This window comes from Panicum hallii, chromosome 3, assembly GCF_002211085.1.
Source record: "Panicum hallii strain FIL2 chromosome 3, PHallii_v3.1, whole genome shotgun sequence".
Taxonomy (NCBI): Eukaryota; Viridiplantae; Streptophyta; class Magnoliopsida; order Poales; family Poaceae; genus Panicum; species Panicum hallii.
In genome coordinates, this window is record NC_038044.1 from 58,712,371 (window position 1) to 58,773,318 (window position 60,948).

Consider the following 60,948-nt stretch of genomic DNA (forward strand, 5'->3'; position numbering starts at 1 on the left):
CTTACCGTGCCACCATCCCTGACACAAGCAATCCTTCCTTCAAGGTCGCCTTCTGCGAAGAACACAATCCGGGAAAAGGCGGTACGCAGCCTTCATCACTGCATACTTGTTCAACCAGCGTGCTCTTACCGGCTTTCGGCGGACCAACAACAATCGGTAGGACACCGAAATCTCCGGTAGACAGGAGCACACTTTTGCATCAAGAAGTTGATGATGTGTTCCATCTCGACATGGCGGCCAAACATACACTTCTCCAAGACCATGTAGGTGCTGTACAGACGGTGGTACAATGGGGGACAGCCTTTTAGGAACATGAGGAACTCCCTTGCATCAGTGATGGTTACATCTAGGGACCCAAGCACCTGATGCAGCTCTCTCTCACCACCTTGTTGATTACTTCTGCCACGCAACTGAATGCGCTTGGCAGGGTTGAACTTGGAGATGGCAAAAGAGTAGTAGTGGCTCACCTCATCATCCTCGCCTTCATCTTCTTTGTATGGTTGGTACTTGAAGGTGTCCAGCGCGTAGTAGCCTCTGTACATCCCTGCTCGCAGAACCTTGAGTTGCTCTAGCATGGCTTGGTTCCTGATTTGCCGGCCCTCGGCTTCCTCGACGATGATGCAAATCCTCAGCAGCTTGCGGTGCAGGGTCTCGTCAGAGGGTAAGGAGGTTGCCTCCTTGGAGAGTTTTCTGATGAAGAAAGATACTGATCTTTGGGCAATCTCACCTAGAAATGCGGATAAAGCTATCTCCAGTTGATTATTAGGAAGCATGGAGCAAAGAAATCTACTGTAGTATATCTGAAGGAGTATTTATTCTGTTCATTGTCATACTGTAGTATATCTGAAGGAGTATTTATTCTGTTCATTGTCATGTAGGCACTCCGTGGTTCTAAATCCTTGAAGCGAGTGGTTGAGAAAGTTTGACGCCTTGGTCAAAGTAAGCTCTTAATATTCCTCTAGCCTTCTTTACACGGCGGCCATCCTAGTCCTCTCTCTCTCTAGATTTTTCCCTCTTGGAAGGATGAAAGTTAAATGTGAATGCAAGACCGCCACCGGGGACTCTCTCTCTCTCCCCCCCAAAATCATTAACCTATGTTAATCAGGATTCAGGAGATGTAGAGGGTCTCTTTTATTCGGAAGGTAGACGGGCAACAATATTTTCATGTGATCCAGTGCTTCTATTCGGTTTCGGTAATGCTAGCGCATGAACGTCCGACGTCCAGATCTAGCATCGGACGGTAGTTTAGCAGTGAAAATTTCCGCCGCAACATGCGTAAATGTTGCATGCAACATGTAAATTTTTTTCCAACATTTAAAAATAACATATGCAACATCAATGAATAACGCATGTAACATAAAAAATCAACATTTGCAACATCAAAAAAATACATTTACGAAAAACTTAGCCATCCATTGATGATGTAAAAATCCGCCGCAACATCGGCATCATGTTGCATGCAACCTTCAATCTTGCGTTGATAAAAATAATCCACCAGTCAAATCATCAGAACACAACATCCATAAATCAAACATGCGATATCTTCGGAGCAACAATTGCAACATCACCAGAAAAAAAGAGAGACTCATGACCAAAACACTCATTGCAACATCATAAATTGTCACTTCCGACATTTCAAACAATCTTCTGTAACATCACGAAATCACAACCGCAACATGGCAAATTCCCGTTTGCAACATGTTGGTTAATTGAAAGAAGTCTAAAAGCACAGTTACAACATCACGAAATGGCAACTGCAACATCACAAAATCATGATTGAAACATAACATGGCTCAACTTTTCTTCTTACTTCTTCCTTTCTCTCTTCTCCCTCCCTCCTCCCCCCGTTCTCCTCCTACACCGACGGCATAGGACCGGGATGGGGTGCGACGAGGTAGGGATGATGCCGCGCATTGCCGGGCACGGGCGGGTGGGTGGTAGCGCTGCGCTGCGGGCACGGGCGGGTGGTAGCGCTGCGCGGCGAGGGAAGGAACGGGCAGCGGCCTTCATGTGGTGCTGCCGCGCATTGCCGGGCGGGTGGGCGTCGGCGCTGCGCGGCGAGCACGAGCATGGGCTGGAGGAGTGAGATTGTGCAAAATGATTCCTCGCGAGCGGATAAGAACGGCGCGACAATGAGTGGACGAGAAGCCTCTTGGCAGTGGAAGGTAGGGCCAGCAGAGGCGTCCGATATTTTAAGTGTCCGTCCGAACGTAAGGTCCATAGCGTTACCGTTAAGGCTAACAAACTCGTCGTGGTACAAGCTTCTCCTTTCAATAGATGTGGGACTTGGGCCAGGTCATGCCAGCCCGACCCGGCCCTCTCGTGCCTCGTGCCATGTCGGATCTGACTCCTAGGCACGTGAGGCACGTCATGCCATGCCGCAATAGCACGACAATCTTTTTACTAGACCCAAGCACGGCCCACGGCACGCCAGCACGTTTTCATGCCGTGCCAGCCCAAGCACGGCCCTCAATATATTTTGTAGTTATCGTTCTGTGGATACTTGTATGTTTAAGTACTCGTCGCTATGTGAAGAGATTTCTATGCATAGAGAATGGAAAATCATCTTTTTTGAATGACTTTATTGAAGAATAATAGTTGTTAATTAGAATGTAGCATAAATTGGTTGATATTTAAACAACCGGCTACACATAGGTCGACGGGTCATTTCGTGCCGTGCTGGCCCAAGCATGGCTCAAAATGCAGACCATGCCATACAGCCCATCGTGCTAAGATTCTAGACACGGTATGGTCCAAAATTTTTCATATCGTGCGGTACTCAGATCGTGCTAAAAGATTATGCCGTAGCCTGCCCAAAAATAGCACGGCCTAAGTTCCAGATCTACCTTTCAGGACGAGACATGAAATAGTGTCAAGCAACACCCAAAAAGTTGCTCTTTAAATTCCAGCATCTACCAGACATCCTATTTTGACTTTGGCAACGGCAGTTTATGTACACCCAACTAACACGTCCATCTCCCCCAAAAAAACTTACACGTCCATCTCCTCTGAATGATCAGGTTCGTAAGCCTAACATGTTAACATTTGCCTACGATGAATCCTGCCTTGCTAAAAGCTGCAGAAAAAAATAACTCAAAATATCTTTTATATATATATATATATATGGAAAATCAAAGTCCTCGACATGCTGTGCAATGTCTGGAAACATGAACGGACCGGTGCATGACCTGCAAGCAAGGAGTTGAAAAGAAATTTCAACAGATTTGAAATGTATCTTTTGGAAGTTTTCCAGAAACATCTGACTATATAAGAGTTCAACGGCAGTTTCAGCAAAATTTAGTAGTACCTCAGGTATGTGTTTTCTCATACATCCTTTTTGTACTCATGAACGTGCATCCACTTCGTCGCTGACCATTTGTTGCCTTTTACCACCGGATTCGCACCTAATAAATAAAGGAAGTTTGCAGTTCAATAGTAAAAGGTCAGTGTACTGTGGCATGACACTTCACTGTTGAATGAAGAACATGTCATGGCATCAAAGATCGAGTAATCTCACCGTGCAGGCTTTTGGGATCAAGGGATCCATCAGGCTTGAGGTTCCAGAAAAGCAATGCATCTCCCATCTTTGGTTTAACAGATAGACCCTTCTTTGCAAACAGTTTAAAAGGAAAAGGTGAGCTCCTCTTTGCTTTCGCCGAAGGGAACACGGTCTCGCCACCATCTTCGACATCGGAACTAGGAAAATAGCAATTGCCATTCATGAAAAAAGTTGATTACCAGTGGCGCATATTCATATGTCGATCATGCCAAGCAATATTATAATACATACAGATACATGAGAAAAGTTGCTTGGCGCGGGCCTCCATTTTTGGTATTGTAACCATTCTCGGAGGTATCAAAGTGAGGGTCGAATTTCTGCCCAACTTCATAGTGGAGAACTTGAAGGCCCTCTCCATTCTCTGCAAAATTACCGGTGATTCAGTGAAAGAAGAAGAATTCAGGACTTCCGAGTAGGCAAACACTTCAGCTTTAAACCCGGCCATGCATGGTAAATAAATAATACCACGTACCAACAGGTATGGAGGTGTAATCCGCTATCCTTTTCTCGATCCTACGAATAACCTTGTCCTCCCCTCTGTCAAAGAACGTCCCTGAACTTGTCCGCGCGCTGCAGTACAATTACAAGTTTACAACCACCATCAAGAAAAAATAATAAGCATCGATCGCCGGCGATGCATGCATGCAGAACATCCCTGAAACTAGAAGTTGGGGCAAGCAAGCAATGTTCAGACCTGCTCTCCATGGTCTCACCGGTCTCAAAATCAGCTACCATCGACTTGGTCATGTGAGGCTTCGCCTGCGAGATCAGGTAGTCGCATTCTTCCTTGGACTGAGATCAAGCAAAATCGTGTGTAAGATTCAGTGACAACCTGCAGGGTTTCTTGGCGAAGCAAACTAAAAAGTGTAGCAGAAAAAGTCTGGCAGCAGTGTGCTGCCGAGATGGGAAGGATGAATCTCGCAGAGGGGAGAGGGCTAAGCAAACTCGGTAGAAAAAGTACTCGTATGAGCAAACGGCCTGGCGTTGCGTTCGTTTGCTGCTCGACTAAGATAAGGCTTCGACAGAACCGAGAAGCAGGAGAAAACAAAGCAAGAAGCATTCGAGATCTCCTGACCATAAGCGTGATCGACCGAGCAAGATCGCAATGTGGGAGAACGACGACTCACGAGGAAGTTGTGGAACAAGGAAGCGCGGGGCTCCGACGAGAGCTCCTCCGTCCAGGGCTCGCCTTCGCCGCCGCCGCCGGGCATCTCCGCCGCCGGTGATGATCACCTGCGTAGGCGAGTACAATCTGCTTAACGAGGTCGATGAATCCCTTGGGCGTCATGGGCTCATCATGGCCTACTTATATATGCAGGAGGAGTATCTAGTACATACGCATGGCTTGGCTTGGAGAACCAATCTGTTGTGGAGAGGGATAAGGCCACGGCAGGACTCCAGTAAATCCTTGACGTACTACTTGTACCCGGATCGGGTCTGGGTCTGACTGACCCAGTTACAATTTACAAGAAACAACAAGGAGCGAGGAGGGCGCCGCCATTATTATCAGGTTCAGCTCTCCCATCGCCGGTTCCAGCAACGGCCGGCGACATGGATGGAGAGTCCATGCTGCTCGGCGGTTGGCGGCGGCAGCAGGAAGCGGGCAAGGTGGTCGGTCGCCGCCGGCCGGACACACGGGCCGCGGCACCACCGTCGGAGCCCAATATGCAGTGGCTGGCCCGACGTCGTGGACCAAGGGCCCGTCGAGCGACAGGGCCTCTGAAATGTGAGCCCCCGAATTGTTAATTAACTTAGTATATGTAACTTATTATTCGGAGGGGGAAGGCCGCAGGAAAGCCCATATGGCAATTGGCAACACGTGAACTTAATTTTTTGAATCGTAAGTCCTTATTATGTTTGGTACTTTGGTCTGTCAAACATGAAGGCGTCTTTTATCTCCTCATGGATCCTCCGTCGACAACGAGACGTCTGTAGAAAATTATTTAGCGCTCTTGCATGATGAGCTGCCACGTCCTCATCTCCAATCCGAATTCCTAATAAGGCCCTGAGAACGCACGAATCTCACACAAAAGAGACTGCTGCAGGGAGGGCTCGTTACGACGAGTTCCAAGCGAGGCCCTGTGTTTGCAATCCGTCTCAGCAGTTAACGTTGCAGCAACTTTATTCAGCAATCTCCCGGATGTGCCCGCTCATTCAGATCCCAAGCTCAGCAACAACGTTCTCATGTGATCCAGTGATCCTTTCAAGAGGAAGGCACAAAATAATGTCTAGCAACATAAAAAAAAGCTCTGTAAATTTCACCATCTATATATAAGAGACATCTTTTCTTAATTTGAATAACAGCACGGTAAATTTTCCTCTGAATGACCAGGTTCGTAGGCCTAATAACATGTTAGTGCCTAAGATGAAGCCTGCCTTGCTAAAAGCCACAAAGAAAAAACTGTAAAAACATCCTATCCTCCTCTATGGAAACTGAAGCCACAAAGGACGAAGCCCTCGAGGAGCTGAGCAGAAATTCCAGTAGATTATTTGAACAGCATCTTTCAGAGTTGACCAGGTCAGCGACACTTGGACACGCATATGGAGGGCGTGGAGTTCAACAGCAATCTTAGCTTCTCATCAGCAAAGTTGACTCACTACTCAGGCATGTGTTTTCTTTTCTTTCTCGTATCTAAACTTTGTACTCACGGACGTGCATCCACTTCGTCGCTGACCACTTGTCGCCTCTTATCACTGGGCATGCACCTGATGAAGGAAATTTGTGGTCGAATACACGTCATTTCATTGTACAGTGGCACAACACTTTCACTGTTGAAAAGAAAACATGCCATTTCATCGAGGTTGAGTTGACTGGATCGAGTGATCTCACCACGCAGGCTTCTGGGATCAAGGGATCCATCAGGTCTAAAGATGGCAACGGGTACAAAATATCAGCGTGTCCGCGGATAGCAGACCCGATGGGCGCGGATACGGGTTTGCATTTATGCCCGCGGGCGCGGGCGCGGGTACAACCTTAAACCCGACGGATATCTGCTAACGGGTTTGAAAAAATAATATCTGCATCCGCAAACCCGCCAAACCCGATTTAGCGGCTGACATGTGGGTCGTAAACTGACTTCATTTAGGGTTTATGTTAATGTGTGATGTATCATATATTCATGTATAAGACTAGTTCATTTATATGCTCAGATTTATTTGTTTCCTTAAATAAATAGTGTTTATTTGCTGTTGAAATGTAATGTGTGATTGATTTTCTAAAGCTTGCAGGTACACGGGTGTGCCCGTGGGTATGTGGATATCCGCAGATAGTGGTTACGGGCGTCGTTTCGTGCACGTGGCGGGTTGCGGGCGCAGATTTTAGCACGCGGGTACGGGTTTACAAAGTTAGTATCCGCGCGGATTTTACCCGTTGCCATCTATAATCAAGCCTCATGATCCAGAAAAGCAGTGCGTGTCCCATCTTCGGTTGGACAGATAGAGCACCCCTCCTTGCGCATCCTCCACGCGATGAGCCGCTCTTTGCTGTCGCGGCGGAAGGGAACACCGTTTCGCCACCATCTTCGACGTCCGACCTAGACAATAACATTTGGCATGAAAAAATTTCTAAATGCCAATTCGTTTTATATTTTTTTTAAAAAAATTGGAATCATACAAAGTAGAGAAAGATGTAAAAATCAACATGATATACTGAATATAATTGGTAATTATTTAGATTCTCAATTTGTATAGGTACGCCTTATAATATTAAATAGTTTTGTGAAGAAAAGGACAATGACACCTATAAGCATATAACGCATTGGTTTGGAATGAACATCATAAATTCGTGACTATAACTCAAATAATCACACGCTTAAGAGATGGGAAGTTTGGTGACCTGACAGCTAGGAGAATTTGGTTTATTAGGTCGATTCATTTTACAGAAAAAAGTGAAGAATAAACAAAAATACACATGATAGTTACTCTCTTTGTTTCAAATTACAAGACACATTTTAGTCTTCTAGGATAAGAGTTTGATCGACATTTACTCAACTAATATATCATCGCGTGATATAAGATCATAACCGCAAGTAAGTATTAACACAAAACTTATAACATCAAAATTATGTCAGAAAAGTTATTACTTAGTCAAAGCCTTATCTTAATTAAGTGACATATACCTTGCCATTTAAAATGGAAGGAGCAACTCGTTTGATTTTAGTTTTGGCTCCAATGTCCAGTTTTTGTTTTTTTATTCATCATTCCTAAGACCCATCCTAACGATGAACAGTGTTCAGTTTGATTTTAGTTTTGGTCTTGATGTTCAGTTCTGGTCTTTATTCATCATCCCTAAGCTCAGGCCTAAACCCTTCCAAACGATAAAACTCTCACATATAAATACAAGTGTTAAGGTTTGACGCACACACTCGCATCACACCATAAATACGTGGTATGCTCCCTTATACCACGAATCCTTACTTTTTCACCACTCAAAGCTTTTGAAGGTGTGAGCATGTAGGTGGGGGCAAGATCTCTCATAGAATTCTTACCAACCATAGATCAAAAGTCTAAATATTGTCCAATTGCTTACAAAAAGAGTGCAAATAGTCAATAGTGTATCAAATTAGGACCCATTTTCACTATTTTTCTTATAAGTATCATTTTGCGCCACCATTATCTCATTAACCACGATCTTTTCAAAAAAAAAACTAATTGCTTTCCAAAACCTCTTTAACCACGCTTTCTTCTACCCTTAACCCCTCTGGCCGTCGTCTTCTCCCCCACTTTCGCTTTCACTGCCCTCCTCCAGCCCACAAGACTCCGCCGCAGCCGCAGCCATGCGCCCGCTTATCCGAACCGCGCGCTGCTGCCTCCTTCGCGCGCGTGTTCGCGCCATGGCCACGCTTCCCATGGCGCCCCCCGCCGCCGCCGCGGCCGCCGCCATCTCTTCCTCCTCTTCCACCCGCCCCATCTTCTCCTCATCACGGCCCAACCGCATCCTCCTCGCCCGCTTCTTCCCCGCCGCGCTGGCGCCGGCCGGGGCGAGGGGGCTCCGGACGTCCGTGGCCGCGGCGGCTGCGGCCGTCGAGGTGGGCGGCGTCAAGATCGCGCGCGACGGTGAGTTGGGGGTGGGGGGGGGGGGGGGGGCTCGGGTCTCAAGGTGTGGTGCAAAGGCGGGATCTTGGGAGGCAGGGTTCTTTCTGGGTTTTGGGCTTGATTACACTGTCCAAAAAGTTAGTATTTTTTAAAAAGATTAGGAAGTTTAAACTTGGGTAACTGTGTTATCGTTTAGGGAGGTTTCATTCATAGGTGGTGCGCTGATGATATCGAAATGTTTTAGTATTCTTGCTGTAGTATGAATTGATAGTCTGTGGGTTCAAGTTCATGAATGGTTGGTTGCACTATTCATTAGCTTCTCGGCAATGTAATCACCGCACAGTCATTGCATTACATTGTTCAGTGTGTTGTATTCTGAGACCCGGAGTGTTGTTACACTGCCGTCTGTATTTATACTACAATTGAATCTGTGACAATTGAGTCTCACAATGAACAGCACTTTTTGTGAAATTAGTATAGCTTATGATTTCTCTGTCATTAATTGATTCATTTTCGACGGCCTCTGTAGATGTTGTGAAGGAGGATGACCCAACAAACAATGTGCCAGACAGTATCTTTTCGAAGATTGGCCTGCAGCTGCACAGAAGGGACAACCACCCTCTAGGGATTCTGAAGAACACTATTTATGATTACTTTGACAAGAACTTTGCCGGGCAGTTTGACAAGTTTGATGATCTTTGCCCTCTTGTCTCTGTCAAGCAGGTATGAGTTAGAACTTTAGAATTTGTTTATACTACACTGAATGGATGTCTGCTATTCTGAAATTTTAGCTAAAGACCATCTATAAACCATGATATAATGCTAACCTACAAGCAAGTAGCAATAGTAAGTAAGCACACAAGATTTTGCCAGAAACTAAAAGAACATTAAATATTTAAAAAGAAAAAGGCACTTGAAGTGGAAAAGAATGAAAACGGTAATGCTGCAGTTTGAAGTGCTATAGAGTCAATTGCTTGTTTCTTACTTCTCATGACATCTTCCCTTATAATAGCGAACTGAGTACTAGAAGGTGATGTGTGTCTTTTTCCAGACTCTTACATCTTTAGTGAAAAATAGAATTTGGTGGTAAGGCTTGTTTCTGACCTGGAAGTGTTGCTTCCTGCAGAACTTTGATGACGTGTTGGTCCCTGCTGACCATGTAAGCCGGAGTTACAATGACACATACTATGTTGATAGTCAAACTGTCTTGAGATGTCATACCAGTGCTCATCAAGCAGAGCTTCTAAGGGATGGACATACACATTTTCTTGTAACTGGGGATGTTTATCGTAGAGATTCTATTGATTCAACTCACTATCCTGTCTTCCATCAGGTAACTTTGTTTTGCTATATTCACCCATATTTGTCAAGAATATTGTTTCTGATTATCTTTAGCACATGCAGATGGAAGGCTTCCGTGTCTTTTCTCCAGATGACTGGTCAGGTTCTGGCATGGATGGGACAGCATATGCAGCTGCAGACCTCAAGAAAACGCTGGAAGGCCTGGCAAGACATCTTTTTGGTAAATTACTTGCATCATGTTCCTTGTTATTAAAAGATATGATCAAATAGATCCACATGCCAGCTAAATAATATAGATAAACTTGTCTTCAGGTGCTGTTGAGATGCGATGGGTTGACACTTACTTTCCATTCACCAACCCATCCTTTGAGCTTGAAATATATTTTCAGGTATTACATTGGGTGTGTTCAGGTATTTTGAGGTCAAGTATAAGTAAAACATGTCGAACAACAGATGTTGATATGGTGGGTTTCTGATTAACTTTCTCATCCTGTAAGGATGATTGGTTGGAAGTTTTGGGATGTGGAGTCACCGAGCAGGAAATTTTGAAAAGAAATGGCAGGACAGACCATGTGGCATGGGCCTTTGGACTGGGCTTAGAACGCCTCGCAATGGTCCTTTTTGACATTCCAGATATACGACTCTTCTGGTCAAATGATAAACGGTTCACATCCCAGGTATTGCTACTATAGTTGCTATTGGTTACTTTCTAACTACTTTTGTAGTTATATTTTGTGTTGCCTTACAGTGACCCATTTACCCTTTACGTGAAGCTTCAACATCTGCTCAATCTAAATTACTTTTCTGCAAAACTCACTTTTTCTAGCACGCTTTTTTTTATTTCAATTTTCGAGGGTTATAAATTACTCCCTCCAGTCAACTTTACTTGGCGTCTTGGACAAGGGAAGCAGCTTGTTTCCTTGTTGTTTTTGTTGTCTGAACATAAGTTTGATGAACTGGAGGTAGTATGATTTAAGGACTGAAAGCTTCAATTCTCAGTTAAATGAAAACTCCCTTACGTTGATTTTAAGTGCTGGTAACAATTATTGACTTGTTATGAAATCTTTTGTTTCCTAATGTAGTTTACACTTTACAAATGCTAACTGATAAACTTGGTTTGGGCAATGCTCAAAAATGTGCAAGAGGATCCAATCTGTGTAACTGCACCAAAAAGTTATGTAATATGATTTTTGTATATAATTAAGTTATCCAATGCATTGACTTAACACTGGATTAATAAGAGGTGTCATGTCCATCTTGGTTTGTATTTACCCTAATCTACTTTAGTTTCTAAGACATTCTTGCTGCCCAGTTCTCAGAAGGCAAGCTTGGTGTCAAGTTCAAGCCATTTTCAAAGGTAAATCTCTATGTTTCTGTTTTGTGTTTAATTTACTTGTCATTTGTTGAGAAAATAATTTTCATCTTGGTGCCTAATTTGTGCTGGCTTACTGTTTATTCTTTCCATAGTTTCCACCATGTTACAAGGATATGAGTTTCTGGATCAATGATGCATTCACGGAGAACAACTTATGTGAAGTTGTCAGAGGAATTGCTGGAGATCTTGTAGAGGAGGTATGAGATCAGTGTTTTTGATGCATCTATTAAGATTCAAGCACTTGCCTTAGCTTAGTCATTTCAAGTTTGTAGGACCCTTCACCTTTCATGTTGTAATTTCGTGTAATAAATGAGATTAAACAATAGCATAAGTGTTAAGGATTAAATGAATTCAGTTCTACGATTACTAATAAAACCTCAGATTAGTTGAAGTGTACCTTCTGATCTTTGAAGCTTATTGCCCTTGTCATTTACTCCTGCTGGGCAATGACTGTAGCTCTGTTTGCTAGTTATGTTACAGTTTCAATACACTTAGATGAACTGACTCCTTTCATACACATGCATCTTGGAAAACTCTTTTTGAGGCATGATAAGATCTTTTGTTCTTTATATTTTGAAACACTAATATCCATGTGGTGAATGTTAGGAGCCTAATGTGTGCATCTAATCCACAATTAGTAGTTTGGTCATATAATGGAATTTAGAGGTTCTTCGGAATGTTGTGAGATGAAAAAAAAATTGTTTGCAGGTAAAGCTCATTGATAATTTCACCAACAAGAAAGGCATGACAAGTCATTGCTACAGAATAGCCTATAGGTCAATGGAACGTTCACTCACAGATGAGGAGATTAACAGCCTGCAGGTAACATTCAACAACTCCCATGTAATGATTTTAGATGCTATCTTTGATTTTGAATCTGATCATTTTTGCAATTCGACTGCAGTTGAATGTCAGGGAAACTGTGAAAAATAAATTGAATGTCGAGTTGAGATAGAAGGGCGCCAGTTCAGATGTTATACCAAGAACTAATTTTTCCCTGTCTTTATTTGTAAATCCATTGAAAATGTAATTTTCTTTTTATCTATGGAGAAAATGGACCATTTGGTTCTGTATTGATCACGTTTTCAACGCTGTCAAGGGTAGAGAAAAAAGTCCCTGCTCGAATTGTAGCTTGCAGACACAATGATTAAGAAGCATTGTACAATGCTCTCAGTTTTTTTTCGCCGATAGTTTACAATAAGATGGCTATTATGTTTGGAGTAGTCAAAATTACACGTCATTGTTGGCAATGTCCATGTACATATTTCATCTGATGATGTGAACGCCATATAGAAGCTTTCTGATATTTCATCTGATGATCTGAACGCCATTGTTCCAGAGAATCAGCTTTGGGAGCTCTGCCAAACGCACCCTTAGATGATACAATGCTACAAGGCTAGGCTGATGTCTTAATATTGTTCAATGCGCAACTCAAGGAAAACCAGAAAGTTGCATCTCAGAATTTGGGGTAGTTTCTGGAGTCTTTATTGTTCATGTCAATTGAGATTCTGAATCCGCAGTCTGTATTGTTCATGTCAATTGAGATTCTGAATCCATTGGATATCATGCAAAGCAAAAGGGAATGTTTATATATCGGCCTGTCCGCAATAACTTTCCTGCACGCGTTTGCCTGATGTTCATTTTGAAATTGTGCAGCCTGCAGTCGGCGTTGCTAATGATTTCAAAAAATTGCTCCTTTTTATGTTTGTACGATGAGATCAGTTTCAGGTTATTCTTCATTCTATGTGTGGCAAAATGGACACTGAATGCTGACTGACCACAGCGGAATGAATGTCCCGGTGTGAATCCAGAGGACTTTTATGTACTATCAGCGACAAGTATGTCACCGTACACAATGATCTCATGATCTGAATGCACACTGTTGGTTAATGAAGAATAATCCGACACAAGATTCACGAAGGTCACATGTATAGATATCTGTTTTCTGATGCTAGAGCTTCAAATTTTCGCTAGAACACCAGAAACACAGAAGAACATTCTCCGTTCATATGCTGTGTGACAATTTCTTCTTGGTAAAAAGAAGCGTCAGGTATATAAAATATACCCATATATGTAGAATTCACACCATTTCAAAATTTATAATGAAGTAATATAAATCTGGAAGGAGTTTGGACTTCCCAAGCCTGAAACGCCCTATGTGTGCTTATCTTCTCCCTCTAAAAACTCACAACCAGAGGATGTCGTCCAACTGTTGGACCAAAGAATATGCAATTTTAGGTGGTATTAGATAGCAGTCATCCCTGCTAGTTCACGCAGTTTCTCACACACGATGAAGGTGATCGTTGTCTGAGGGCCTAATCTTGCAAAGGTGGCAAATCCACTGAAAAATATAGAAGAGCTTGTCAGGACGTCATGACTGAAGGAGAGGAAGTTGTAAGATCAATGCAAGTGGGTTAAGCATAGCTTAAAAATAGCAAGTGGCCAGCTAAATCATACAATAAAGCACTTTCAATATAAAGATTAATAACCAGCACGAATACCACCTTCAATACTTGAAGGTTGAAATAGATCAAGATGCATACAGCTTGATAAACAATAAACCTTTGAACAATTCTGAATAAAGACAAAACTATTGCTGATAATCTGCAAAGCATTATACTGAACTATTGATCTTTCATTAGCTCAATATAGTGGTAAAGCTAGCAAGATTCATTTTTTGGATGTTAAAAGCTAGAAAGTTAACAGATGAAGACAGCATGTTCAACAAATCAAGCTTCCAAGTAAACATGAATTGTCATATATGATTGAAAAATATATAAATGCGGCCACTCAGGTCTCACCCTTTATAAAGCGATTTTACGCCCTCTGTCACCACAACCTGCAAACCAAGAAAAGGGAGTTAAATATGAGAAGCAAACCTTAATGTTATTGACTTGTTGGTGCTCAAGTTATTGCATTTCCACTCTCCTAAGTTGTAACATTCCTTTTCTGATCTTATGGAAATAGCTCACACATTCCTTTTCTGATCTTAATTAGTAGCTCAACAATTTGGCAGCGCCTTCAGGCACTTTTAGCAAGCAAGTAACGTTTGCAGTGTTTACCCAGGAGCAATTCCTAATATCACACATCAAAATGAAAGGTTAAAGTCAACACCTGGTAAGCACAATGGAACCCGTTCCTGTATACTCTGGCACCTTTGGTCTCCCGTTGCAGCATTAGCCGTGTTTTGACCATATCTACAGGTGCGGTAGCAAGAGTACCAGCTGTTCCAGCTATGCAACTCGAGCTTCCAAGAAGATAAAGATTAACAGTCCATTCATTTCATTAAGGATAGACATCAAAATGTAGAAAAGAGACTTCACTGTACATGAGATGTAGTTGAAAACCTTCTTCAAGAGGTGTCCACTTCATTAATGCCTATATGAATACAGATGAAGAAATATCTTACAAAACTGACGTACTGAAGTACAAATTTATTCCTTTATAACAAATATATGACACAAATAATAGAAACCTGCTTGGACTCATCGTAGGTTGCCATTTGTGATGCAGTGAGGCAGCCTGCTCTTGCCATTGCTGGACCAACTCCTTTCCAAAGTGCTTTGAGCCCTTCCTGTGCTAAAACTTTCCTCATCTCTCCTATTGTACCGGTACTGCTTGTACTCATCTGCAGCCTCACCTACAGAATGTACTAAGTTCAGATCCAGCACATAAAACAAGTCACACTTCTGAAGTGAGTTCAAATCGAAACTGTATACCTTTAAAACCTCCATGGGATTTGTTAAAGCAGTTGCAAGGGCACCAGCAATGACTCCAGATGCAAATTTAAAAGCAAAGTTTGTTGAACCAAATGTGTAACTGCAGACATGTTTGCAGGGCTCATACAGTCCTAACCGAAGGCCACCATAGACAACAGATCTTGTCAAAGCTGGTGCAAGTCCCAGGTAGAGTGACCGAGGCCCTTCCCTTTCGACCAGTTGTGTAAATATTGTTCCCTAACATAATTCATAATACAGATATGACTAAGAATTGAATTTACATCTGAACAAGCAATGAATAGGAAACCTATAGGTGCTGTGAGTACCATTCCAACTAAGCTTCCTCTTTGCCCAGCAAGCTGCATTTGAAGCCTAACTTTGATAACATCTGCAGGACGAAAATGGTGGTAGACCTATAAAAAGAGTAACTTATTTTCTGGACAAACAAAGTATATGTTCCTGTTACCAAATTGGCAGCAGTGCAATGAACAGTTAGTTTCTACACAAGTTTATTTAGAATATTCTATGTCCTCAAGTCTTGGAACAGGTGCCAGTTGTCAAATAGTATCTCTGAAAATTCATTGGATGGACAGGTCAAATTTTAAAAACGGACTATTTCAGGATGGATATCATCAAAATTTCCTGAGCGTCATCTTTAACGTTAGTCAAACATTCTATGTTTAGTTTGACAATGTTTTCCTCCATAAGTGGCTGTTTGTTTTATTGACATAACTGTCATTTACTACAGTCCAGATAAAGCGACCATTTGTCGCATTCTTGGAATAGGGGATCAACCCATAAGAAATGTTTGAATGGCCGAATCTGTCAGGGACCAATAGAATGTGAATGCTCCTGTTTTTTTCTCCCTACAGGACGAATAAGCATTAGCGTTCCATGAACAAGCACTATCATACTCATACCTAACCATACAGCAATCCACAAAGGCATGCGTCCAAAACAAATGAGACCTTATCCACGATTATGCTGTGGAAAAACCCAGTTAAGTCTTATTTCCCAGTTACTAGATGCTGCAACATTATCTTCACCGTCATCTCAACTAGCAGCAACTCCCTATGCACAAAAGATTCGGAGTGGCGGGCAGTGGAACTAAACATGAATTCTGAATTACTATAATTTCCCACCGAATCTCTGTTCTCATTCATTTTAACACCCAAGGCAATACAAGAAGAGCAAATTACTCGATATGAGAGGAATAGCAGGTAGCTGACCGAGCGGGTGGGTGGCGGCGGTGGCAGCGGCGACGGCGGAGCCGCTGATTCCAAAGTGGTACAGCGCGTAAGACCCCGGCGCCGGCGCCGCCGGCCGCTCGTCCCCGGCGCCCGGCCGCATCGCGGCTCCTCCTCAGATTTCCTGAAAGAAAGAAACGCCGGCGAGAAGCGGGAATGGAGACGGCGGCGAAGCGGATCCAAGGAAAGAAAAGTTCTTCAAGAAACAGGAGCAAGAAAGAACTGGGAAGCAAACAACCAAATCGAACCAGGAACCAATTGTGCGAGAATAATATTGGAGAGAGACCGAAGGGGAAGCTTTTCAAAAAGAATAAAAAAAAGTAAAGGCCGAAGCGGAAGACAGCGATTGGATGGATCTTGACGTCCTTTCAATTTCTGCTCCGGTCTAATCCTCCACAAGAACTGGAGCGGGAAGGGATTGCGTCATTGGCAACATGCTTAATTGCTGATGAAAATGACTTCGTTAAACCATTTTTTCTTTTTTTTAAAAAAACTTGTGCTTAGAAAAAGAAGGTGAGTATTTTACGTACTTATATGATCTATCTTCATTCACCTCTCGCAAAAGATTATTTAATTTCAGTTCATCCTGCATCCCGTTCCTTGTCCTTGGCAAAAGCAAGTTTTTGTGCTGACATGGAGTATGATATAAGCATCAGTCGTACTAGGGCAAAATTTATATCTAAATAAAAATAAATGTTACAGTAGCCGTCATGTTTGCCAAATACTCCCTCCATTCTAAATTTGTACGTCTGTTTCATGTTTGTTGTTTGTTGGTTGTTTTTGCAAATCTAGATTTATAGATTCTATTATGCATATAAATATACACTGCGTCTACACACTGCGTCTACACATGCAGTAAAATATATATTTTGATTTGACAAAACGACCAACGATTTGAAACGAAGAGAGTATTTTGTTTGGGAATAAACCTACCTACCTCAAGCATTGAGATCAAACTCAAAATGACACCAATCTCCATTGGTTGGAGAGTAAAACTAAACTCAAAATAGGTGTTCCGGTTTGTTTGAGCTTTCGATGAATCCATTTTCAGGAAAACCTAACAAAAAAGGGTTTGTCTTTGTGGACATTGCTGGCGGCGTTTTAGACTCCAACTCTCCTAGATATGGTACACGAGCCCAAGCGGGCCTTCGACACTCCTATATATATAGCAGCACCGTCGGAAGAGAGATCTATCGAGGGGATCGAGACCGGAGCAAAGGCGTCAGATTTGTTGTTCATTCGTCCACCCGGGCCGGCCGGCCGGACACCACGCCGCTAGCGCAGGTTGCTGGGGCGCTTGCTTGCGAGTTGGGACTTGGGACGACGTGTGCTCGGTTCAAGCCGAGGCAACGACGATGTCGGCGCCGGAGGCTCCGTTGTTACCACCCGCCGCCGCCGCCGCCGCCGCGATCAGCAAGAAGCAGCGGAACAAGGACGCCAGGAAAGCCGCCAAGGCCGAGAAGGTGGCGCAGCGGCAGCAGCCGACCGGGCGTCCGAGGCCGAGGAGGCCGACCCCTTCGCGGAGAACTACGGCGACGTCCCCGACGAGGAGGTCCAGACCAAGGCCGTATCGGGCCGCTCGTGGACCGACGTCGGCGCCCTCAGCGCCGCCGCCATCGGCCGCTCCGTGCTGCTCCGCGGGGCCGCTAGGTCGGTCGCCGCAGGCTGGCCTTCCTCGTGCTGCGCCAGGGCATGGAGTGGTCCACGCCGGCGGAGACGGCCCCGGCGTCAGCCCGGGGATGGTGTGCTTCGCCGCCGCCCTCGGCGCGGAGTCGGTCGTCGAAGTCGAGGGCGTCGTCGCTGCCCCCAGGGACCCGGTGCTCAGGGCCACCGCCCGGCACGTCGAGGTCCGCTTCAGGCGGATCCACTGCGTCGCCAGGGCTAGCCGGAGCCTCCCGTTCAGCCTCGACGACGCGGAGGCGGAGGCGGAGCTCGAGGGCCCCGGAACCGGAAGAGCCCGCGTCGGCCAGGACACCCGCTTCAACCAAAGGGCGCTCGACCTGCGAACGCCCGCGAACCAGGCGATATTCCGGATCCAGTTCCAAGTTGAGAACGTGAGTAATGAACTTTAATTTAATGATAGTTTTTCTGCTGATTCTGATCAATTTGTTACTACTAACCTAACCTGGTAATGCATCTTTAATCAAACATCACACATGATCTGTAGTTCATGTTCATGTTGCAGCTTAGAACCATTGTCTTCGATGTATACAAGATCTTACTCCAGGCATTGACATTTTTTCTTGTTTCCTATCTCTTCGCCATTGAATGTTCTTTCTGTTTTGGTTGTAGATTATTGTAATCTAAATCTAAATCTTTTTGCTGGATGTTCTGCAGAAATTCAGAGAATTTCTGCTGTCCAAGGGCTTCGTCGGCATCCGCACCCCGAAACTGAACGCCGGCGCCAGCGAGGGCGGAGCGGCTGTGTTCAAGCTGCAGTACAACGGCCAGCCTGCTTGCCTAGCGCAGTCTCCCCAGCTGCACAAGCAGATGGCGATCAGCGGCGGGTTTGGGCGCGTGTTCGAGGTCGGTCCGTTGTTCAGGGCTGAAAACTCCAAGACGCACAAGCATCTCTGCGAGTTCACGGGCCTCGACACGGAGATAGAGATCAAGGAGCACTACTTCGAGGTGTGTTGAGGGATCATAGAGGAGTAACATGCTTAGTTTCATTTGTTTACTGAAGTTGTGATGGCTAGTAATTGAGTAGCAATGATTTTCTTTACGCAGGTTTGCGATGTCATAGATGGATTGTTCGTCGCGATATTCAAGCATTTGAATGAGAGCTGCAAGAGGGAACTCGAGGAGATCAATAAGCAATTCCCTTTTGAACCTCTGAAGGACAAACATGTTCTTGCTTGTTCCTGTAATTTTTTGTTCATGATTGGCATTAGGCATCTAGTATTTCGGTTCTGTCCGTGGCCCATGCGAACGGCTCAAGTTGTGCTGAATACTGCTGCAGTACCTGGAGCGGACCTTGAAGCTCACTTATGAGGAAGGCATTCAAATGTTGAAGGTACAAACTTTCATCTGTTCCTGTTGCAGAATTTTTTTTTTGACGGAGAGTTGCAGAATGTGTTAACTTTTGTGTAGCATACATGGCCATGATCGAAGTAGATTTAGTTGTTACTTGCTGCTATCGACCTCATTCAAATGTATGCGAATGATTTCGCTTGTAAGAAGAATTATCTTTCAATGAACGTGACTAAATAATTATTCAAATTTTTCTGCCCCATCTTGCTTCTTAGCTTGTTTTTTATAGTGTTTATTGCAGAAAAGATCCTCTCAACACCAGCAGTTGCAATACGAAGAACTAGCACCAACTTGAGAAGTTTAGACATAATATCATACTGAACTACCTTATTTGTTTTAACTAGCATCATAGACAACATCGATAAATTCCTCAAATTTTTGAAGTTATCATTATTCCTCATATCAGCAATATAGCGAGTTAGTTGAAAACGAAGTTGGCTCATTTCTTCAGATACAAAGTCATGAGGATAGAACTCCGCAAGCTTAACCAACTTGTCAACATTAAAGGTAGAAAAGGAGTTAGTTGGACTGAATGATGGCATACATCTAAATAGCTCTATGTTTACCTCATCAAACCTACTATTGAGCTCCTGAAGTTACCTATCAATGACATCCAAAAACATATCAGCATGAAACCGGTGGTAATTAGTGGCACCTCTATAGAACTTAGCTGATCTTTGTATAATAATATACTTTCCATCCATATCAACAATGCTTCTAAAAAAAACCGTCTTTAGAAATTCTTCCCATCCAGCATCTTCTCCCAAAACATCCAATTCTACTTTTGCAAACTTAAGAAGATCCATTGCATTTACAATATCTTGCTCTCTCTTTTGTAAAGCATTGCATAAGTTATTTATGTATCCAAATATTTCATTCATCAAGTGGAGTAAAAAAACGAACTCAAACGAGTTAAATACTCTGAGCATAGTTTGAGCTCCTAATGCCTCAGCCCCTTTACCTTCTTTTCCAACTCTAAAAAAAATTCTCTTGAATGAAGGATACAAATGCATCACATGCATAACAGTTTTGTAATGAGATCCCCAACGTGTATCACCTGGTCTTGCTAAACCCATCTCTTGATTCAATCCTTGGCCAATTTCAATTTCACCCAATTTCAATGCTTCAATCATGTATTCAGTTTGAGCTATGCGAAGCATACTGATCTTCTTGAATGACATCTCTAGAACATTTAACAAACATGCAAGTTGCCCAAAAGACCATTGACAATCAATATTCTCTTTAGCAACAGCTACAAGGGTTAACCGAAGTTGATAGGCGAAGCAGTGAACATAATATGTAGAAGGGGACTCTTCATAATTAATTTCTTCAAACCATTAACATGACCTTTAATATTATTAGCTCCATCATATCCTTGATCACGCACCTTGGATAAAGGCAATTGATATTTGATAAGCAAGGACTAAATTGCTTCTTTAAGAGTCAATGATGTAGTATCTTCAACGCGCACAAGATCAAGGAACCGCTCAACAGGTTCTCCTTTTTTATTGACATAACGCAAGCAAAGAGCCAATTGTTCCTGATGGTATGCATCACTAGACTCATCAGCAAGAATAGCAAAGCATTCATCACCAAGTTTCTCTATAATAAATTTGGTTGTTTCATGAGCACAAGAAGCAATAAGTTATTTCTGAATTTTATGGTCAATCATCTGATAATTAAGTGGAGCGTTTTCAAGAACCACCCTATTAACTTCTTCAAAATTACCTGCAAGCCATGCCAAAAGTTCCCTGAAATTCCCTTGATTCTGCGAATTCTTTCCCTCATCATGACCACGAAAAGCCAACCGTTGACGCAAAAGATATCTTATGCACTTAAGTGACCATGTCAAGCGAGCAAGATATCTAACTTTAAACTCGGCAGTATTTGAGGCACAAGACTCATGGATGGATGTATGAGGTTTTCTAAACATATCATACTTCTATTCAGCTTCACTATCAGCACTATCAATAGCACCCGCATGCTTACGAAATCTATCTTCATGTTCCAATTCCGAAATCCTTCCTCAACAAAAGCATCTCCACCAAGAAATTTACTACTATCTTTGAACAAATAACAAATAAAGTAATATGCAGCATCTTTATGCACACCTCCAAAATCATGTTGCGGAAAGTTGTCCCTTTTTCATATTTGGTCGACATGGCCCCAATGCGATGTACACTATTCTAACTGAATCTTGATCATTAACAGGATAGCTAGAAATAAGAGCCCTCAACTTAGGACCATGCCCTATGTTATAATCATCATTCTTGTTGCCATTGGATTCAGATTTATTGATAGGCATGGATTCATCATCTTCGATTATTGGGGGCTAAACTGGCTGCCGCTGCTCAACTCTAACTCGTTCAGAAGGCACTGTGTTCGCCCGATTGTTGCTTGGTTCTTGAAATACCACCATTTCCAGCTGGTTTTCATTGGGAGATGGAGAAACAACTTCTGGCTCAGATTGTCTCTTTTTTGCAACACTTCTTTCCAAAAAAGATCTCAAATCAGTAGTGGCACCGCTACTCTTCTTCCTTTTCATGATGCAAATCTACATATTACAAGCAATCGAGTTTCATAAATATTTTCCTCATTACAATACTATATTGTTGCAAATTTATCATTAATTTTGTGAATTGCAATGACAATTTTCACAAAATATGGATGAATTTTCACAAACCTTTCAAGGTTAAGGGTCGGTTGCCCTTGCACCTTGCTGCCTTGCTGCCAGGCGCCGCTCACTGCCTCTCTGGTCGCCGAGGCCGAGACGCTGCCATGCCGTCGCGCGTGGAGCAGGCGAGCTAGAGCTTGGCCCTGGCAGCAGGCAGCCCGCAGGCTGCAGCCCCATTGCCGGCACCCCGCGGCAGCGCGGGCGCGCGGCTCAGGCGCGACTGCCGGCTGTCGCTCAGCTGCTGGCTCGCCGGCAGGTCGTCGCCCTGGCGACTGGCGCCCTCTCCTCCCGGCAAGGCCGCCATCGCCGCCGCCTAGGGTTGCCGGCCTGGGGAGCTACCTGGGGGAGATGTGCGTGCGGGCATGTGGGCCGGGGGTGGGGGAACGGGATGGGCATGGGGCAGCCTGGTAGGGGCTTGCGAGTGGGGTGGGCCGGTGGGGGCTCTTGGGTCGTGGGGGAGGGGAGGGGAGGGGGAACGTGGGCCGTTCGGTGGGGAGAGGAAATTGGACTATTTTTGAGCCCGTTATCGTATTTGTTGTTTATTTTTTATTTTTTTCTTCATATACTTGAGAAATACTACATATACAAAAAAATTTGTGAAAAATAATAGGTATTCAACTGAATACCCTTGATTCAAGGTGGGCCCGCCCCTGAGGGTGGTGATGCTCTTCTGCGCGCTCAAGAACATCGGGATGGCCACGCTCTTCCCACGCAACTCGTAGAGGCTCAAGCCATAGCCGCCGCCGTCTCGTCTTCTCCGAAGCCGGCGAGCCGTGGTGGTCCGGTACTCCGGTTGCGGCGCATTATGTGATAGGTTTTCACCATGTTTGATACCATGATCATCAAAGACGATACGGACAATACGATTGCCGGTAGATTAGGGCCAGCTAGCTGCTCAAGTCTGTTTTCAGCTTTTGCTACGGTGCTTTTGTCCGTGAACTCTGCTTGGAACTGAATCCAATGGACCAACGTTCGTTCTACCTGGAACTATGTCCAATATAATGGACCATCGTTTTATCTTTTCAGTCTTCATAGATATCGGGGGTGTTGCTGATGAACTCGTTGGGTCCATGGTAAGCGGGGAGATAGATAAATGGCCGTTTGAGTTGTGGTGTCTATTTCTTTTCAAAAAAAAAAAGTTGTGGTGTCTGCGTCTGCGCTAGTATCCACTAGTGTCCATGATGCGTACTGCCTCGGTTGTACAGCCCTTTGTAGCAACTCTTTGAAGGTTTTGTAGCATGCTCTAATTTGTAGAGCCAGTGGTGTGCAACAGTGCAACACTCGAGATTTGATTGGGGGAACTTCGGAAGAGAGGAGATGGCGAAGTGTTAATGATCTCACACTAAAATTATTGGTATATAGAGGATTAAAGTAAATTTGCCAACGAGTTGCATAGTGCCATGGTTTATTCTTATGATTTCTGAAGTTTATTCAGAAGTGATTCGCTGAGGGCGTACAACTTTGCTTATTTATCGAAAAAAATACTAAGGATTTAAAAAAAAAATAGTAAGCAATATTCTAAAGTCTGGCTGGATTGATCGAATCTACTCTTAAATTAACAAGTCACGACACTCTCTTTAAAAAAAATCAATGCATCAATGACCAAACACTGCAGTTAGATTTATTAGATTTGTTACTAAAATAAGTTTCAGGTGCATAATATTTGGAGAACCTAACAGCGGAACCCAATGGACCATTGTGTCCTCTCGAAGTGTGGCTCCGTTTGTCCAAATATTTCACATTACAATACAAAGCATCCAAGGGCATTTGGTCTAGTGGTATGATTCTCGCTTAGGGTGCGAGAGGTCCCGAGTTCAATTCTCGGAATGCCCCTATTTCTCCTTTTTTTTTCGCTCCCTCCAAGCAACCCTTACCCTTTGCAGTTGGGCTTCTCAGCATTGCCGTTTCTTTTTTTTCTTTTCCAACATAGGCATCCGATCTGAAATCTCTGCAAAATTTAAGCCAATACTTGCATCGCAAGTTCTGACAGTGAACACTGTAACTGTCGCAATGGCGCATCCGATCTGAAAATCTCAACAAAGAATAAGCCGATGCTTGCATTGCAAGTTCTGACAGTAAAACACTGTAGCTGTCGCAATGGCATCTATGGATTGCAGTTGCTCCAGCTGAAGAAAACTGAAGCTGAAGTCCCTGGATTTACTTTCATCACGGCAACATTTCGCTATGTTTATAAAATGAGATCACAACATATCCGCTACGTAACTGCAAGAAGCAGCAAAGCATGAATGAAAGGGAAGAATCAAATCTGCTGCTATTCTGATGGGTGCAATGGAAGAAGCTTGTTTTCCATTACTGCATCCAGTGTTTTAAAGGCGACAAGGCGACCCAAGGCAACCTGGGTACACCTGGACGCCTAGGCGACAAGGCATGACTGATGCCCAAGGCGAGCTGGGTCTGTCCGGACACCTCCTAGGTTACCCCCTTGAAACACTGACTGCATCATATATTTTTCTACACACACACACAAATGTTTCAGTCCGGAACATCTGATTTACATCGGCCCAACGGCTAACTGCCTGTTTAATCCAAATATAGAAATGAACCAAAAAAAAATTGAAGGGCCACAGAAGTATGGATGAATCGCTCACAGACGAGGCTTCATGGTATTAGGGTTGTCCAGCGAACTTGTAATTGCTTGGAAGTTTTCATTGTCAACTGGAAATATAAAAAAGAGAGATTCAGTGATTGCCAATTGGGACAAGTAGAACTCTATGAACTGTACATATTGTGGCCTAGCAAAGTTCATATAAACATGTATAGAGCTGAAGCACAAAAGGTAGCACCGCTTGCACCCACCCAAAGATTAAACAGGTTCTTCAACCTTGATGACAGGAACAAGGACTCATGGCAACACACACACCCAATCTTGCAGAAAATTTAGATGGAAGGGAAGGTTGCTCCTTGGACAAACCTTACTATGTCTTTGTCAGAACAATATCACGCATCAACCTATCTGGAGCTGTAACGGCGAGTCATACAAGAAATAATGTAAGATGTACTAATGACTATCGAACATAAGAAAAAAGGACCCCAAAATAGTACCTGGCATGCCCGTGAAATGCTCAAATTGACCCATTGCTTGTCTTATAAACATCTCCAGACCGCTAACAACTGTGGCTCCACATTCAGCAGCTTCACGGAGAAGTCTGGTCTCTTTTGGTGTGTAGACCGCATCAAAGACAACAGCATAGGATTTAAGTGCTTGCTGCAGGGATATGATTTGTCAATATATAAAGCCACAAAGGAGGAATATAATTATCACAATTGGCACTAAATTAAGGAAGGCAGGTTGAAGACCTTAGATAAAGGAGTTTCATTGACATTTGGATGCATTCCAATGGCTGTTGTATTTGCAAGAATCATCCCTTCCTCTGGATGGTAATTTTCCAAATCCGCCAGAGTCAATGCAGGTCCGCCAATTAAGTTGCCAAGTTCTTGAGCACGTGCTGGAAAATTGAATATACTTTTGATGTAATGTTACACATATTTCTCATACATGATTTCACCATAACAGCACAATCAGTGGCCAGGAAAAGTTTCAGAAAAAAGATACTGTTACTAGAACACAATTCAATATTCCTAGATGTAATGAAAGACATGTTAAATAAGCATGCAGTACTCTTAAAAACTGGGGGAATTTGCTAAGTTTGGAGCCAGAAACACTCATGGTAACAAGAGTTGAACTATAATCTCTCTATTATCTGTAACAAAATGCTGTCAGTGAAAGCTGATTTTTTGAGATACTGGACAACATATTTGGAACAACTCAAATGCACCACGTATATTTGCTAAGGATCAGACAATGTAAAATTCAATCTGATAATTTTAAGTGTTTTCGTTCAAGAAAAAAAAAAGATAACATGTTATCTGTACAGGTCCCGGCCTGCACTCACACGGGTAACGGCGCCCCCATGTAAGGGTGGGGCAGGGGTTCGGGAGTTTTCTTGGCCTGCGTGAGAGGTCTTCTTTTATTCAATGCTCGGGGGCTTCTTCCCCCTCCCCCCCCCCCCCCCCCCCCCCCCCCCCCGAGGCCGAGTTTTTTTTTATCTGTACAGGTCTATGATAAAATCTGTGCAGCAGAAGGCCAGAAGAAGTGCATACCAAAAGTACGGTTTGCAATTACAACTCTTGCTCCCTTCTCTTTTGCACCATATGCTAGGGCTTTGCCCGCACCACCAGCCCCGATAACAACAAAAAGTCTTCCAGCCAGTGGGGAAGTGGTTGGATCTGTTTGTTGAGATGCTGCAAATTGTCCCAACAGACAATTAGATTAGAATATTGATTAGCAATAATACCACAAGATTACAGCATAGGCGAGTGCAGAAACCTCTTATTCCATCCTCAATAGCAGAAATAGCACCGACATAGTCAGTATTATAGCCAACAAGTTTTCCATCAGGTCTTCTCACCATTGTATTAACAGCTCCAATGTCCTGAAGAAAATGTTATGCTTCCAAATGTTACTCTGGGTGAGCTAAAGGGTTCGGCAAACAAATATACCATGAGCAAAAGAAATAGAAATTAAATTACCCTGGCAATAGGATCAACTTCATCACAGCACCTAACTGCAGCTTCCTTATGGGGAATTGTGCAACTGCACTCGAATCAATTGGATTGAAAGAATAAAGGTCTGGCCACATATGGATAAATATACTATATAGCACAACAACAAAATTATTGCAACAGACTATATGGCTCAATACACTAATTACCTGAAGCCAGCAAAGTCTGGTGAAGAGTATGTATTAAGAAATTTAGCCAAGTCATCCACCAAAAAGGGCACATACACAGCATTGAAGCCCACAGATCTGAAAGCTTCGTTATGCAAAATTGGGCTCTTACTGTGACCAACTGGCTTCCCAATAATACCAAAGACCTTAGTGTCTGGGCCTATTTGCCTGATATTGTACAAATTAATCAAGTCTGCTGCTGTTGGTTGTGCAGGTGCGGATTCTCTTCCTTTTTCGAGAGACCCAAAAGTAAGGTATGCACCATATTTTGGGCAAAGAACTCGAGAAATAAAACCTCTCTCATTCATTACCAGCCCAATGATTGGCACCTGCTTTTCCTATTTACAATACACAGAAAAAATAATGTGAAATTGGGATCATATTAAAGCAGCTGACAAATGAGGTATGGTCATGAACACATAGCACAAGGTATTTCTCAAATGAAATGCTCTAATGGATACCTGTGCAGTAGAAGTGCTGTTCTGTTAAGGGCTATGAGATCACAATATACTATCACTTATGAAAGCTGTACTCAGATCTATTCATACGAGAAAGAAAGCACCACGCAAATGGTCTCAAATTTGGGGACAAGTCTAGCTCTCCACTTATAATTCATTTTAGTCGCCAGAAGTAGCAGAAATTCTATTCTAGTATAACTTACTTAATAGACTGTTGCCAGCAGGCTATATATCTTCTTTGACAACTAATGTTAGAATATGCCAACAAAAGCTTATATATGACTAGAGCAGACTACACATTGGTGGCATTATCTTTGTAACCCTAAGCTAAGATTCAATAAAAAAAAACAGGAGGTAGACTGAACTGTAAATACAAAAAGAAATTTCACAAACTAACACTTGCATATATAAAACATGAAAAGATTCAGACGGTAAACTTACTTGGCAATGTGCAAGTATTTGAAACATTCTTGCCACATCAACAATTTCAGTGGCAGTGGTTGCAATTTTCACTATATCAGCCCCGGTTGCTTGTATCTGAGCCACCAAATCTGCAAGCTCCTCTGCTGATGGAGTATTCTCATAGTTATGGGATGAAACAATGAGCTTACAATTTTCAGGTTTCTTCCCAGACAAAAGTCTCATAAATTTGTCGGCAGCCTGCAGAATGACACAATTATGGTGGCTGACTGCTAACAGATCCACAGATTAAGAAGACAGACCTACTTAGCATAAATATTGACACGTAATCATTAAATTAACAATTGATCAACTCTAGAGTTATGGGTTTATCTTTTTCTTTAACTTAAGTTAAGAATTTCATTGCATGTGAGTAAATTGCACATAAATGTCATACAAGTCTCTGAATCTCTGATATCTAATTAACTAGTATCATACTGTATTAGTCTTTTCTCTGATCTTACACAAATAGCAAACATAGATAATTCCATTACAAATTTTATCTGCAGAGTAGCCTAGCCTCTAGTTATTCAGTGCCTCATCAAGGGAAAAGGATGGGGAGCAGAGCAAACCTTGAGCTCAATATCAACGTATTCAGCTCCCAGCTCCATTGCCAGCATTAGCGCCTCCAGCCTTCGCTCATCGTCGCCTTCGTATTCACCACCTTCCCATTTGGGCCTGCACATCCAAAATCAAGAGACATGATTCACTTCAGGAACGCTGCAAACATTGAAATGTCTGTACAAGATCATCGAACTGCTCGCCTGAAGGTACGTAGCAGCCAGATAAAAACACCATTTTTGCCCAACTCAATTACACTGAGGCACTGAGCCAAGCAGAAAGACTATGAAATCTCACGATTCCCCGATACAGTGGGGGACCCACCTGTAGGTGACGAGCGCGGGGAGCGGGCGCGGCTCGGCGAGGATGATGGGCAGGTCCCTGCGCGGCGCGAAGCCGGCGAGGAGGTCGAGGCGGAGCTCCGCGACGTCGGCGCCGAGCGCGGCGGCGGCGGCCAGCTCCGCCGCCATCTCGCGTGGAGCCCGCGCCGTCGCCGGCACGCAGACGAGCGTCCGCGGGCGCGCGACGGCGGTGGCGGCCGGGGACACCGCCGACACCGACATCGCCGTGGCCATCGCGGTGGTTGGTGAGGGAAGGGGAAGGGGGAGGAGAGGGTTTAGCTGCCGCCTGCACTGCACTCTTGGTTGGTGGTGGACTTGGGGGGCGGCTGGTGGAGAATGGAGATGCGCCGGCGTGGCGCTGGGCCCACTGGGAAGCCGTGGGGGATCCCGCGTGGCGCGTCCCGATTGGTACGGGCCGTAAAAAATGCGAGTGATTCGTCAACCTTTAATTTTTATTCGAAAAAGGGTAACATTTTTATTTGAAATGGAACACATGGATCATGGGCACATCACATCTCTAATGGAGTTGCTACTTTGCTAGCAAGACTTTTTTGGCCTTCTTTTTTGCTCATTTTATTACTGGCCAAAAATCCTGGGCCAGCAATTCGGTGGCCAAAAATTTGCCTTGGGTAAGAAATGGCAAATTTGATGGACCAAGCACACCCTCAGTTTCGACATGCCCTGTATTCTGAGAGAAGCCGCATGCAATTTTCATTCCACTGAGCTCAGCTCTGTCTCCATTTTTATTTTACATAGGTAAGTGATAACTGAACATCTTGCATTCTCACAGAATGTAACGTACACTTGATTCCACAGCTGCATATTGTTACTGATTTCTACTGATCTTTCTAACACATTTCTGGCTGGGAAAGCCGGAAAAAAGAGGAAGTTTTGAGCATAAACGAATATACACCAAAACGTTTCAATTCAATCCAGACCATCCCCTAATCAGGCATTTTGTTACAAAGGAGACAACGCCTGAATGGCGAACCTATCCTGAATCCAGAGATTAAAAGGACAGAACAGACGCGGACATGTAAGAATCTCTAGCAAATGAGGAGCCATGATGTTCCAACGAATTTGCAAGTGCTCAGAATTTACCATCATCCAAAGAAGCAAAAAGAGATTTATTCTTACAACCGTACATATTCTTTGGCGAAGCAAGTTTCTGTCTCTAAGCTATAGAATTGAAGCTCCAAACGTAGCCCCACCTGCACCCATTCAAACATTTAGCAGGTTTTGCTCCATGGATGAAGCTTATTCGATCGTAACATACCAATTCAGATATTTCACAGGTCGGCTTTGCTTTTGCAGTATGGAAGAAAGATAAAAACTCTTTACAATGTTGAGCCAGAGCTTATTCTTTATTGAACAGGTGATAAGGCAGCAGGAGAAACACGATAAGCGAGATGAAACCCGCTTCTCCACCTGCGTTCAAGGCAGTGGGTTCCGTACCGTTCAGGACCAAGCAGGCAGAGACCTTGCATTTTTGTAGAAGCATTATTGTGTGTTTGTCAGAATAGCCTCACGCATCAACCTTTGTGGAGCTGTAAGGTGAGCCATAGGACTATAAGGTTTTCGGACAATAAGACAAACTAATGCTTATTGCCCAAATCAAGGAATAAGAAAAGGCTGGAAAAAGTACCTGGCATGCCCCCTGTGAAAAGCCCAAATTGAACCATCACTAGTCTTACCAACATGTCCAGACCGTCAACAACTGTTGCTCCACATTCAGCAGCTTCTCGGAGAAGTCTTGTCTCTTTTGGAATGTAAACCGCGTCAAAGACAATGGAGTAGTTTCTAAGAGCTTTCTGCAAGATTATAATTTATTTCTTATTACGTGAATTTTTAAAAATATATATATATCAATTACTGTTGTCGCTAGAGTAGCTTAGCAAGTTTCAGACCTTAGATAGAGGAGTGTCATTGACATTCGGAAACATTCCGACAGATGTTGCATTTGCAAGAATCATGCCTTCCTCTGGATGGTAGTTTTCCAACTCAGACAAGGTTAAAGCAGTCCCCCCAATTAAGTTGGCAAGTTCTTGAGCACGGGCTGGCATGTTGCAGAAAGTTTGACTTATAAACATAATCAATCACATTTTTATCATATCAGGATAATCAGGGAGCCAAGGAAAGTTGCAGAACAAATACATGCTACAGAAAATGACTGACCCCAATCAAAATTTCAAAGCCCAAGAAGCGACATATTAAATATGCATGTTGTCTATAAAAAAAAGGCTTTAGGGACTGAGCTCCTGCCTTAGGAATAATAGCCAAGTTTGGATCTATAATAGGTTAAAGCCTTCTGCCAGACCTAACTTACCAAGACATAACCTCATTTAAGAAACAAACAAAAGTTGTCATGAAGGAGCTCTAATGTGAATGCTTACATTTGAGATACAAGATGCACATGATTAAAGGATCAAGCAATATCATCTGTATTCAAGTGCAGTAATTTAAGTGCTTTGTGCATGTCTAGCATGTAAATCTAAATTTTTTGGAGAAGAACAGTTCCATAGAAGTAAGAATACCAAAAGTACGGTTAGCAATTACAACTCTTGCTCCCTTCTCTTTTGCACCATATGCGACTGCTTTTGCTGCACCACCAGCCCCCATAACAACAAAAAGCCTTCTAGCCAGTGGTGAAGTGGTCGGATCTGTTGGTTGTGATGCTGCAAAATATTGGTGCAACAGGCCGTTAGAATTGAATACCAATCAGAAACAATACCAGAACTAAGTAGTGGAATGTAGAAACCTCTTATTGCATCCTCAATAGCAGCAATAGCACCAACATAGTCGGTATTATACCCTACAAGTTTTCCATCAGGCCTTCTAATAATTGTATTAATAGCTCCAATGTCCTAGGGAAAACGTTTTTTTTCCCAAATGTTACTCTGGCTGCTCTGAGAAATCCAATAAAATGACAAGCAAAATGAATGTGGCGTGAAATTACCCTGGCAATAGGATCCAGATCATCACAGCACCTAACTGCAGTTTCCTTATGGGGCATTGTGCAACTACAGTACAATTAGTTGGATAGAAAAAAAAATAGGCCATGTGAGACATGGGGAATAGACTACGTAATTGAATTCCCGCAATAAAGAACATAATTTAATATTTATAAGTATAACAAATTACAAACATCATTGGAACAAACTATTATTTCACCTGAAGCCAGCATAGTCTGGTGAAGAGAAGGTATTAAGAAACTTGACCAAGTCATCCGACAGAAATGGCAGAAACACAGCATCGAAACCCACTGATCTGAAAGCTTGATTCTGCAAAAATGGGCTTTTACTATGGCCAACTGGATTTCCAATAATACCAAAGACCTTTGTATCTGGGCCTATCTGTCTAATTTCGTACTTATTTATCAACTCTGCTACTGTTGGCTGTCCGGGGGCAGATTCTTTTCCTTTTTCAAGAGATGCAAAAGTAAGGTATCCACCATATTTTGCGCAAAGAATCCGAGAAATGAAACCCTGTTCTTTCATCACCAGCCCTATGATTGGCAATTGCTTCACCTAGTTCATTATTTAAATAAAAGATGATGAGAGCTAGGAATCATGTTAAGGAAACTGGAAAATGAAGCATGAAAATCAAATAACTAAAACATAGGATAATATGTCATTTGTGCTTGCCTAGTGCAGTCCCAACTATGATTCGTGGAAGAAATCTTCCTGCATTTGTGTAGAGTGTGTGGTTCAATTGGTTGAATCACTGGCATAGATTGTTTTATATTTAAGTATACCAGGGTAAGGCCTCCCTTGCTGTTTTCCCTATAGAAGATTGTTCTTTGAATTTGATAATACCAAGTCCGAGATTTCATACTACAGTGTGGAAATCTGAGCATTTGATCAGAGTAAATCTAAAGGGTGCAATTGTAGTCTAGCTCTCCAATTACGATCCATGTTCAGTCACCAGCAAACTAATGGTTCTACTTTGATCAATTGATCCTAGTCCAATTTACTTGATCGAGACCGAACATTGACAGCATGTCTTAAAGAGCCTTAGGAGTGCTATGGATCTTTTTGACAAACGACAATAGAATATGGCAGCAAGAACAACAAGATCTTTGTAACTCTAAAATAAGGTTCAGCAGCAGATATCATGCCACTAGCATAGAAAGAATTTGGGTATAGTCAAACGGTAAACTCACTTTGCAATGGACAAGTACTTGAAACATTCTTGACACATCATCAATTTCAGTAGCAGCGGTCGCAATTTTCACAATATCAGCCCCTGTTGCTTGAATCTGATCCACCAAACTCAGAAGCTCCTCTCCCGATGGAGTGCACTCATAGTTATGAAACGAAACGATGAGCTTACAGGTTTCCGGTTTCCTCCCCGACAAAAATTTCAGAAATTTGTCGGCAACCTGCAGAACAACATTGTTACAGCAACCAAGAGCCAACATGATTTTAATGATCAATCAGCTTTAGACATGATTTATCTTAGTGGCCGAGTCTCTTGAAGTTAGAGAATTTTTTCGTAGGGAATAAAGTTAGACACTGCACAGCCCAGGATTAGATTGCATCGAAAATCAGAATGAAGTCCAATTTTCTCAGATATATTATATTTGTCATTTCAGTAAGCTTAAAGCAGCATACTGATATCAAATGAAAAGAAAATTCACTTCCTTTGTCAATTAACCTAAAGAGTAATCTTGTGATCGATTCGGTTCCTCGAACTAAATTAGAAAGTTGTGACGACAGGGCCAACCTTAAATTCAATATCCACGTATTCAGCTCCCAGCTCCATTGCCAACAGAAGCGTCTCAAACCGCGTTTCATCTTCGCCTTCATATTGGCCTCCTTCCCATTTCGGCCTGTGCAACTAACATCAAGCAACATACATACTTTTTCTTTTAAACGAATCAGGCAGGAGAGCTGCCGATTATATTAAAAAGAAAGAACAACGCCCAGCACAGCAACCAACAACTACACCACGGCCGGCCAACATACATCCTTAGGCTAGGAGCACTGCGAACGTCCATACAAAATAAAGCGAGCAGATAACAGATACGCAATCTGAACTTTAAGGGGGAAAACCTTTTTTTTCTCCATTCAATTGTACTGAAAGCAGTAAATCCTCAGAAAATAAGGCAAAAAGCTGTCTCGGAGAAGAAACAAGAACCTGTAGGCGACGATGACGGGGAGCGGGCGGGGCTGGGCGAGGAGCACGGGCAGGTCTCTGCGCGGTTGGAACCCGTCGAGGCAGCCGACCTGGAGCTCCGCCACGTCGGCGCCGAGAGCGGCGGTGGCGGCCACCTCAGCCGCCATCTCCTGAGGCGACCGCGCCGTGAGGGAAGCGCATACCAGCGTCCCCAGCGGCGCCGCCGGCGCCGAAGCCGCTGCAGTGGCCATCGACTCCTGGTGCGGTGGCTGGCGGGAGCAGAGCAGAAGGCCGAGGATGGGCGCGTTTCGCTCCGCGGCAGTAGATTGCACGTGGCGGACTGGGCTGCCTGGTACACATATATGAGAGCCGCCGCCGGCCGGCGCTGCATTGTCCGCTAGCTCAGGGCGGCGGTGGCGGAGTGCGACGCGGGCTTTAGCTGCCGGCCACCGGCGGCATTTTTGTTTTTGGTCGGAGCCCGGAGGTGGGACCGCATTTTGTTTTTTCAGATGACTGACGTTGAAATAATCTGACGTGGCTTGTCATGACTGGATGGAACCAAGGACTTATTTTTTGCAGAATTTTTTATATGTGGGTATTTTTCTTTCATGGGAAATTTAGAGTAGAGCTGGGCTAAAGTTTTCTTCTTCAATTCACATGATTGGTATCTTTATTTTAAAAAAAATATTACAAGAAATTTATTTAAAATAATTTTATAGGTAACTGTTTTAATAGAGTTTTTTTAGAAAATATATAAAAATACTAGGGTCTTAAGAAAAGTTATCATGGTAGTACTTTCTAAAGAAGTTATTTGAATAACTTTTTTTAGCAAGTTTAATAGATGAACTTTTTAGGAAAGAATATATAATAACTTCAATAAAAATGGTTCTTTCAACTGAAATTCGAAGTTCCAAACCTATTCTTCCCATTTTCAACGACAGATTCTCTGAGGTGAAGGTGCTCTTCAGAAGTACACGCACACAGCCTACCGTTTCAGAATTGAGAACCACAGCATTCATGCCTGAACTGAAGATCAGCTACCCGCCCATGAACAAGCGCTTGTACTGGATCAGTACAGCTCAAAGCAGAACCTACAGATCACGGGCCATCGCCAGACAACTCCTCCATCCTCTGCGTAATGAGGCGCACGGCGGCGTTGGCGGCGGAGAAGGCGCCGTGGAAGCTCTCCCGGTACGACAGCGCCTCGAGGTCGCCGGCCATCTTCAGCAGGATCTCCCCGAGGTCCGACCGCCGCGCCGCCAGGGACTCGCGGTACGACCGCGCGGCGGTGCGGCTGATGTCCACGTTCGCCGGCTCCGGGCAGTACTCGTCGTCCAGCCACCTGTGCAGCGTCTCCCTCAGCCACTCCGATTCCTGGAGAGCATGTGCAAAAGTGGAAGTCATCTTTTGTATGTGTTACACCTGAATTCGTAGCAGCGACAGTGTTCAAAAGTTCAGAACAAGTGGGTGGGTTTCTGAAATATTCGAGCTCTGCTATCTGCACACTGCGACATTTCTACTCGGACTCGGTTAATTTCTACTGCACAGTGAGTAAAGTAGTAGTAGCCTAGTAGGGTGAGGTCATTAGCTCCTCCCTGAATTTCGACACAATCTGACCACAGGATTTCTGCTTCTCCCTATCCATGATTCTAATGCAAGATTCGTACCCAAGTAACACAGAAATGCACAACATGGCTCGAACAGGGGAGCAAATGCGAGCAGCCCAGAAAGGCAGAAACCCACAGCGCTCGCACAGTATCTGAAATCTGAACAGCAGAATCTGAGAGCTGGACAGAACTACAGCAACCACCACGAGGCTGCTGCAGGAATCGGTGGCGGAAACCAGAGAAAAGATGGGAATCTGGAACGAACCTGCGCCGCTCCCTCAGGCGTCAGCCAGGAATCGGGCACCCTCAGCTCCTGAACGCGGTTGTCCCGCTCGCCGCCGGAAGCTGCGGCGGCGGCGGCGAGGAGAGGCGCCCGTGCCGGCGAGGGTCGAGCGGAGGCGGAGGCCGCGGGTCGGGATGGGTTGCTGGGGGGAGCGACGAAAGCTCGCGCCTTTGACGGAGGGGAACGGGAGTGGAGGCGGCCATGGAGGAGAAGAGCAGCGGAGGAGGTAGAAGACGACATTTTTTTTCCTTTTTTAATTATCAGAGGTTTGTGTTCTTTTTTGAATTCATTTATTAAAAATCATGTTGTCAGCTTCCTTCCTTCCTCGTGTGCTGGATTCTTTGAGTGGCCACAGTTCTCCTGGTAGGAACATTGGAATTTCACTAGAATATCATGATGGTTCCATATGTAACAGTAAAATTCCAAATGGATTATTTCCAAAAAAAATCCAAATGGATTGAACAAAAAAACTTGGGTTCCAAACATTGCCCTATTTCCTTTTCTCATTAAACAACTCTGTTCATAATCCTTCGCTAATCCTGATTTCTAACTGAATGTTATTGAGAAATCACACAGCTGAAAATGCATCCGGGTTTATGGTTACACCATGGAGCACCTGAGACACTGGTATCTGTAAATCTGCATCCCAAGGTCAACGATACATCGTCGTATTCAGACTTCTATATAAAAAAAACTGTATGACTTCTCAGAAATCTAGAAGACAGTTGCAGTGACTCTTCGCCAGTTTATTGGTTTCTCTATAATAATAGAACAACATACAAATGGAAAGTGGAATACATCGATTTCATTTGCTTCATGTAGCCTTTGGAGCATCTAATTTGCCTCAGCAACATCAATAATTCAATAAAAAATCTCATCTTGAATGATCAAGAAAAAACAGATGGCTAACTTGAACAATTGAACATACAACAGAGATCGAATGCAAAGTCATCGATCGCAGGGTCGAAGGCTCCAGATGATCCTTGGTTTTGGATAGTCCACTTAAGGTGCTTATGCAGCCTTCTCGAGCACAAGTTTCTCAATGAGGTCCGCCGCATCCTGCACAGTTGCGATGTCCTGTGCGCTCGTTTCGTCGACAGTGATGTTGAATGCCTCCTCGAGGCCCATCACAATCTCAACCTTGCAGGAAAAAGTTGGCGTTGTTAAAGTGCTGCTGTGCTTTTGGGAGCTATAGTCAATTTCGGTAAAGAAGATAGTCAATTTCGGTAAAGAAGTATTACCGTATCAAGTGAATCAGCACCAAGTTCAGCGAATTTTGATTCGCCAGTGATAGCAGTCCCATCGGGGAGAGCCAGCTGCTCCTTCACTATACTACAAACCTTGTCGACTGTCTCTTTTTTAGCCTGTTCAAATAGAACAATCAATGGTGTTACTACAGATTGCTCTTCAATAAATTGTTATTACTTCAGATCAGTGCAGCAAGCATTGGTTCAGCAACATCAGAGTCCAAGAAATAAGCAATGAAGCTATCAAGAATCAGGTGTGACGCTTCATGCAATCCGGTAGTTTGTACTCTCTACAAGAAATAATTATATAATTCCATCTTTTCTTTTTATTAACTACAGTCTACAGGGCATCTAACTAACTTATAGTGTCTGGTATCGTGTTGGAGAATGAAGATAGCCTTGACAAATACGGAACAGCTTACTACCAACAGGATATTTCTTTATCCACCAAAATATTTTTGAACTGGCAAGACCAATGTTAGCGATAAAGAATGAAATGATGCATACCGAACAGCAAATCTTAAACCGAAGAGAACTTGGTCTTGAACGGATGGACACAGAAGTCATCCTGTGGCTCTGGAAGGAAACTGAAGTCCGGCTTGAAAAAACATTCGTCACCTGAAATTGACCGCGGAATCGTCCTCATAAGTGGATTGCTCATATGCGCATAACAACATAGAGTACAACAATGAGAGAATGAAAATTGACATTAAAACAAGATTGACATAGTGCATATACTGCAAATACCCCTTTCTAACAAACTTCAAAGCTCTCGTACTGGATGTTCAATAAAATTAAAACCAAACAACAGATTTGGCATGTAACGCCCGCCTCAAATAAATACTGACAATGTGGACATCAAGAAAATATAGTAAAGCTAACAGAGCACATATATTAGCTTTACACAAGTTTGCTAAGTTATGAAGTATGTTCACAACTTCACACAAACTCTAAATCCTAGAAGCATTTTTGGACATGAGTGCCAGCTGGTAGATGTTTCAGGTATTTAAATGTTAGGTTTGTTTACATTTATTTGTACCAACCTGTTCAAGATTTTAAAAAAATACAGACAAGCTGTAGAGGAAAAAATTCTTACAAAAGAACATTTCCCTTGCTCCCTGGTTAGCAACTAGCACCAGGAGCTTTTTCAGGAATTGATCTGGTCCAGGGATTTGAAATGATTAAACAAGGAAATCAGTCCAGTAATACTCACGGATCAAGATGTAACCAAGCTTTTCAAACCAGGTGTAAATCGAAGTATAACTGTGTGGAACCCAACTACACATCTTGGGATCCCATGATGCAGGACACTGCGGGTCAGGCAAGAACCACATGGCAGCATACACTTGTAACAACGAAAGTTGGTGTTTTCTATTCGGCTATCACATCGACATTGACGTGCAGAAGTAAAGTACTGGTAAAGAAATGATCCTTAATTAACTTGAGCAAGATCTGAGGCATGTGCTGTCATTTGCTGTGCTTGGGTCACCCCTGGACCCTTCTGCTCTCTTTGGGATCCAACTACATTTCATTACCATAGGCTAGTTTTAAAATAAACAATATGAACCACTGGCCTGGCACGGTGCCGGTTTCTTTAGCTACAACAATTTTGGAATTCCTTTAGCTACAAAAATTTTGGAATCTTTGCAGCTTGCACTAAAAGATACAAAATTATCACCATCTGTTCATACTTCATCACGACTGGTGACTCCAAAGTCTCAGTGGTAGCCCGTAAGTTCGAATGTTCCATATCCGCAAGCTTTCCACACCAATCTCAGCTCTGAAGCCAATTTTCCTCATAAATTACTACTATGATTCTAAGTTATTACAGAAATTCAAAGGCAATTGAAGGAAAATTTAACTGGTACCATCTTTCAGTAACTAGGGGTTTGACTTCTTTACATGAGCAAGAGTCAACGAATACTAATCATAGGCAAATTTCCCAACAAAGATCACGGGAACTTGTTGGAAACAAGATCCCCTGTATCCAGGAGAGCAGAAATGCCCAGCAAAGAACCCTATTGGTGCTCAGTGAGCTCGAATCCAATCAGACCAAGCAACCGAATCGGAACCGAGTAAGCATCACCAGCAACTATGGCATCAATCCATCCTTCTAAGTTCTAAACCAACCACTCAACCATCCCAAGAACCCAACGAATCACAAACCAAAACCCATACATCTATACCAACCAAAGATTCACGCTCCTCGCATCAAGACTCAAGAAACAGCCACAACCCCACAGGCCCCAGAACAAGCTACCAAGCCAAACCAAGAAGTGAGCCGCACCTGGCGCCGTGCGGCGGCCGGCGAGAAGGATGCGGCGGCGGCGGTGGCGGTGGCGAGGGAGTGCGCCATGCTCGCTCTCGGATCGGGGGGCGGCGGCGGCACAGAGAGAGGCTAGTTGGTGGGCGTGCTCGCTGGGGAGGTCAGGTGAGGCAGAAGCTACCACGCAGCGCAGCGGTGGCAGCGTAGTGCGGCGGGCGAGCCGATAAATAGATAGACAGGCTCAGGATAAAGGAAGCGTCCGTCCGAAAATGTCTGACGGTGCACGCTCGCGCCAGCCACAAAATGGGAAAGCGAGGATCCCGGATCTCTCGGTCCGCCGGTGACTCCCATCCATGCTCAGCGAGGAATTGCACGAATGCACGATGACATCTACGTCTCAACTGTTTCTGAGGCCGTGCCATTTAGGATTCTTTGTTTGAGACGAGGACAACTAGAGATGGACATATTATTGGAGAGTAAAGTGGTATCTCGCACTCAGAAAGATAGCTTTGGGTTTGTGTTCCTGCCGAAGTTGAAGTGAGCGTGGTTAACGCCTCACAAACTTATGGGACAGGTAAGGTGTAAAAGCTTGTGAGGTAAATGTTAAAGAGGCAGAGTTCAGGGCAGGGACAACTTGTGTCTATATTATACGTTTTGACACATTGAAAACACACAAAATGGATTGTTTGTATTATTTTATTTTAAAATGTCCATGTCCCATAGAATAATTCGCATATACTGTTTTGGTAGAAATAGATTTACTACAAGACCATGGAAAGAAAATAGATAAGAAATTCTTCTTCGGAGTAAGAATTAGTTTTACGTTGCATATTCTAAACATTCCTTCATGTCATCCTGAGCCAAAACCCGAATATATCAAAATAGCTGATTCGGTTGGTTTTTGCTCTTAGCTAAGTTACATTACATCACTCAATCTATATAGAAAGTTGCTATTATTATTATATGGAATTCAAATATTTCGTACTCGCACAACTGGCACTTATGAATATATTGCATGTACTACACGTATCACCTTTAGCGGAGGCTATAAATGAGACGCATGTAAAAAAGATGATTTTGTTGCTTGGACACTAATACGCTAATGTCACAAAACCACCATGGTACTAAAGGTATCACGTATGGTTGGCACAAGAGTCCAAAAAACATATTTCTAACTAGAGATAAGCAAAACAAATTTGCACAACACACTACTAATACATCATTGATACCATTACGGACGCCCGTTTATTTCCGTCACTACGGTTGATTCTGACAACCTCCATCTTCCCTTTTTGCATATGTGCACAAGTCCCCGGTGCATTCTTTTTTCGGGAGGCGTGGGAAATTACGAATTGTAAAAAATAAAAATCGAACTGCTCCACCTCCCGCCCGTCCCCGTCTTGGCCCCACCCCAGCCAAGAATTATTTCTCTTTCAGGAGCTATCCATTTTTTCAGAAAAATTAGGTGTAAAATTTGGGTAGGGGAATGAAAATAAAAGTAAGGGTATTTGGATCGCTAGTACCCCAAAATGCTAAAATTTAGCACCAACCCATCCAAACAGAAATGCTAAAATTTTAGGATATTAAAATTTTGTACATAAATTTTTACGCACTTTGTACAAACTTTTACATACTTTTGGAAAATTTTGTACATATATTTTCTATAACAAAAAATATTTATAATGCAAACTTTCCACTTTTGTTCTTCGCTTATTGAAAATTTTGTACATAAACAAAAAACTACAGCATAAAGTAAATTTGCTTAAAAAGAAAATTTAGTATACAAAGTTTATAGCTAATAAAATTTAGTGATTTTTTTCAGGATGTGGGAGAATTGGGGGAGTAAAAATAAAAGTAACTATATGAGAGCACGATTTTCTTTTGAAAAAATAAAACTTTATACTATAAAATTTATTAGCTAACAAAGATTTGTGCCCGGCTCAATTTTCAAAAACTGGAGGCAGAAAAAAGAAAAAGATCCGCGGCTGAAAAATTGTTTAAATCCAAAAAACCTGGCGAGCGGAGGCGCGGGGTGTGGGCCTGGGCGCGCTGGCTGCGTGAGAAAGCCGCGAATGCTAATAAAAGAAAGAAACAAGTGCGGTCCTTTTCGTTACTGAAAAGGAGCGCGTGGGTGGTCGGGTCGACCGTAAATTCTGTTGCGTCCGGCCAATCGTAGAAACAACATTGGACAGTTTCTCTGATCTTCTTCTTTCTCCCGCCTTTCTCTCATCTTCTTTCCGATCTCTTCCTTAACTATTTTTATCAACCCAAAATATCGCCATATACTTGGCAGCGCCTCCGTTACCAAGACAAACCTCTGCCTTCGTTGCTATGGTAGAGGAGAGGAAACTCTAAGGGTTCTTCTAAACTATAAATCCTATGTCACTTGAGTGCCTTGCAATATTTGAAAAGAAAAAAAAACTGGGACCCAGCCGCCACCGTGGCTCCCATGAGGCCTTATCCAACGGATAACAATATCGTTGGCTTTCCTTGAGTTCGTGGAGAGAGAAACCAGCAAAATTCTTCCACTAGCGAGTAACCTGCCGCTAGCTCTTATTATCTCTTATTGTACTTTTCCAGATGCAGAGTAATGCAGGGTGGAAACTAAGAAGCGGATGCATTTATTTTTTTTCTTTATTATTTCTCACGTTCTATCAGCTGACGACGTTGTCAGCACCGTTGGAGGAGGGCTGACACGAGTACACTGCGGTCTGCGGACATGGCTAGCCCGGAAGCAACCGGGCTTTCCGCGGGCCCAACACTAGCTATAGGCCTATAGCAGACCAGGGTACCCTCACGGCCCACCCCGATCTCGTCATCGTCGTCTTCTCTCCCACTTCGACCCCGGCTAGGGCCGGCGCACCCTTTTCCTTTCTTCTCCTCCACCGGCGTCTCCTCCTCCGTCGATCGGTCGCCTGCGCCACCGTCGCCCGGACACCGCCAGCGGCCGCCCTGATACTCGCCTGCGCGGACCGGCGCAGTTTTAGTCTCCAGGTGCGTCTCCTCTCCGTCCTCGTCGGCGCCTTTCCGGGCTGTTTCCTTTCCCCAGATCTGGAACGGACCGGCGTTTCTTGATTCTTCGATGGATTCGTAGCTACGCGGCGAAAAAAATGATTTTTTGTTGATGGATTGGTTTTGGCTGTTCGTGTAGGGTGTTCTCGAGGTGGGGCGGGCTTCACCATGACGAAGTCGGAGGAGCTGAATGATCTGCTCCTGCAGGCCGCCGGCCGCACGGGGAAGAACCAGTCCCGGCCGAGCAACCAGCGGTGGAACTCCGGGGGGAGCGGCTCCGACGGCTTCGACGACGACGATGACTCGGACGCCGCGCCGACCTACTCGAGGAAGAAGCCGCCGTCGCAGGTGCCGCTCAAGAAGCGGCACCAGCCGGAGAAGGGCGGCCGGAGGGGCGGCGGCGGGTGGCGGGGCGACGACGATGATGATGACGATGACGGGAGGCGCAGCGGCGGCGAGGACTCGGACAGCGCGCCGTCGGTGGGGAGCGACCTGTACAAGGACGAGGAAGATAAGGAGAAGCTGGAGAAGATGTCGGAGCTTGAAAGGGAGTTGATCTTGGCCGACCGGGGCACCCGCATCGACGACTACAAGCTCAAGCAGATGGCGCGGGCATCCTCGTCTAAGGCGGCAAAGACGGGCTCCCGGAAGGACATCAGCCCGCCCCCGCCGCCCAGCCGGATGCGTTCATCAACCCGGACCGATAAGTCTGGGTCGGCTACCAAGAGCGCGCTGGACGAGCTGAGGGCCAAGCGAATGCGGCAGCAGGATCCAGAGGCGTACCGCAACAGGTTCAAGGACTTGCTACCACAGAGCATCTCACCGACAAGGCGCAGGGCTGGGAGCCCCCCAAGTGATGGGAGCAACGATGGGGATAACAGGGGGAGACTGAATGACCATGGGAGGATTGCTGACGATGGCAGGGACGATGAGTTTGATGAGTCCCCCAGTAGGCTTGATCCGCTCAAGTTTGATGATGTGAAGAGTATTACCCTCAGGAGGTCAAAGCTGGTGAAGTGGTTCATGGAGCCATTCTTTGAGGATCTCATGTCTGGGTGCTTTGTGCGGCTTGGCATTGGCAAGACAAAGAATGGGACCCCGAGATACAGGCTTTGCATAGTGAGGAATGTGGATGCAAGTGATCCGGATCGGAAGTACAAACTGGAAAACTACACGACGTGCAAGTATCTCAATGTTGTGTGGGATAGTGAGGCTAATGCTGCTCGGTGGCAGATGACTCAGGTATCAGACTCCCTGCCCAATGAAGAAGAGTTCAAGGAATGGCTGCAGGAGGCTGAAAAGAATGGCGTCCGTATACCGACTCGTCAGGAAGTGCTAGAGAAGAAAGATTCCATTCAGGAGGCCTACAACTTTGTGTATTCAGCTGGTACTGTAAAGAAGATGCTGCAAGAGAAATCAGCTGTGAGGCGTCCTATCAATGTTGCTGCTGAGAAGGATCGGTTGAGGAATGAGTTGGAGATGGCTCTGAGCCGGAGGAATGAAGCTGAAGCAGAGAGGATCCGCGCGAAGCTGAATAGTCTGCAGAATATGTCGCAGCCAATGTCAAAAAATGAGAAAGCTGCCAAGTTGGAGGCTATGAACCGGAAGAACCGTGCTGAGAACTTCAAGAACGCTTCGGAACTGAAACCTGTTAATACAAGTTTGAAGGCTGGAGAGGCTGGTTATGACCCTTTTTCGAGGAGGTGGACAAGATCAAGAAACTATTATGCAGCCAAGCCAGGAGGCGATAATGCTGAAGAAGTGGCCAACGGGTCCAATGATAACGCAGTGGCTGGCAATGAAGATGTGAAGAACAAAGCTCAAACTGGTACAGCAGCCACAGCGGCAGCTCAAGTGGCAGCGGCTGATGCTGGGAAGCTGGTTGATACCAATGCACCAGTGGATCTGGGAACAGAATCAAATGCACTGCACACATTTGAGCTTCCTATTTCTTTGTCTGCTCTGCAAGAATTCGGTGGAGCCAAGGGCCTGTTTGATGGTTACATGGCAAGGAAACAGAAGATAGAAGCTACAATGGGGTACAAAGTGCCTGATAATGATGGAAGGAGGCATGCTTTAACCCTGAGTGTGAGCGACTACAAAAGGCGACGGGGTCTCCTCTGAAGGGTATCTGTGCTTCTGCAGGCTTCCCGGCGGATTCAACTATCTGCCTGGCTTCAGTGCCTCTGCACTGCTGTGACAATTGTCCAGACCATCTGCATTTTCCCTTGTTTTCTTAGAAGTAACACATGAAACATGCAGTCTATACAGTTTCTTCATAAATACTACCTGCTGTATGACTGATTAAGTTGCTGACATCATGTCTATACCTGTGGATTCTGTTGCCATCTTATCGTTGTTGTTTGACAATATGCAAGTTGCAACAGCTTGATTCCGTGCAGCTTTCTTTTTCCTGTTTCCTGTTTTAAAAGGTGAATGTGTGCAACATTTGCAGCAGAGCTCATTAGCTCATAGCTCATAGTCATAGAAGTTTTGTTAATAAAAATTCTTGCTATTATTTGCTTACTTTTTGTTGATCTTGATCACTCACTCTTGTCAACTTGTGTCATCTGTGATGTGACTGATGTCGTGTTGGGGTATCTGTAAATATTCAACTCCTGTTTCCTCGTTTAATTCTGCGTATCTGTAAAATTTACGTAGGTTTTACTTCTGCGACCTCACAAAATGCATCATAGCGATGATTTACAGCAATAGCAATACTCACCACTTAAGCAGGAAGAATGCAAAATTAGCATAAAGCGTGGTAAAATATCTGCAAGATGCGGAGCATCTCAAGCAGCTTCATAACCGGACTTCCAAGAAAAAAAAACATGGACAAAAAAGGGTGGACGAAGTCTGACAATACAAAAGAGAGCTTAGGCTTGTCCACAAGACCACTCCATCAAAATTCCCATTCATGTGCTCTGAAAGCGACCCAACATTAGGTACAATGTACACGAGTATATCAGATCTGCATATGTTTTTCCATGCAAGATAAGGAACCATGGCAGCTCTTATTTATCTCAGATCCAGATGGTTTTATGTTTCTTTGTTTGTCATTATTTTTTACTACAGAGCCATGGCAAAGGGTTAGCACTTGGACCGGTGTTAATCATTCTTCGCCTTGATAAACTTCTTGATGATGCCCATCATCTCGCTTCCAGGGAATCGTCCAAGGCAGCCCCTCGCAGTGGCGATCTCATTGAATTTATAAACAGAATCGCCACTGAAAGCTTTAAGCTTATCAGACTTGTGCTCGGTTGACTCCATATTGTCTAGCAAATCTTCTCCAGATTTTACTGAAGGTAGCGGGAAATCATCAAGGGGTGTGTCCAACACATTATCCTCCCCAATGGCTCCCACATAATCTCTCAGCCGGCATATTGCAAATGGGACGGGTTCGAAGCTATGGTCACCGTATTCAACAGGAGTAGAATGGTCTCCGGTGACACAAAGGAAGTACTGGTAGTGTCCCGCCTTTTCAGCTTCCCAAAGAAGCCTTGCAAGCTGACCAATAGCCCGATCAACAGCTTCTAGACCCCGCACCTTTAACTTGACAGCCTTATCATGGCCAGCATCGTCAATGGCCTGCAGCAACATTAGGAGAGGACCTATCAGAATCACACCCGTCAATATTAGTATGAAAATGGCCTGAAATTTGCATTTTACCTTTATGTGCAAGAACCCAAAGTCATATCCATTTTCTCTTCCAGCTTTATATTCATCCTCTCCAGGCACAAAAACACGAGGTGGTGTATCCATAGGGGCAGAGAGTGCCTTTGCTATAGCTTTAGCTTTAGAAGTTAAGAGAGTACGATAATCTCCGGTTGCTCCAGGTGCTTCAAGGATATCAATACCCAGTGACAGCCCCAGGCCAGCTATGATCTTAGTAGGAGCTACCATGCATGGTGCAAGTCCATGCTTGGTTTCAAAGGCAGGTACCTAACAGAGCCACATGAAAATTCATTATGAAGTTGTTTCAGATGTATCAGGTTCCACTAGGGGGAAAAATGCCAAATCAGCGCAAAAGCATGTCAAATCCACAGAATGTGTATAAGCCTGAGAAAGCTATCTATACCAATCTTTTATCCTGATACTACAGCACCATATAGATATTTTACACTAACCTCAATCCGGATGCCGCAGCCTCGCAACAGCACAACATTTGCAATGTTCTTCCCTTCAGCTGCACGCTTCGCATTGATAGGGTGAGAAACCAGTATGCGTGTAATCTCCTTAGAAAGCTCGTTGACAACAGCTGCAGTGTTTTTAGCTTCTTCTGAATCATCCAATGGTTCAGCTTTCAGATGCAACCGGTTGTCCTTCAAGGGATCAGTTCCAGAAATGTTCCCACTCAGCTTTGGCCCTTTGACAACCACACCACATCTGTGCTCAGTAGCATACCTGCAGAGAGAAGGGGATGGATTACAGTAGTTACTACACACCTTAGATGCTCAAAGCGGCAATGAGGAAAAGCGCCAATGAGTAGTAAGTGCTGCACCTGACTCTGACTTCATACTCAGGAAATGATGGAAGCTTCATCCCATCCAATGCAGCACAGAGGATAGGGCCTTCCTCCTCAAAATGCCGATCTGCCCTCCTGCTGACAATAACCCCTGTGTTCTCATCCAATGTAGCAAAGTTGGACTGCATGCAAATTGTGAAGACAATTCAGTGATGGGATACTAATACATTCAGCAGTTGATACACATGATATACGAAAACATTGAATACTGTCCAGGAAAAAGAAGAAGAAATAAAACATAGGTGAAATATGCTTCTTTCTCACTATAGCCGCTCAAATTCAATGATCCAAGCCATTGCTAAGCAGAGCTAGAGCCAAAGATCTAACAAAAAAAAAAAGTGTGGTCAGATTTAGTTACTGCATGCACACTCTTGAATGATCTGAACCATTGCTAACTAACTAGGATTACAGCCTAACATTCTAACGACACCGAGCTCCAATTAACACTGCAAAACAAAACAATCAACGGTCTGAACATTAATTACTTCTGGCCATAAAGGTGACAACAGAAGGAATCAGGTTTAGCAGTAGAACAGCAAGAACACACTGTGATCTGAACTAAAACTAATTTACAGGATGAATCTAAACAAACCAAGCTACCCAAGAAAGGGGCGCCGACCTTGAAGGCGATGTCGCCGGGCGCCATGGCGAGCCCGGCGCCCATGGACTCGAACGCGCCGCGCCCGCGGTAGTACACGCGCGGGTCGTACCCGAGCAGGGAGAGGTGCGCCGTGTCGCTGCCGCACGCAAGCCCCGGCTCCACGGGGTCCATGAGCCCCGCCACCCCGGCCGCCGCCAACGCGTCCAGCCGCGGCGCGCGCGCCGCCTCCAGCGGCGTGCGCCCGCCCAGCGACGGGATCGTCACGTCCCCGATCCCGTCCACCAGCACGAACGCCACCCGGCTCCGCCTCGGCCCCCTCCCCTCCGCCCCCGCCATCGCCACCGCCGCCGCCGGAAAGGCCACTCGCCTCCCCCTCTCCTCTGCCCTCTCTGCTGCTGCCCGCGAGATGCCTCTGCCGCGTGCTGGTTCAGCGGCGGGCGGGGCGGGGGTTGGGTCCGGTCCGGTCGAACCGTACGTGGCGGTTCGGCATCGCGTGCCGAACCAGCCGGTCCGGCCGCTACAAGAACCGGGCGAGCCCGAGGCCCGGTCCCCAAATCTGCAACGCTTGGCGCTCGCTCGGCTTCGCCCTCCGCTCGCCCCTGCCGATCGCCGCGTCCCCTCGCCGCCGGTGATCGCTGGGGAGCCGCCGCGGCCGCGCGCCGGTGGTTCCCGCTCCCACCTCGGCGTCCTCCCCTCCTCCCGCGTCCCGCCCGCCAGCCTCGTGCCCTCCTGCGCCAGTCCCTCTCGCCGCGGAATTTGGCATGTGACGCGGGGAGGTGAGGACGAGGAGGCGCCGCCGGCGGGGGCGGATGCGGTTGCGGCGGCGGCGCGGGGTTGATTGATTGATTCGATTTCGAGATTGATTTTTACCGATTATTTTCGATATTTTTCGAGGGAAGCGCGTGCTTCAGGAATTCGGTTGCTCCAGGTGAGACACTTGTAAATATAATTTTCCATGATTTTTTTCACTTGATTAATTCGTTGGTATCTGCAATTACTCGATCTAAATTTTTGGGCAAGTGGGAATCTGCTGGCGAGCTGCTGATTGCGGAATCTTTGAATGATCCGGCCACTTTTTTGGTTAGGAATGTGATCTCTATTTGGTGCATGTTGTAGTTGACATAACGCATGGCCTTTAAATGGCGGCATTTGTTTGTGACGGTGGAATACTAGTTAGTAACTTGCGCTGGACTTTTTTTTTCTTTGGACTTCAAATGCAGTTTGATTTGAATTTAGGGGACACTACTGACTGTAATGGTAACATCACAACTTGCAGTACCAATGCCATGGTAGATGTGCTGTTTAATTTGTGGTAACATCAGGTGCTGGAGTGTAGAATGTGGTGGTGGTAGAACAGCCCATTGTTTCAGCAGTTGTTTAGGTATTTTGGTGGTTTCACTTTATAGGCCTGAAATAGGCATGAAGAGACCGAGGGCCTCAGGGTATGTATCATGCATGCAAATTAAACATTTACAAGCACTGAGTGACAAGTGGGCCCAGCGCACAGGTGTTTTTTTTTTTTGCTAGGATGGGTTGCATTCTGATGTTTAGGAACCACAGGGTTCTTTGATGTTGAACTGTAGCATAGGCGTGCAGTTATGCTCGTTGTCTGAATTTTGGGGTTAGATTCTTTTTTGGGTGGGGTATATCTATTTTGCTATCTGTATGCACATAATTATCAGTTTGTAGATCCAGTTTTGATCCCAATCGGTGCGCATGTAGTTTTGAGGTTAACATAGAAGCATACGAAACTAATTAGCAAGATCTTATTCTATACCTGGGAGGTTTTATATCCTGATAAATCACCGGAATCCTGAAATTACCAAATGAACACTCTTTATTTCAGATTTATTGTTTTTATTTCCTTGCATTTAAAGTTCAAACCTCTAGTTAAAAATTTTTCTTTCTTGGTTCAATTCATCTTTCTGATCTTTAGCCTAAGAGAAAATGCGAGACCCATGCAGCACGGTGGGACTTGTGGACACAGAAAGCCAAATACAATAGGATAGATAAGGTAAAGCTAGGACAGTGAACTTTTATATATAGATGGCCAATATGCAAATATGACACTTGTGAAGGTGATTACAATTTGCACCATAGAATTTCTTTGCTTTGTTCAACCTTCAGCTAACATTAACATATTGTATCCTTTTAACTGTTTGTATAATGTAATATCTTTATTCTGTGGTTAACATGTAACAAGAGTTGCAGCTTCATGAAGTTCTTGTTTGTGTGGATGGTTGCTGCTGAGGAATGGTAGAAAACAATATTGCTGTATGGTCTTCCTGAAACGTCAGTAGGGTATCATCGGGAATCATTAAAACCTTAGTGGACAGAGATAAATATGTTCGTGCATGTTTTTGTTTAGTGGCTTCCTTCCCCTTATACAGTATTGGACTATTGCTAGACGCTGTCATTCTTTTACATGATCCATCTTTCTTTCCACAGAACATAAGGTACTATACTCCTATTTATTTCAGTTTTAGATAAATTTTCTTTCAATAGTCAGTAGTCAAAATGAGAGGATCCTCTCAATATAGAACCAAAATGTGAGGTGCAGTTGACTTTGGCTATATTAATATAGCCATATGGATAAAGGTTTTTTCGTTTACTTTCTAGCAATTTTAAGTTCAGAAATTACTTGGGTGGCTATGTCATTTTCGTTTTTGTTATATGGTAACAGTTAGGCTTGATAATGTGCTCCCCTATGTTACTTAGATCCAACTACTATACATGTTTGAATTATATGTCAGTTCTGGCATGTAACACATGTGGCTGGATTGTAGGTTGCATTTCAAAATGGTTTGCATGCCGGGACATTTTAAAATGGCTTCTGTGCTGAAGCTTGTAATGATGGAAAATCACACAGCACCAGGTAAAGTATTGCTAATATATTAACTTATTTTGGCTTTCTATTTAGCTTGTCAACTTCATCGACAATACTTCAATAGAATCTGATAGAACAGACCATCGGAAATGAAGTACTGTTCATATACAAAATCTTCTATGGACTCAAAGGACAGTTTAAATTGTAACTGGACTTGATTATATTTAATTCAATGGCTCAATGCAGGGTTGCACTTTTTTTTCAGTAAGTCACACTTGTTTTGTGTTCTGGAACAGAAATAGCATTGGTCCATAAGTTTTTACTCAGTTTGGATTATTTGATTTGATTTACTAAATTTTGAAATCATGTTTTGTACTGTGCTGTATGAATGTTTGTGTGTGGAATTGTCTTGGTTTATACTAGTTAGTAGCATTCATATATCATGTGCATGCAAAGCAAAAATGGTATGGTTTTTGTCATGTGTTCACAGCTAGCTTATGGTTGATCTTTTGATTATTGTCCATCTTTTATTCCTTGCGTTTCTTTTTGTCTCTCTTGAATGAATAAATGTATAAAACATAGGGACTGGCACTGAAACGATGCAATCCATGTATCGTGTATTTGAGAATGAAAAGAATCTGTTCTGTTACTATGGCAGATGACGTGATCCATGAGATGACTGCTGCACAGGTCCTGCAAAAGCAACTGTTTGATGCACACGAACCAAATTTACTAGATGAAAACGGTAAGCTCCCCTTGCTGAACTGAAATATTTCAGTTACTTTCTCAAGTCTCTATTACTAGGGGTTATCTTTACCAGGTGGCACAGGTAGATTTTTTTAGTGCTACCAGCTTCTGGCTCATATGTGTTTTTCTTGTTAGCTTGATATTTCGCCGCTACCATATATGCGTTTACATTGCCTGCTATGTATACTGTTGGGGATTCTACTCCTTCTAACAGAGAAAAGAGAGAAGGGAGGTACGAAGGGTAAAAATGAGAGGAATAGAGGCACACAAAACAAGAGAGCAAGTGAGGAGTGCTCAAGTGAGACCCCTCCTCATGACCCCTTGGGTCCTTTATGTAGAGGAGCGGTGGGTATAGCATTCATAATAGGCCCTTGGGCGGCCTTTACATGAGGCCCTATTGCTGCATGGGCTGGGCCATTCCCTCAACATATACTTTGTTGTGTTTTATGACACATGGTTCTAGTATACCAGATATTTGTAGATCACATGTAAAACTTACATGTTTATGCCACAACTTAGTTTATTAACTTAACCGATAAATTTGTGCAGATATGCATATATTTGGATCAAAACCTATGGCTGATCCTTTGGACCTGGTAACTTTGATTAATTTACCTGTATGCTTTCCCTTTTTTGCCTATGGCTGATCCACTGGATCAAAAACTTTATCTCTTATTGAAGGTCTGCTGTAGTACTTGCAAGAAGCCAGTCAAGGCTAGCCAATATGCAGTTCATACAGGTGCTATTAACATTTTTTTGCTTTAACATTATGTTGGGGTAGTTCAGTCTGCTCATGTTTTAGGTGTTACAAATCTTGTCAAGTTTGTGTAACCCATCACTGATGCTGTGAACATTTAATCCACAAATCCAAACTCATAATATAGCACAAATCCAGATTTTTCAACACATGAATTATACATTTTGCCATTTATATGTGCGAAAAAAGTCCTAATTTTTTAACATTTACATCATTTAACTTAATAATTGACTAGTGTATCGTGCTTACAATTTTGATACACTTGCCTTAAAAAACTGGTGGCATTGCCATTTAAACCATCAGTTTCTGCACTGGCCAATAATCTTGATCCAAATGAATTGTAGTCAAATCCCTTATTCGATTTTTTAAATATAAACCTTTTCATTACTACCCACTGTGTAAGATGAATGCTGTCATAAAATATGTGTAGCCAACGTTTGGAAACTTTGACGATGAATATACATCTTGCACGGAAATGGTATTCAGTATTTTTTGGCCTTTTCATTGAGACATTTGTTTTCATTGTGCAGAGCTATGTAGTTCAGGGAAGGTAAATACCAATGATGCAATGGGTGTTGATCATGCCAGTCCTACAAAGCCCCCAAAGAAGGGCAGAAAAATAAAAGTGATAAGTAATGGAAGTATCCTATTGTTTATGAGGCAGCCTGCTTGTTCTTGTTTAATTTACTGTTAATGCTTACCTACTGCTATTTGTATTCTCCATGTGGAATACTCTCCTTAAACTTCCTTCATTAATTGGACTAGTGTTGTGGATCTTCAAAAGTTTGCTGCCTTGACATCTGATAGATCAAAAAGTACACATAAAAGTGAAAGCAAAATCTCAACCTGAAAGCAAGAACGGTGCCAATACTTTCGAGTTGGACAATGGGCATGTCAGTAAAGTACAACCTATAGATTCCACAGGTGATCAAAGTTTGTGCTACCTTCTTTGTAAATGTTGCTATGAATTTGGTGACATTTTTATGCTTATGCTTTCCTTTTTGCTGAATTTTCTCTTGGGACATTTGATCTTTATGTCTAGTGTTTGAATGATATTGTTAGGTATAGCCACTATAACCATGAAGAAGTTGTGCATGTCCATATTAGTTTGTGATGTCTAAGAATATAAGTTTGTTGGTTCATTTTCTTTTGCATGTAATGATCGGAGTCATATGACCAGGGGTAGTACATAGGAAAGCATTGACTCTTGCATATGTTTTGATCGAAACAATAGTGTGTAGCCTTTTCTTTGCCTAAAAGGAGTGTTTCAGTTGATAACAGTATATCTTACTTTTGGGTTTGTTTTGTTTTGATACGGTTTATTTTCACGCTTTTTTTGTTTTGTAGGTAGGAAGACATCGGTTCATAATGCATCTGCTATCAATGTGCCTAAAAGTCACCTCAGAGGTATTTATTGTTTCTAAGTTCTCAGTATGCTTTGCTTCCTCCTAGAGGTTGTCAGGCTGCACGTTATCTTCTGTTTATGTTTTTTCATGCACAGACAAGTAGGCATGCTATGGAGTAATGATTTTACATTCTTCTTTCTTGGATTAAAGATAAGCAACAAGCAGCGTGTTTTTTTTATTTGCACTAGATAGTCTAATCAATTTTAATGATCTGGGCTCCTACATTGATGCCTATCCAACAGACTTAGTGCCTTTCTCTTCTTAACTGCATGATTATCAAGTGGCTGTGTAAACATTAACCCTTCCCTCGGTAAGCAAAAACAATTTTGTGGGGAAAGTTATTTTCCATTGTCGTCCCTCTTGTTGACTGATCATGGAATGAAGAGGACTAGAACCCTTCATCCTTACCGAGTTGCGCAAGGGTCTTAAACTCCTTGATTATTCTAGAAGCTTGGGTACTTTGAAAGCACCGGAATGATTGTGTTTTGGATGCTGCTAGTCCAAATGTTTCGGTGATCCTACGGTGGCTACTGAGAGTAGCCTATGGTACTTAGCTGGAGCCTGTGTGCTTATTCGGCCATTTATTCCTTTTGTTCGGTGATCTGGTTGTATAAAACTTTGTGTGTGGGCACGTATGTAACTTCTCTTCAAGAGAGTGCGTGTGCTGGGGGGTGGGGGGAGGAATCCTTCTGACCCCCTCTGTATTGTTTTCTCTCTTCTTAGTGAAATGAAACGCAGCTCCGAGAAAAAAAAATGTTTACACTGAAACATTGCCCGCATAGCTCTATCTTCTACATTCCATGTTGGTTGAGAGCAGTAAAGTCAGTAACAAGAGAAATGGAGAAGCTTTTCCAGATTTTCATTTTTTGCCTACCAAGGTAAGGTTTGCTGGAAGTAAGTTGCATAGCTCTGCAGCAGTAACCAGATGGCCCGAACTCAAATTTGGATGTTCGTCCAATTTCCCAACTGTCACATTGACTTGAGAATAATATATCTTGTTCAATTTTTCATTGGCAGTTGCGCTGTAACCTCTGATCAAATAATGTTCTGATTTTCTCATTTAATTTATATCAGATGCACCAGTTCCTCTCGCAACAAAAATGTATCATTCACAGGGCAACTACCGTCTTCGATTGGAGCTTGGTGAGCTTTATCGCGAATCATGTGTGGAGCATTTGAGCAGCCATACAACTCCAAACTTGTCACAGCAGAATGGATTAATGGTTTCACAGTTTCCACCATGTGGCAATTCAGCATTACTCGGTTCTCAGAAGAACCTTGTTCCTCAGACAAAGGTTTGATGCCATCCTGTAAGCATCGATTGGGTATTTGGACATGTTCTCTACTGATAATGCATTCTGCTATGTTTCTTCTTATCAGCTTCATGCAAGCACATCTGAACCATGCTCAGGAATTCCTCAGCAATTATCAGCAAGCAGGCCTAACCACTCACTAGTAACCAAAGCTGAGAGAGCAGATACACAAGCATCTACAGTTAGCAATGAAGGTTCACGATCCCGATGCACCCATTCGAGAAACAAAGGTTGGAACATGATGTTTTAGTCTTTTCGTTCTTGTATTAAGTGACTTCATTTTTTGTTATTTGTTAAATGATAAGTGAGTTGTGTTAGTCATCTATACATGTCGAAAGGATTGCAAGTAGTAACTGAGGGGGGCACTTATACTAATTAACTAAAAGTCTCCTGCACCATCACCTCATGTGATGCCTTGAAACCTTCTGAAGTAAAAGGAATGTATAGCATTATTAGCTTACTACTAATTGTGCAATTTGTTCTCTAGGCAGCAAGAAGGCGCAGCAACAATCTAATGGACGTGTTCATGTGATAAGTCCTCAGTAGAATAGCCCATTGATAGGTACTCCACCGTTGGCTTTTCTCACCTACAATTTCAATCTCAGAACACAGTTCCTCGCTCAATATAATGAGCCTATGCTGATTGATTCGCAGGTAATTTATTGGTCTAGTGGTAGTATCACTGCTGAGCAGTCTTCTTTGTTCCTTTTCAAATGAAATTGGTTCTTATCAGGATGGTTTTAGATTGAACGGTCCGGATTCAGGATCGTTTTGGTAAGTCAAGATCCCTGGAATTCACGACAAATATAATGCCATCATGCGTATTTTACCACTTAACCTTGTTTCATATGTTCCACGCAGGCTCGTCGATTCTTGGTACAAGAAGCTAACCAACTCTAGTTCTAGCACTGATGATGGAATTACCTGTAAATATGGCCTCAAAGGCCTTCTCTTCTCCCTGCCTCCCTTGTTGCAGAAGATTGTGAACCTGATGAACATTTGCAATATAGCCTTTATCCTCTCACCGAGTTTGTGTTTGATTCTTCCCCTACACTTACTCACTTAGCTTGCTGGTGGCAATGGATTGCTTACTGCTGCTGGCGGATGATGCTTGCTAGTTAGCAAGTTCGCCAGTTTGGCTCAAAACAGGCTTGAACACCCCTGTTTGTCAGTGTCAGTGTCGTTGTTTCTGCGGTCATTTGCCAAAGGCTGCCCCGGGGATATGGTCGTGGTGGCCAGAGCAACGCGACTGCGGCTTGTGGTTCACTCGGGCCCGGGGCAACGACTAGTTGTCTAGTTTGATGCTGGGTTCTTTTCTTTTCCGCGTCCCTGCTGTGCAAGTCTATTGAGCAATGTTTTGCATTTCTTGGTGGCACAAAACTCTAAATTCTGCTTATCTCATTCTCTCAAAATTTTCAGCCAGAGTTAGAAAAGCAGGGATTTTCTCAAATGTCTTCATTTCCTACAACTCTCCAGCACCAACAACATTTTGAAATGGTATGCGGCAAAAACAACTTGTAGCAGCTTGGCCGTTTTCCTCCCCTAACCTGACCTTCATGCTTAGGGTGGCTTCTTCGAGTGTTCATGTCGACCAGAAGCGTCATGTGGAGTTTGAAATGCAAATAAAATATTTCAAAGGAAATGAAAAAAACCTGTCCATGTTTCCAACAAACCTGATGACTGGCAACAGAAAAAAAAAGCGTCCTCTTGTTTCTCGGATCGAATGGGAGTTGCAGGACAACGTTCATCAGGCTACTTGGTTACAGCACTGATCACCCTAATCGGTGCTAGAAGAAGGCCTAATTTTGTGCTCCAAAAGTAACAACAGGAGACCATTTGATGAGGCTAGTGATCCCGTTGATCATCAGTAGATGTCCGCGATGTCCGCCCTGATCAGCTCCAGGACCTCCGGCGGCGCGGCGGCCGCGTTGACCGTGACCACGGCGGCGCCGCCGTGGCCGTGGCGCGCCACCGTGGCCACCAGCACCTCCACGCCGCGCCGGTGGAACGCCTCCAGCACGCGCGTCAGGGAGCCGGGCCTCGGCGCCGGCAGCCGCGCGCAGAAGCACACAGTCCCGACGGCCACGGCCACCTCGGGGCGCGGCGCGGCGCCGGCACCGGCGCCCCGCACCGCGCGGTACGTCTCCAGCACGGCCGCCGTGTCCTCCAGCACCTTCACCCGCTCCGTCGCCGCGTCCACGATCTCCTCCCGGCTCGCGGGCTGCACACGCAGCAGCCATGGGTCGCCAAGAACGTCAAACAAGAAGGGAGAGAGGGAAAAAAAACTCATCTTGCGCCACGACGGCGCGCCGGCGTTGCCAAGAACCGAGCGAGAGCACGGACTCGCACTCACCCGGTTGGTGGGCAGGTCGTTGGGGAGCATCGCGCCCAGCTCGGCGAAGAGCGCGGACACGGTGCGCCGGTGCCCGCGCGGCCCCGCCCGCCGCTCGCCCGCCGACGCCGACGCCCCCGCGGTGGCCAGCGACAGGTCCAGCGGCAGTAACCCTCCTCCAGCCATGGCCGACGAACAACCCGCAGCAGACTTACTAGCCGTACGTGCGTGCGTCTCCCTCCCTCTGCGCTAGCGCCACGGGCTTCTGCTTCTGCTTCTGCTTCTGTTTCTGCAGGGCGGGCGCGTTTGATCTTGTCTTGAGGAGGGGAAGAGGAGGAGGGGAAGAAGACGACGCGGGAGCTGCTGGCCGGTGGCCTTGGCGTGACATGGCGCGGCGTCTCGGGGGTGTCAGGTGTGCAGTGGCCATGTGATCGATCAAAGTGTTGCGGCAGCTTTGGGTTGGTGGTGGGTAGCCGGGAATGGAAGCTGCAGCCGGTCTGTAGGGACGGCCGCAGAGGAGGGAGACCGGAGGAACCGCCTGCTTCGGGAAAGCGGTCAAGCGCAGGGTCTTCACAAGGGGACAAGGAGGAAGGCTGCTCGATTCAGAATGCGTACAACTTTCTTTTTGTTGAGGAAAAAATAGCACTAGTTCTTTTTTTTAAAAAAAAAGCAGTTGAATGGGGTTTGGGAGATCATATTTTAAATCCTGTGGAACTGTGGTCATGGAAAAATGATTCTTGTGAAATTTGGGCATCTCATGCTATGCCCCGGTTTTCTTTGATGGAGATTTGGCAACCAGAGATAGGACGAGCATCCATGCATGAGATTCTCTTCTCTGATGAGTGATAAGCTGAGCTTGCTTGTCAAGCTCAGACGAGCTCTGCGGCTGCTGAGTGCTGACATAGAAAGGAGAAGCTGCTTTTGAATCTTGCCTTTCTTTTGGACTGCCTTTGTTTCCTTTTTGATAGGTTGTGGTGTCTGTAAACAGCTGGAAGCTGGGATTTATAATATATGTGATTATAAATGAGTACAAAGGACTGAAATACTAACTTAAAATCATCCTTGCACTAACGGTGTAGTTCCTTGACATTGATCTACATTTGACCGTATGAGAAGAAGAAAAAAGATGCATTGTGCCGTAGTACTTGCACCTTGCGAGAAGCCAGCCAAGAGTTAGCCAATTGGCTGTTCATGTAAGCATTGTTTAATGACATTTTACACAAAACAATATTTAGGTGTAAATGTGTAAATTCAACATGCTTATATTTTGTAATAATGTTCTGGAGACAACTTTAATCTAGAATTCAAACTCAAAATTTGCATGAATATAGGAACAAGTGTAAACTACATATTTTAGAATTTCGTACATGAAAAGGTTCAAATTCTATAGAAATTTACCATTTCAATTTCCATCTTGCTGTTCGTACTACCAGTAAACATTTGATTTTATTTTCAAGTTGTTTATTTCTTTTGTAAACTACTTTCTTTCCTTATTTGTCCATAAAGATGTACTAGTTCAGGGATCACAATGGTCCCACAAAGCCTCCATAGTCCATAGAAGGGTAGACAAGTAAAGTTGGCAAGTAATGGAATACCCTATTGTTGTATATGGGCAAGGCTTTTTGTTCTTATTTAGCTTACTGTCATGCCTACCCTGCTTTTTTCGTGTTTGCGATGTGAAATATACATTCTTTCTTACCCTTGTTAGTTAAATGTTGAAGAAATTTAAAAGGTTTTCCTGCCTTGGCATCTGATTTATATAGATCAAACAGTATATAGAGTGAAAAGGCCAAGGCTCAACCTTAATGCAAGAACAGTGCCAATGTTTTTGAGTTGGATAATGGGTGTATTAGCAAAGTACCACCTATATATAGATTCCAGAGTTGATCAAAGTATGTTCTACTTTAATTTCTTTCTAACTATTGCTTGTTTACTGTACTTTTTTTGTCTGAATCTTTCTGGGAACGTGTGACCTACTCCTAAGTAGGCCCCTGTTTTGGTCGCTTTATTTTTTGATGACGGGTGATTAGTTTCTAGCTTTTCTAGTGTGTGTGTGGGGTGTGTTCGGGTCTATGTATGACTTCTTTCTTCTTCTATTAATACAATGATACGCAAAAAATCTACTCCTAAGTAGTTAAATGTTATTTTGGTAAATCTCTTTCTGCAGATTTTTCTATCCTCATTGCTGCAAAAAGATTGTGATTTGTGACCTGATGGTCATCTTCAATATATCTTTCTGCAGTATCTTTTCCGAGTGAAAGTTATGCTAGATCAGGGGACGCCTCGCACAGCTATGTTTTTCCAAATCAGAGGTGTCTTTGCAAAAGATTTTTTTCTTCCTATTAAAGAAAAGGGAAATAGACCCCAAGAGAAATGCTAAGCTGGAACAGGTAAAGAACCAAGATGATTAATGGAAAAAGAAATACTGCTAGATTTTTTGAAGTTTCAAGTGAACACAATGGAGACTCCCCCGGCTTAAATTCCCAATGCTGAAATTTTGCATCAAAAGAACAAATCACTCTTAAGTTTCAACAAGAACGGCACAAAAATAACATTGTAAAATGAATGAATACCACAATGTTCATATGGCTGTTCTGGTCATTTTGGTAGCAAAAGCTGTGACTGAAACTACTTGATCAACGTTTCTTCTGCTCTGTTCATGGTTCATCTATGAAAATTCGAATCTCTATCTTCTTACAGAAGAAAGGGAGGAGCACGGTGACAGAATGACACCATTTGGTGACAACCCCACAAAGTTCACCGGTGCGAGGATGGCATCAGTTGATGCTGGCGATGTCAGCCCTGATCATCTCCACGACCTCCAGCGCCGCGGCGGCCGCGGTGACTGTGACGACCACGGCGCCGCCGTGGCGCGCCATCGTGGCCATCAGGACCCTCGCCCCGCGCCGCTCGAACGCCTCCACCACGCGCCTCAGCGCGCCAGCAGGCTTCGGCGACGGCAGCCGCGCCGAGACGGTCACGGTCCCGCAGGACAGGGCCACCTCGCGGCCGGGTCGGGGCGCGCCGCGGCAGGCCTGCAGCGCGGCCGCCGTGTCCTCCAGCGCCTCCACCCGCGCCTTAGCCGCGTCCACGATCTTCTCCTGGGTCGCCGGCTGCGCGCCGCCGTCGCCATCGATGGGCAGGGGGGAAAATCACAAATTAGAGCCGCCGCCATGGGGCGCGGCGTGGCGCCATCGCCGGGAAACCGAGCGGCAAGAACAGGGACGACGAGAAGGAGGAGGGCGGTAGTCGAGAGCACGGAGTTGTTCACTCACCCGAGAGGTGGGGAGGCTGGGGAGCATGGCGCCCAGCTCGGCGTAGAGCGCGGACACCCTGGCCCGGCGCCTGCGCTGGACCTCCCTGTCTCGCCGCCGTCGCCGCTCAACCGCGGACTCCGCTGTCGTCGCCGCCGCGGGCGCGGCTACGGTGTCCAGAGACAGCTCCAGCGGAAGCCCTCCTGCCGCCGCCGCCGTTGCCATGAGAGGGTCTCCCTCTTTCGGTCGGTCTCGGTTTATGAAGAAAGCTTTGGCCTTTGTCTCCAGAAGCAGCAGCAGGCTAGCGGCTGCGCTGGGTTGCCATGGCCATGGTGCCAGTCAGGCGTGTGCAGCGCCAGCGCGCACGTGACCATGCAGCTGCGCACGGCGAGGAGGAGCGGGAGAGGTTGGTGTGTGTCAGCTTTTGGTTGGTGGCGGTTAGCGTGGAAGGAACGTAAGCTGATTAAATTAATTGTATAAATGAAGGCTAATTTGCGAGATGAATTCATTGAACGTAATTAGCTAATGATTTGATAATGTTGTGCTATAATAAACATATACTATGATGGATTGATTAGACTTAATAGATTCGTCCTGTGAATTGTTTTCATTTAGCAATTGGTTTTGTAATTAGCATGTATTTAATATTCTAATTAGTGTCTAAATATCCGATGTGATGGGACCGAAGTTTATTCCGGGAAACCAAATGGGTCTTAGTATATTCATTTTTCTGAAAAAACTGTTTAGTATATAGAAAAAATACATTAACATATACAATATCAAATAAATGCACTAACAACATATATTCCATGCTGGATTTATAAAAATATTTTAAAACCATAGATATCGATGCATTTCTTATAAACTTAGCTGAAGTTAGCCCGGTTTGACTTAGAATAAAGCTAAAACGACCTTTATCTCATCAGAGATAGAAAGGGTTTGCATAGAAGACACCGAGTTCTTTTCTAGAACCGCGCACTATAGGTCTAGCATTTGAGTCATCAAGTCATTGACACTATGTAATACAGTTAGAGCTGCACTTACAGCTTTGCAATGCAATTAAGCCCTACTCACGGAGCTGTAGGAGTGGTGATGAAATGTTCTGTCCTGTGCCTTTGGGGCCGAACCATAGGCGCCTCCCTT

At 44.2% G+C, this 60,948-nt stretch overlaps 11 protein-coding genes, 1 non-coding gene and 1 pseudogene across 21 annotated transcripts; 5 read left to right on the top strand and 8 right to left on the bottom strand.

Annotated features, from left to right (window-relative positions):
* The first annotated feature begins 8,319 nt into the window (after positions 1 to 8,319).
* On the top strand, positions 8,320 to 12,495 carry LOC112885719 (phenylalanine--tRNA ligase, chloroplastic/mitochondrial). The gene is made up of 10 exons (XM_025951336.1): positions 8,320 to 8,614; positions 9,123 to 9,316; positions 9,720 to 9,926; positions 9,998 to 10,115; positions 10,208 to 10,284; positions 10,393 to 10,572; positions 11,208 to 11,252; positions 11,363 to 11,467; positions 11,979 to 12,092; positions 12,175 to 12,495. Exons 1-10 carry the CDS (start codon positions 8,335 to 8,337, stop codon positions 12,223 to 12,225), a joined length of 1,371 nt encoding a protein of 456 aa, XP_025807121.1. The 5' UTR covers positions 8,320 to 8,334; the 3' UTR covers positions 12,226 to 12,495.
* Positions 12,496 to 13,253: 758 nt separating this feature from the next.
* Positions 13,254 to 16,560, bottom strand: LOC112885720 (mitochondrial substrate carrier family protein ucpB). Of its 4 annotated transcripts, none has more exons than XM_025951337.1 (8): positions 16,189 to 16,560; positions 15,316 to 15,377; positions 14,990 to 15,226; positions 14,746 to 14,910; positions 14,599 to 14,648; positions 14,385 to 14,517; positions 14,072 to 14,109; positions 13,254 to 13,611 (listed from the first exon to the last, which is right to left on the bottom strand). In XM_025951337.1, exons 1-8 carry the CDS (start codon positions 16,337 to 16,339, stop codon positions 13,515 to 13,517), a joined length of 933 nt encoding a protein of 310 aa, XP_025807122.1. In that variant the 5' UTR covers positions 16,340 to 16,560; the 3' UTR covers positions 13,254 to 13,514. The 4 variants fall into 4 exon arrangements, with proteins under 4 accessions (XP_025807122.1, XP_025807123.1, XP_025807124.1 ...); XM_025951338.1 differs by having other exon boundaries at positions 13,383 to 13,611; positions 16,219 to 16,560; XM_025951339.1 differs by having other exon boundaries at positions 13,383 to 13,611; positions 15,316 to 15,402; positions 16,219 to 16,345.
* Positions 16,561 to 17,529: 969 nt separating this feature from the next.
* LOC112885550 lies at positions 17,530 to 19,561 on the top strand (annotated as a pseudogene).
* A 4,140-nt stretch (positions 19,562 to 23,701) lies between these two features.
* Positions 23,702 to 23,773, top strand: TRNAP-AGG. Its single transcript has one exon. It is a non-coding gene; the product is annotated as a tRNA-Pro (tRNA).
* A 414-nt stretch (positions 23,774 to 24,187) lies between these two features.
* On the bottom strand, positions 24,188 to 28,823 carry LOC112886785 (bifunctional 3-dehydroquinate dehydratase/shikimate dehydrogenase, chloroplastic-like). 3 transcript variants are annotated; one of them, XR_003227433.1, is made up of 11 exons: positions 28,494 to 28,744; positions 28,181 to 28,286; positions 27,591 to 27,809; positions 26,674 to 27,029; positions 26,492 to 26,555; positions 26,289 to 26,394; positions 26,063 to 26,203; positions 25,259 to 25,407; positions 25,004 to 25,166; positions 24,758 to 24,920; positions 24,188 to 24,616 (listed from the first exon to the last, which is right to left on the bottom strand). XR_003227433.1 is itself a non-coding variant. In XM_025952774.1 (11 exons), the coding sequence occupies exons 1-10, from the start codon at positions 28,742 to 28,744 to the stop codon at positions 24,877 to 24,879; spliced, it is 1,599 nt and encodes a 532-aa protein (XP_025808559.1). In that variant the 3' UTR covers positions 24,188 to 24,616; positions 24,873 to 24,876. The 3 variants fall into 3 exon arrangements, 2 of the variants coding, with proteins under 2 accessions (XP_025808559.1, XP_025808558.1); XM_025952774.1 differs by having other exon boundaries at positions 24,873 to 24,920; XM_025952773.1 differs by lacking the exon at positions 24,758 to 24,920 and having other exon boundaries at positions 28,494 to 28,823.
* A 437-nt stretch (positions 28,824 to 29,260) lies between these two features.
* LOC112885251 (bifunctional 3-dehydroquinate dehydratase/shikimate dehydrogenase, chloroplastic-like) lies at positions 29,261 to 34,085 on the bottom strand. Of its 3 annotated transcripts, XM_025950899.1 has the most exons (11): positions 33,650 to 33,984; positions 33,236 to 33,341; positions 32,673 to 32,891; positions 31,682 to 32,037; positions 31,467 to 31,530; positions 31,269 to 31,374; positions 31,045 to 31,185; positions 30,418 to 30,566; positions 30,156 to 30,321; positions 29,966 to 30,057; positions 29,261 to 29,721 (listed from the first exon to the last, which is right to left on the bottom strand). In XM_025950899.1, exons 1-10 carry the CDS (start codon positions 33,877 to 33,879, stop codon positions 30,011 to 30,013), a joined length of 1,584 nt encoding a protein of 527 aa, XP_025806684.1. In that variant the 5' UTR covers positions 33,880 to 33,984; the 3' UTR covers positions 29,261 to 29,721; positions 29,966 to 30,010. The 3 variants fall into 3 exon arrangements, with proteins under 3 accessions (XP_025806684.1, XP_025806686.1, XP_025806685.1); XM_025950901.1 differs by lacking the exon at positions 29,261 to 29,721 and having other exon boundaries at positions 29,856 to 30,057; positions 33,650 to 34,085; XM_025950900.1 differs by lacking the exon at positions 29,261 to 29,721 and having other exon boundaries at positions 29,856 to 30,057; positions 33,236 to 33,349; positions 33,650 to 33,743.
* A 408-nt stretch (positions 34,086 to 34,493) lies between these two features.
* On the bottom strand, positions 34,494 to 35,922 carry LOC112885252. The gene is made up of 2 exons (XM_025950902.1): positions 35,501 to 35,922; positions 34,494 to 35,002 (listed from the first exon to the last, which is right to left on the bottom strand). The coding sequence occupies exons 1-2, from the start codon at positions 35,756 to 35,758 to the stop codon at positions 34,727 to 34,729; spliced, it is 534 nt and encodes a 177-aa protein (XP_025806687.1). The 5' UTR covers positions 35,759 to 35,922; the 3' UTR covers positions 34,494 to 34,726.
* A 311-nt stretch (positions 35,923 to 36,233) lies between these two features.
* On the bottom strand, positions 36,234 to 39,246 carry LOC112885253 (acyl carrier protein 1, chloroplastic-like). Its single transcript, XM_025950903.1, has 4 exons — positions 39,053 to 39,246; positions 37,273 to 37,383; positions 36,760 to 36,882; positions 36,234 to 36,658 (listed from the first exon to the last, which is right to left on the bottom strand). Exons 1-4 carry the CDS (start codon positions 39,119 to 39,121, stop codon positions 36,530 to 36,532), a joined length of 432 nt encoding a protein of 143 aa, XP_025806688.1. The 5' UTR covers positions 39,122 to 39,246; the 3' UTR covers positions 36,234 to 36,529.
* Positions 39,247 to 41,808: 2,562 nt separating this feature from the next.
* Positions 41,809 to 44,444, top strand: LOC112886542 (protein RTF1 homolog). Its single transcript, XM_025952474.1, has 2 exons — positions 41,809 to 42,025; positions 42,183 to 44,444. Exon 2 carries the CDS (start codon positions 42,212 to 42,214, stop codon positions 44,165 to 44,167), a length of 1,956 nt encoding a protein of 651 aa, XP_025808259.1. The 5' UTR covers positions 41,809 to 42,025; positions 42,183 to 42,211; the 3' UTR covers positions 44,168 to 44,444.
* Positions 44,445 to 44,919: 475 nt separating this feature from the next.
* Positions 44,920 to 47,585, bottom strand: LOC112886543 (probable 2,3-bisphosphoglycerate-independent phosphoglycerate mutase). The gene is made up of 5 exons (XM_025952475.1): positions 47,188 to 47,585; positions 46,545 to 46,690; positions 46,171 to 46,447; positions 45,713 to 45,985; positions 44,920 to 45,631 (listed from the first exon to the last, which is right to left on the bottom strand). The coding sequence occupies exons 1-5, from the start codon at positions 47,503 to 47,505 to the stop codon at positions 45,152 to 45,154; spliced, it is 1,494 nt and encodes a 497-aa protein (XP_025808260.1). The 5' UTR covers positions 47,506 to 47,585; the 3' UTR covers positions 44,920 to 45,151.
* Positions 47,586 to 47,719: 134 nt separating this feature from the next.
* Positions 47,720 to 55,243, top strand: LOC112886544. Of its 3 annotated transcripts, none has more exons than XM_025952476.1 (13): positions 47,720 to 48,097; positions 49,956 to 50,044; positions 50,655 to 50,741; positions 51,293 to 51,339; positions 51,425 to 51,482; positions 52,031 to 52,141; positions 52,308 to 52,424; positions 52,848 to 52,907; positions 53,981 to 54,201; positions 54,287 to 54,449; positions 54,707 to 54,781; positions 54,874 to 54,993; positions 55,081 to 55,243. In XM_025952476.1, exons 2-11 carry the CDS (start codon positions 49,969 to 49,971, stop codon positions 54,763 to 54,765), a joined length of 999 nt encoding a protein of 332 aa, XP_025808261.1. In that variant the 5' UTR covers positions 47,720 to 48,097; positions 49,956 to 49,968; the 3' UTR covers positions 54,766 to 54,781; positions 54,874 to 54,993; positions 55,081 to 55,243. The 3 variants fall into 3 exon arrangements, with proteins under 3 accessions (XP_025808261.1, XP_025808263.1, XP_025808262.1); XM_025952477.1 differs by lacking the exon at positions 47,720 to 48,097 and adding an exon at positions 48,124 to 49,625; XM_025952478.1 differs by lacking the exons at positions 51,293 to 51,339; positions 51,425 to 51,482.
* Positions 55,244 to 55,729: 486 nt separating this feature from the next.
* LOC112886545 lies at positions 55,730 to 57,306 on the bottom strand. Its single transcript, XM_025952479.1, has 2 exons — positions 56,573 to 57,306; positions 55,730 to 56,440 (listed from the first exon to the last, which is right to left on the bottom strand). Exons 1-2 carry the CDS (start codon positions 56,735 to 56,737, stop codon positions 56,084 to 56,086), a joined length of 522 nt encoding a protein of 173 aa, XP_025808264.1. The 5' UTR covers positions 56,738 to 57,306; the 3' UTR covers positions 55,730 to 56,083.
* Positions 57,307 to 59,113: 1,807 nt separating this feature from the next.
* On the bottom strand, positions 59,114 to 60,049 carry LOC112886855. The gene is made up of 2 exons (XM_025952869.1): positions 59,827 to 60,049; positions 59,114 to 59,664 (listed from the first exon to the last, which is right to left on the bottom strand). Exons 1-2 carry the CDS (start codon positions 60,028 to 60,030, stop codon positions 59,329 to 59,331), a joined length of 540 nt encoding a protein of 179 aa, XP_025808654.1. The 5' UTR covers positions 60,031 to 60,049; the 3' UTR covers positions 59,114 to 59,328.
* Positions 60,050 to 60,948: the final 899 nt, after the last annotated feature.

Bases quoted from the DNA above. Each gene is read 5' to 3' on its own strand.
- LOC112885720 (XM_025951337.1), bottom strand. From the start codon at position 16,339: ATGCGGCCGGGCGCCGGGGACGAGCGGCCGGCGGCGCCGGCGCCGGGG. The intron at 15,227-15,315 runs GTACTCACAGCA...GAATTATGTTAG, and splicing joins GAGGAAGCTTAGTTGGAATG to GGAACAATATTTACACAACT. The intron at 14,911-14,989 runs GTATACAGTTTC...TACATTCTGTAG, and splicing joins ATCCCATGGAGGTTTTAAAG to GTGAGGCTGCAGATGAGTAC.
- LOC112885253 (XM_025950903.1), bottom strand. From the start codon at position 39,121: ATGGCGCACTCCCTCGCCACCGCCACCGCCGCCGCCGCATCCTTCTCG. The intron at 37,384-39,052 runs GTGCGGCTCACT...GGTCAATTTCAG, and splicing joins CGGCCGCCGCACGGCGCCAG to GTGACGAATGTTTTTTCAAG. The intron at 36,883-37,272 runs GTATGCATCATT...CTATTTGAACAG, and splicing joins GGTTTAAGATTTGCTGTTCG to GCTAAAAAAGAGACAGTCGA.
- LOC112885252 (XM_025950902.1), bottom strand. From the start codon at position 35,758: ATGTCGTCTTCTACCTCCTCCGCTGCTCTTCTCCTCCATGGCCGCCTC. The intron at 35,003-35,500 runs GTTCGTTCCAGA...CATGCTCTCCAG, and splicing joins CGCCTGAGGGAGCGGCGCAG to GAATCGGAGTGGCTGAGGGA.
- LOC112886855 (XM_025952869.1), bottom strand. From the start codon at position 60,030: ATGGCAACGGCGGCGGCGGCAGGAGGGCTTCCGCTGGAGCTGTCTCTG. The intron at 59,665-59,826 runs GTGAGTGAACAA...GGCGGCGCGCAG, and splicing joins CCAGCCTCCCCACCTCTCGG to CCGGCGACCCAGGAGAAGAT.
- LOC112886542 (XM_025952474.1), top strand. From the start codon at position 42,212: ATGACGAAGTCGGAGGAGCTGAATGATCTGCTCCTGCAGGCCGCCGGC.
- LOC112885251 (XM_025950899.1), bottom strand. From the start codon at position 33,879: ATGGCCACTGCAGCGGCTTCGGCGCCGGCGGCGCCGCTGGGGACGCTG. The intron at 32,038-32,672 runs GTGAGTTTACCG...ATAATGAACTAG, and splicing joins AAGTACTTGTCCATTGCAAA to GTGAAGCAATTGCCAATCAT. The intron at 30,322-30,417 runs GTCTGAAACTTG...ATAATCTTGCAG, and splicing joins ATGACACTCCTCTATCTAAG to AAAGCTCTTAGAAACTACTC.
- LOC112886545 (XM_025952479.1), bottom strand. From the start codon at position 56,737: ATGGCTGGAGGAGGGTTACTGCCGCTGGACCTGTCGCTGGCCACCGCG. The intron at 56,441-56,572 runs GTGAGTGCGAGT...CTGCGTGTGCAG, and splicing joins ACGACCTGCCCACCAACCGG to CCCGCGAGCCGGGAGGAGAT.
- LOC112886785 (XM_025952773.1), bottom strand. From the start codon at position 28,744: ATGGCCACGGCGATGTCGGTGTCGGCGGTGTCCCCGGCCGCCACCGCC. The intron at 27,030-27,590 runs GTAAGTTTACCG...TATTGTAAATAG, and splicing joins AAATACTTGCACATTGCCAA to GAAAAGCAGGTGCCAATCAT. The intron at 26,395-26,491 runs GTAATTTAATTT...CATTTTCTTCAG, and splicing joins AAGTTGATCCTATTGCCAGG to GACATTGGAGCTGTTAATAC.
- LOC112886544 (XM_025952476.1), top strand. From the start codon at position 49,969: ATGGTTTGCATGCCGGGACATTTTAAAATGGCTTCTGTGCTGAAGCTT. The intron at 50,045-50,654 runs GTAAAGTATTGC...TTACTATGGCAG, and splicing joins GGAAAATCACACAGCACCAG to ATGACGTGATCCATGAGATG. The intron at 54,450-54,706 runs GTTGGAACATGA...TTTGTTCTCTAG, and splicing joins CACCCATTCGAGAAACAAAG to GCAGCAAGAAGGCGCAGCAA.
- LOC112886543 (XM_025952475.1), bottom strand. From the start codon at position 47,505: ATGGCGGGGGCGGAGGGGAGGGGGCCGAGGCGGAGCCGGGTGGCGTTC. The intron at 46,691-47,187 runs GTCGGCGCCCCT...ATTTGCATGCAG, and splicing joins CCGGCGACATCGCCTTCAAG to TCCAACTTTGCTACATTGGA. The intron at 45,986-46,170 runs GTTAGTGTAAAA...TGGCTCTGTTAG, and splicing joins GCTGCGGCATCCGGATTGAG to GTACCTGCCTTTGAAACCAA.
- LOC112885719 (XM_025951336.1), top strand. From the start codon at position 8,335: ATGCGCCCGCTTATCCGAACCGCGCGCTGCTGCCTCCTTCGCGCGCGT. The intron at 9,317-9,719 runs GTATGAGTTAGA...TGCTTCCTGCAG, and splicing joins CTCTTGTCTCTGTCAAGCAG to AACTTTGATGACGTGTTGGT. The intron at 10,573-11,207 runs GTATTGCTACTA...CTTGCTGCCCAG, and splicing joins ATAAACGGTTCACATCCCAG to TTCTCAGAAGGCAAGCTTGG.